At 56.1% G+C, this 60,948-nt stretch overlaps 2 protein-coding genes across 4 annotated transcripts; both read left to right on the top strand.

Moving 5' to 3' along the window:
• Nucleotides 1-314: 314 nt before the first annotated feature.
• SLC6A17 (solute carrier family 6 member 17) lies at nucleotides 315-20,984 on the top strand. Its single transcript, XM_068173516.1, has 12 exons — nucleotides 315-430; nucleotides 7,556-7,952; nucleotides 11,511-11,668; nucleotides 11,906-12,032; nucleotides 12,675-12,856; nucleotides 13,974-14,084; nucleotides 15,082-15,323; nucleotides 15,621-15,813; nucleotides 16,161-16,353; nucleotides 16,543-16,702; nucleotides 17,204-17,366; nucleotides 18,176-20,984. Exons 2-12 carry the CDS (start codon nucleotides 7,667-7,669, stop codon nucleotides 18,542-18,544), a joined length of 2,184 nt encoding a protein of 727 aa, XP_068029617.1. The 5' UTR covers nucleotides 315-430; nucleotides 7,556-7,666; the 3' UTR covers nucleotides 18,545-20,984.
• A 4,551-nt stretch (nucleotides 20,985-25,535) lies between these two features.
• KCNC4 (potassium voltage-gated channel subfamily C member 4) lies at nucleotides 25,536-48,849 on the top strand. 3 transcript variants are annotated; one of them, XM_068172990.1, is made up of 5 exons: nucleotides 25,536-25,852; nucleotides 27,656-28,402; nucleotides 32,748-33,684; nucleotides 35,105-35,290; nucleotides 40,543-40,679. In XM_068172990.1, the coding sequence occupies exons 1-5, from the start codon at nucleotides 25,679-25,681 to the stop codon at nucleotides 40,677-40,679; spliced, it is 2,181 nt and encodes a 726-aa protein (XP_068029091.1). In that variant the 5' UTR covers nucleotides 25,536-25,678. The 3 variants fall into 3 exon arrangements, with proteins under 3 accessions (XP_068029091.1, XP_068029093.1, XP_068029094.1); XM_068172992.1 differs by lacking the exon at nucleotides 40,543-40,679 and adding an exon at nucleotides 47,827-48,849 and having other exon boundaries at nucleotides 25,538-25,852; XM_068172993.1 differs by lacking the exon at nucleotides 25,536-25,852 and adding an exon at nucleotides 26,480-26,773.
• The last annotated feature ends 12,099 nt before the right edge of the window (nucleotides 48,850-60,948 follow it).

The following is a 60,948-nucleotide window of genomic DNA, read 5'->3' as shown; positions in this document are numbered from 1 at the left end:
TATTTATTTATTTATTTATTTTAGATTTGCTAGCCCCTTTCTTTCTTTATTTCCCGGGAGCCGTGCGGAGTTACCTCCCTCCGGCGAAGGCGAGCGGGGCCGGGCGAGCCCAGCGCGCATCCACCGGGCGGCGGCGGGGCGGGGAGGGGGGACCCGGAGCGGAGCCACCGCTACCTCGGAGCTTCACCGCGGAGCCCTTCCTGGCCACTGCTCGCCTTTCCCCGCCACTACTGCTCCCGTTCGCCCGGCTCCCTGCAGCACCGGCAGCCTCGGACCGGCCCCGCCGCCGCCCGGACTCGCCCCCCGCACCGGAGCGGGGGGAACCTGGGTGATTTCTGCCGGGAATTTGCGCCGTTTCCTCCGGGACCTGGCCAGATTCTCCTGGAATCGGGGTGGTTTCATCCTCCCAGGGAGCCGCAGCAGCGCCGAGGTGAGGATGCTCCCCCCATTCCCCGCGCCGGGCTCTCGCTGCCGGGGTGTCCCCACCCCGCCGGTGGCTGCCGGCCCTGGGTGCCCCCTCCCCAGCGGGGTCCTTTTGTGGGGGAAGATGCTCAGGGCCGGGGTGAGGTTAATGGAGGGGACAGCCCTGCCTGGAGGCATCAGGCGTGGCCCTCAGGGTGGTGGCATCCAGGGCTGGGGGGGACATTTAGAGACAGCAGAAGGCTTGAGCCACTCCAGGGTCTGGGGGGTCACCGCCGGGGGTGGCACTGGGTTCCTGCCCGGCTCCTGCTGCAGGGGCACTCATCCCGTTTGAGGATGGGTGGAAATGCAGCCTCCAGGTTGACCTTGACAATAACATTGGGAGAGGAGAAAGCTTTGGGCTGCAATGAATATTTCAGTCCTGGTCCTTGGAGTGGTGGTGGTGGGGGGGGGTTTGCCCCTTCTTTTATTTTTGTGCTGCTCCTTGAGTGTGGATGGTTGGGTTTGAGGTAGAAAATGGGGCTTGGGGTCCTGGTTTTGTGAAATTCCCAGGACTGGGTCTGGAGGGCCCTTGACCCCCTCTGTGCACGCTGGATACACCCAAAGGTGTGTTTTTCAGGCTGGCCTCTTGGCCAGGTCCAAATTTCCATCACTCCAGGAATGTGGGGCTCAAACCAGCTGAGAAATCTGCTCCCAGTTCTTTGTAGAGGACCCAGAAGGTGAAATCCTGCTTCCCGGATCATGCCTTGTGTCTGAAGCACCTGAGGTTTGAATCCATCAGGAGCTGATGTAACTATTTCTGGTCTTGGTAGGAAAAAAACCTGGAGCAGCACGGCAGCTGAGCTATTCTCAGCAGGGTGGAGAGTTCCTTGTGAATATTTCTCCAGAGGTGTCAGGACTAGGTCAAGGAACCTGGCTGGGGGTGTGACTGCTCCAAGGGAAATAAAATGTGGGTCTGAGCTGTCCACTGGGAGGGACTGGAGGTGGCTCTGCTGAAACCAGTAGGAATAAAAAGGTTCAGTTCAAATCTGGAGTGACTCCACTGCTACTTCAGGCTTGCAGAGAGCAGGAATCTGGAGTTATACCAGAGCTGGAGTCATGAGGATCAGATTTACCCCAAATCAGATGCTGACCTGCACATGTGCAGGCGAAATCATTGCAGCCCTGCTTTTACCCCATCCCGGGCTGGGTTTGGGCTTGTTTGTTTACAAACGTAGCAGCAGCTTCATGAATTACAGCAGGGAAAAGCAGCGCTCACGGCGGGGTTTGGATGCTGCCCGTTTGCTGCTTTTCAGGATCAATCTTGGCTGGTTTGGGGCTCATTCAGTAACCTTTAGCTGGAGTGAGTGAATTACAATGGATCACTGAGGTCTAAGTGGAAAACGATCATCTGGTGAATCAAACCGAGCCCTGAAGGGATCATATGATGGTTGCCTTTGCTCTGGTGTCACGTTATTGCAGCTGTGTGTGTTTCCGTGCTACCAAATGAGACATGAAAGGAGCCCTAAGCCCACGAATCCACGGGCTCACACGCTTCGTGACCAACCCGAGCGCCAGGGCTGCTCCTCCGCCCGTGCCCGCCTCGTGGCCCACCGGCAAAACCCTTCCGGAGGTTTCTTGGCACCTGCTGGGGACAAGAGCCGCTGTAACGTCACAGCCGTGTCCCTCTGAGGTGGGACAGGCACCCGGCTGGGCTGGGCACAGCTGCCAGCCCGGGGCGGAGCAGGGGCTGGTGCAGCCCCAGCCCGGCTCTGCTGGAGCGGGATCGGGGTTATTTATAACAGCTGGGCGCTGGAGGAGCCGCTGGGGTGGGTGTAAGACAGAAGCGGGGGCAGCTCTGATTCATCAGCGCTCCTGTGTCACGATGCTAAAGCGGGACGGGGTTTGCACGGGGAGGACGAGGAGCGGCTCCAGCCCCTCCGGGGGAAACGCCGGCTGCGAGCGGCCGAGCTGCCTTCAGCCCCAGCCAGCCTCGCTCCTGGGCTGCTTCTCGCAGGTGTCCCCGGGCTCTGTCACCTTGTCACACTGACCCCATCTGCAGTTTGTGCCTCCCCAGGGGTGGGTGTGAGGAGGGGAGAGCCCTGGTGGCACTGAGTCACCCCGTGGCCTTTCCGCATGGGGTGAGAGCTGGGTGCTAATTAGCAGGGCTCATTTTAACGAGGGCACAATGGGAGCAGCCCTAATGAGCCCAGATGGTAAAACTCTTCCCCTGTGGAGCCAGGGGCCGAGCAGGGAGGAGCAAACCCCAGCATGGAGCAGATTTAAGATGGAGGTGTCCTGGACCAGCCTTGGCTGGTGGAAAAGGAACGTTTGAGTGGTGGAGGCTGTGGGAAGGTCCTCGGAGCAGGGCAGGGGTGGTCAGAGCTGCAAAAACTCTGCTTTGGGCAAAAATCTCTTCTTGGGGCTTTGAAGAGAAGTTTGGATGCTGCTGGGAGGGTCCTGCCCTTGGTTTCCTCAGGCGTGGAAGAGCGGGATGCTTCCCAAAGGACCAGCTCTGCCAGGGCCATCCCCATCCCACCACAGAGGCTCTCCTGACCTCAGGGAGCAGCAGGAAGGGGCCTGGAGCTGGTTCTCTCACGACTTGGGCTCAAAGTGGGATGTGCATCCAGGTCTCCTTCCCTTGGCTCTTGGCTGTGCAGCGCAGAGGGACGACGGGAGGGATCTGTGGTCCTTCCCTCCTCCTCTGCTTCCCGGTGACCTTGGATCTGTCCCTTCTCCGCCCTGTTCCAGTCTCCCCACCTCACCGAGCAGCCTTGCCCTGGGTGCAGTATTTCCCCGGCTCTGTGTGTGTCAGGGAGGATGAGGAGCTGCAAATTGATGCTCAGATCTCCCAGCCCGAAGCTGAGAGTAGATTTCCATCTCCTGAAATCCCTCAGTTCCTCTGTCCCCACTCTCCCTCCTTTCCCTGCTCTGTGACCTTGATGGGGTGAGCTGGACCTTTCCAGGCCTGGTGAGCTTGATGCTTCACCAGGAACATCTCTCCCCTGTCCTTTAGGAGTGGTGGGGGATTTCTGTGGAAGCTGAAGGGGGTGAAATGGTAATGGTGGGGCAGGGAGGGACCAGCATAGAGTCCCCAGGAGGTGAAATGCTAATTTTTAATTCACCCAACCTCATCCTGTGGCTTTTCCTGCCTCAGTTTCTCCTTTCTAGATCCAAATGAGGGATAAATATAGAATTTGAACACAGGAGAGATTCCACTGCGCCCCATCATTTGGACCCAGAGCACGTTTGCTGCCGGTGACTGCTCTCCTTGGGTTCTGCTGTAAATCCCCATCTCCTCCCTGCCTTGCCCTGTCTTCCCAGGCCCAGCTGAAAGCTTTGCTGACACATTTCCAGCCTGCTTATTGCTCCCCAGCTGCCTTCCCAAGAAAGCAAGGATGGGCTCAGACAGGACACGTGGCTAGAAGCCTCCCTCCTCCCCTGCCCCCTTGGTGATGCTGCTGGCAGGGCTGGGCTTGTGGGGGGTCTTCACTCATCCCAAATAGCAGCTTTTCCCCATGGCTGCTTTTGGGATCCATGGGAGCCTCTGAGCAGGGATTGAACCCCCTGGGTGTGACAAGGCAGGAGCTTCTCCATCCCTGCCCTTTCCCTGGTGGGTTAAATCCAGTTTGTCCCATGGCAAACCAGTCCCACGTGCCTCGGATCCTGCAGCGGTGGTTCCCGTGCCAGTCCAAAGGGATGCGGTGCTTGGGGTCACCCTGTGCCACCCGGACAGGAGGACATGGATAGGGACTGTCACTTTGTGCCAGCAGGAGCCCTGGACTCAGCCCAGGGGTCTGGCCTGGGCACAGGGCTCAGGGAATGGTGGCTGCTGTCTGAGGAGTTAAATATGAAGGTTTCACTGGGACCAGGGAAGTGGGAATCCCGTTCAAGGACACACCCAGGGACACAGAGCAGGATGAGGTGAGTTATCCCCAGTGCTTCCCCTTGTAATGCCTGTTCAGAGACACCAGCACTGACCACGGCACAAACTGGTCCTTCCCAGGGTCCTGCTGTGGGAAAAGCCATGTTCCCTCTCCAGCTGGGTGGCACCAGCGCTGGTTTTACCTGGGCAAAGCTGTGGGTGCAAAGGCAGCCCTGGTCTGGCAGCATGAGTGAGGCTCTTGTAAGTCATGGGCTCTGAAAAACCCTAATCTGTCTTCTAAAGAGAGAGAAAAAAATGCACATTTAAGAAAATTAAGGTCATGGGGACTAAGTAAACAAGCTGAATCTCCATCTGTCAGTGACAAGGGTTTTCTATCTCACTCCAGCCCGGAAAGCTCCTGGTTGTCAGCTGATCTGCCTTGTCTTTCTCACAGGGTGGTTGTTATTTTTGGCAGATGATTTTTTGATTAAATTCCATTTTCTACCAAAGGAATGCGCAGAAATACCTTTCTCAGATGGATTTGGACTGTGCTTTTTCATTTGAGGGTACAGACCTTGGGGCTGATGCAAAAGGCTGGGAAATTAAAAGGAAGAGCCCTGCTGACCTCGCTTTCCCTGGCCCGTGTTCCTGTGCTGTGTGGGTTGGTGGCTCCGTGCAGGCTCTGGCTGGGCTCATCTCCCATTCCCAGCAGGGAAGGGGATGATGTAGGCTGGGTGTGCTCATGGAATTGGGAATGATCCTCTCTCCTTCAGGCCTGGATCTCTGCCAGGCAACACCACCATGCCCAGGCCGGGGCTGAGCCATGGGGAGGCAGCAGGAACTCCCCAAAGCAGCCATGGGGACACTGCCAGAGCCATCCCAGGATCAAGATCTGGAACTCTGCTGTGGTTTTCCCCTCTAGTTTAGTTTGGGCAAATCTCCCACCGACAGGGATTCTTGTACTTGCCCTTCTCCTGCCAATGTTTAGAGAACCCATCCCCATGCCATGAAAGCAGCCAAACAGCCCTGCTGATTCCCCAAATCCTTTGGGAATGTTGCTGTCTGGAGTGTCCTCCAAGGCTCCGAGAGCCTCTGGGGCTTTGTAGGTGCTGGAAGGACCCTGCTCCTCCAGGATCTGTGTCCTGGTGCCTCTCAGCTCCTCAGAACACCTCAGGGGGGACCTAAACCGAGGAGGGGAATAGGCTTAGATCCACAGGGATGTTGTGGGGTCTGTGTTGACTCCATGGTGCTGGCCTGGCTCAGCACCACCTGCTCTGGAGCTGGGCACCTCCAAGAGCTTGGGGTGTCCCAGGAAAGCTGTTTGGGTGCCCTCACCATGGGCCACTGTACTCTGGGGGCTTGGCCAGTACATCCTGGATCTTCTTGGCTCCCTCCCTAATCCTAAGAGATACTTTAGAGAATCCTAAGAGATACTTTAGCCCCAAGCCCGAGTCCTCCTGGTGCTCTGGAGGAGCTGCTGAGCAGACAGGGAGCAGCAAACAACCCGTGGGTGATTTAGCCAGGTCTGCACAAATCCACACAGAGCCCGAGCCAACCCTGATGGAAATCCTGCACTTTCCTAGCTGCTGGATGGGGCCCTTGCCGTGCTCTGTGCCCATCCCCGTCCCGGCTGAGGATGCTCCAGCCCCGGGCAGCCACGTGCCGGTAATTGCCACGATTGAGCGGTGAGGGCTGGTGTGAATGAGCCCTCGTTAGGAAATTAAACATCGCTGGCCTAGGCTTGAAAAAATAACTCAAGCGGCTTCTCCGGAGGAGTCGGATCCAGGAAAGATGTGGAGCCGAGATGGTTGCCTGGCAACGGATGCAGCCGACAGTTCAAAATAGATTTTTTTTTTTCCGTATAGGAACAGGGCCTGGCAAAGGGGGAACTTCCGTCAGGGGTGAGGAAACACCAAGGTGAGGGTGGGTGAAGGGGATGTTTCCTGCTCCCGGTGCTTTGCTCCTGGGCTGGGATGGGGATGGACTTTGCTGCCTGGGCTGAACCCACTGCCCTGAAAAGATTGTGGGCTGAGCTGGATCAAAAATGTCCAAAAGGAAAGAAGAGCTGGGAATGGCTCTGGAAAAGCCCCCAGGGTGGGAGGAGGTGGCGCTGCTGCCCAGCTGGGATGGGTTTGAGCACAGCACCTCTGCTCTGCCATGGCCCAGCCACCAGCCCGGTGTCCCCTGGGAGCAGAGATGGGGAGGACAGGAAAGAAGGAAGCACTGCTCTTCAGGAGAGTCACTTTTCCAAGCTGAGGGATTTATTGTGGGAGTTTTGTGGTTTTTTCCCCAGCTGATGTAGCACCATGGTCCAATCTAGGGTGGGAGTTGCCCATCTGACCCCAGTTCTCCCAGTATGGAGAGGAAGGACATGGTGCTTTCCCAGTTTGGGGATCCCCAGCCCAGTGGAGCAGATTTCCACAATGTCCCCAAGATTTTTGAGGCAGGGGAGAAATCTGCAGGGCTGGGCTGGGTTCTGAGTACTTCCTGAGGTGCTTCTGTGCAGGCTCCTTCTGAGCCACGCTGAAGGCTGGAAAGTGAAGGTGCCAGGGCTGATGGCTTTGCCTTGGCTGCTGCTGTTTTTGCAGCTGTTATCTGTTGTAAAGCTGCCTGAGGAGATTTAATGTCAGGCTCCAAGGCTTTTAAGTCACTCCTGATAACTTCCTGGGATGCAGAGATAGCCTGGGCATTTGTCACTGTCCCCTGAGTGCTTCCAAGCTGTCGTAGAGCGAAGCCTGGGCTGTGCTGATGTCAGGAGGGGAAGGAGCAGCACAGGCAGGGCAGAGGCTGGATTTGGTGTCAGGCCTTGTGAGGTTCAGCTGCTGGGCTGGAGGTGTTAGAGGGGAGAAGAGGTGTCACAGCGATGTGACCTGTAATCACCTGCCACTGTCCCCTGGAGCCCAGGGAAATTCCTCTCTCTGGGACACAGGAGGCTCTTCTCCATGAATGAGAGCAGCTGTGGCTGCCCCTGGATCCCTGGAAGTTTCCAAGGCCAGGCTGGACAGGGCTTGGTGCAGCCTGGTCTATGGAAGATGTCCCTGCCCATGGCAGGGGTGGGGTTGGATGAGCTTTAAGGTCCCTTCCCACCCAAACCATCCTGGCACTCCATAATTCCCAACCAGAACGTTGCTCCTGGTCCATCATTCCTGGAGCAGGAGACCCTCCAGGTTCAGATGCAGGTCCCAAGACACGGGGGGATGGACACTCTTCTCTCCTGGTGCTGCCGGTCCCACCAGGTGACCTGGGGATCAGACAAACCCAACTGACCCCAGCTGACCCCTTCCCCACCAGGTCCTGCTGATGAAGAGGAGGTGAGGCCCGAGCTGCAGATCACCCTCTGTGCTGTTCCCTGTGGGACGTTCCTCCTCTTCCCTCACCCCGTCGCGCCAAGGAGCCGTCCTGATGCCGAAGAACAGCAAGGTGACGCAGCGGGAGCACAGCAGCGAGCATGTCACCGAGTCGGTGGCCGACCTGCTGGCCCACCAGGAGCCCGTGGACTACAAACGCAGCGTCCTCAACGTGACGGGGGAGACGTGGGACAAGCAGAAGGAGGGGGATGAGGAGCTGGATGCGGAGAACCGTCCGGCGTGGAACAGCAAGCTGCAGTACATCCTGGCACAGATCGGCTACTCCGTGGGGCTGGGCAACGTCTGGCGCTTCCCCTACCTCTGCCAGAAGAATGGAGGAGGTGAGAGATGGGGCAGGGATGGGATCAGCCCTTGGAGAAGGGGGTGCGACCCAATCCTCCCTTGCTGCCCGTTGGGTGTGGATTCCAGAGAGGACAGGGGTGATTTGGGCTCTAAAATGGGTTATTTGGGCTCTAAAGTGTGTTGTTTGGGCTCTGAAGGGGGAAAGGGCTGCTAGAAGTTGTGCTGAGATGTGGAAATCTCCAGGATGGCTTCTTCCCAAAGACTGTCCACCTGCTTGCTCCAAAGTCACGGTGAATCCCAGGTTGGGAGCCAGGATTTCTGGCTGCTCCCCCTGATTCCTGTTGGGAATATTGCAAGTAATGCCAGCCCCAATATCCCTAGAGCTACAGGCTTCTCTGATCCCTAACCCTAGTGGCAGCTTGGGGCTGTGGTGATGTGCCCAGTGCCATGAATGACCCAGGTTAGCAATGATGTGTACACAGCAATGCTGGTACAGTGCTGTGCTCCCTTTGGCGTGCTTTTTCCAGCCCCAGCACTCTAGAGCTGTGGACTGTGTGGTTCTCTGACCTCTAATCCTAGTGCCTAATGGAAATTAGGGCTAAAAAGGGAAGAGAGAGCCCCTCCATTTCCCTGGGTCCTTGAAGCCACATTTTGTGGTTCCATCCCATTCCCAAATCCTCCTTGCAGCCAGCCCATTCTCTCATCCCACTCCCACTCCATGCCTCCTCCTTGGGCTTCCGAGAGCAGCCCAGAGGGTCAGGTCTTTCCCAGCTGTGCTGAGCCCCACCACCCTTCATGACACTGATGAGAGAGTGGGCTCCTCATCATAAATCCAAACCCAGTCCCTTCCCAGCCACGTTGGAGGGAGCCAGGACAGTGCCCCCGTCCCCTGAGTTCTCCGTGTTCCCACTGTCCCATCCCTTGCCATTGCCCCAGCCCTGCAGCTGCCGAACCTGCAGCGCTCTCAATAATTAAAACATCTCCGGTGTCATCGTCGGGATGAGTCATTCTGACAACCAGACCTGTGCTGTCAGCACTCCCCTCCCGGGGCTGCTCACGCCCCATTCCCTTCCCTCCCTGTCTGGGATGGAGCCAGCTGTGCCTGGCTCCTGCATCCCAGCACCTCCCAGTGCCCTGCTTTGGCTCCAGCTCAGCTCTGGCACGGCACAGCTCTTCATGGTGTGTTTGTCCCAAATTCAGGGCTGGGAGAGGTCAGTACAGCCCTGCTGGCTTCATTACACAGCTGCCCACAGCTGGCCTCTGATTGCCAAGGAGGTTTTCCCCATTAAATGAGATTTAGAACCAGATTTCCCCACTAAATGAGATTTTAAAACCAGATTTAGATCCAGAGATTGGAGAACCAGCATCCTTCTCTACAAGGATTAACCCAGCTGTGCTTCAGTTTCCCCATGCCACAGCAATCCTTAATTAACCATAATTAGTGCAATCAATGGAAAATCCTCAGCTTAGGCTGAGCTCTCTGCTGTCCTGGGTATATGGGGGTCTTTGGCCTCAGCTGAGCAGGTGCTGGGTGACAGGAGGTGCAACCAGTATTCCCAGGCTGGGATTCCTCCTGGAGTATCCCTCAAATCCGGGGCTGAACTTGCCATTGGTGTGTGGGGGGCATTAAAGAAGTGGTTTTGGACACAAGACCAGATGGGATGTGGAATGGGGATGGGAACTGAGGCAGCACAGCCCTGACACTACTGCAGCAGAGGAGATGAGCAATGAGTTTGACCCACCCTGTGCTGGGATCCAGGGACACGGAGCCAGGCAGGGACTGGGACAAGCAGCTGCGTTTAGGAGCTCCTTGCTGTGATAGAACATCTTTCTGCAGCAGGACTTAAAATAAAAGGCTTTACAAGCTGCCCCAACCATTGCCACTATTCCATGGATGGGGAAACTGAGGCACAGAGCTGGGAACTGGCTTGAGCAGCAGATTGCTGGGCTTTGCTGGGTTTTTCTTTTGCCCAAGTGGCATCATCTGCCTGTCCCATGGGGCAGACACTGATTCTCTGCCTTTTCCTCCTGCCATGTCTAACCCTCCTGGCTGGGCTTCCCACCAGGCCGTGAGGCTGCTGCCAGCAGCGGGTGCAGGAGTTTGGGAGGGATGGACAGACCTTTCCTGGGCGCTCTGAGCAGCTCCAGGATGCCATGGCGGCGACTGCTTTCTCTCCTGCTCCCCGAGCAGGTGTCTGCGGGGGAGAACGGCTGCGGGCTGGTAGCAGGATGGGCTGGAGCCAAATTCCCAGGACTCGGAGTGCTGGGAGCCAGCAGGGGCTGGCAGCTCTGCCCTGGTGCTGCACAGGCGTGAGCTGCTGCTCACCTTTCCAGGCATCACAAGAAGAAAATCTCCAGTACTGGACAAATTTGCATCTGAATCTGTCTCATGTCCACCTATCTGCAGGTTGAGATAGCCAGGAGAGTGTTGCAGACATAGGATGCTCGTGGTCCTTCCTGAATTTTCCTGAGCTCCAGCTGTGCTCTCTGCCTCTCCTTTTACCCTCCCAATCACCCTGGGCTGCTGCACCCCAATTTCTCTCCCTACCCCCATTTTTAACACACCATCCCCACCTATGCTGGGGCTGATCTGCTTGCAGAGTCCCTGCTTGGAGCAGCACCCCCTGCCCCAGGTCCTGCCTGGGCCTGGGGAGTGGCGGCTGTCACCAGGATGTCAATCCAGGCAGGAATTTCGGTTGTCTCTGGACTGTCTGCTACTCAGCAGGAGCCAGGCACATTCTCCTGAGCCCATTCCTCAGCTCCTGGCAGGAGCTGGAGCCATTCCTCAGCCGGGCGCTGCAGCGTGAGTCATCGCATCCTTTACGGTCATCGGTTCTGCTTCGGGAGCCGCCGACTCCTCTCCAGCCCCTACAATCACACAGATATTTACCGAGTTTTAATCCAAGTTGTTTCCACTCCTCGGGCTGTGCAGGGTGGCACATGGCATGGTGATGCTCCTGCTGGGAACGTGGGATGTCCAGGGGGATGTGCTGGGACAGGGGGCTTGGCTGTGCCTGAGGGATCAGGATGGCTCAGGAGTGTGGCTGTGTCCCCAGGGATCAGCTTATGGAGGTGGTTCCTGGCACATGGAGATTTGTCTGCAAGGATCCAGGGAGTCCTTGGGGTCTATCCCACACGATTCACAATGGTAGGGAATGTTTCCACACATGTGTTTGCTCCTCTCCACAGCTTCTCCTCTGGCCAAGCTCTGATCTGCATTCCTGGATCACAAAATCATGGAAACGTTTAGCTTGGAAAAGCCCTCTAAGGCCATTGAGTCCAAACATCAACCCAGCACGAGGCCACCACTAGCGCATGTGCCCAGGTGGCACACCCACATGGTTTTTAAACCCTTGCAGGGATGGGGATTCCCCTGCTGCCCTGGACGGCCTGTGCCAGTGCCTGACCATCCTTCCCATGAAGAAATTTGTCCCAATATCCAATCTAAGCCCCCCCTGGTACAGCTTGAGGCTGTTTGCAAATGAACCGATGGACCAGGCAGAGCCTGTCCCAGCTCTGCCCTGCTTCCCATGTCCATCTGTCCTTGGCTGCACTGGAGCAGGGAGATCTAGAATGACTTTTCTCTCCCCTTCCAGGTGCCTACTTGGTCCCTTACCTGGTCCTGCTCATCATCATCGGGCTGCCCCTGTTCTTCCTGGAGCTGGCAGTGGGGCAGCGGATCCGCCGGGGCAGCATCGGCGTCTGGAATTACATCTGTCCCCGCCTGGGAGGCATCGGCTACGCCAGCTGCCTGGTGAGCGCGCCCCGGGGACCCTCCAGCCCCAGCCCGGGGTGTGCGGGGTGAGGCAAACCCCGCGGAGCCCCGTGGGGGAGGTTCGAGAGGTCAAGAGGTGTTTTTGCAGCTCCACCCATGGCTAGAGGGCTGGTATGGGAATGTGCCCACCCCTGATCCCAGCAGTCCTGGAGGTGCCCTGGGGACATTTCACTGCCCTGTGGTTTGATGCCATGTCCTCCTCCTTCCTCTCCCCAGGTCTGTTTTTTTGTTGGTCTCTATTACAACGTCATCATCGGCTGGAGCATCTTTTACTTCTTCAAGTCCTTCCAGTACCCCCTGCCCTGGAGCGAGTGCCCCATCGTGAAGAATGGCTCGGTGGCCGGTGAGGCACGGGAAGCTCGGCTGGGAGGGAGCAGTTCCCAGGGAAGGGGGGCTGTGGGACGCTGTGGGACACATCATCGCCCCCAGCAGGAGGTGGGGTCTCAGGAGGTAGAGGTTCCTCTCTGGCCCAGCTGCCCCGACCATACGGAGAGCTTCCCCTCGGCTTGGATGGGTGTCTCCAGTGCTCTCTCTCCCCACTGATGGGATTTGATGCCAGTTTGGGAATCCAGAGTCCCCACTGATGGGATTTTCAGGCTGCCTCAGCGCTTGAGGCCAGGATCTGACCCAGGACCGTGGAGGGAGGCAGTGAGAGTCATGCAGGGGCTGCTCCACTGCCTGACTGAGACGCAGATGGAGCTAATGGTGTATTATAACATCTGAGCATCAGCTTGGGACTCTCTCACAGGTTTTATAGCAAATGAAAATGTCTCTTCCCGTATTTAACATCTCATTTTCACCTGGCAGTAGTTTTATGTCCTGTCTGTTCTTTTCCCTGCTAGGAATGAGCCCCATTAATTTCTGCCCCTCAGTTTCCAGAGGTGTCTCCCTTCCCTGGCTGGCTCCAGTGGGTCTTTGACATTTGGTCAACCCAGGAGACAGTGGATGACTCTCCCTCTCATGCTCTCCTGCCTCTGTCCTGCAGTTGTGGAGACCGAATGTGAGAGGAGCTCAGCCACCACCTACTTCTGGTACCGGGAGACCCTGGACATCTCCAACTCCATCTCTGAGAGCGGGGGCCTTAACTGGAAGATGACCCTCTGTCTGCTGGTGGCCTGGAGCCTTGTTGGCTTGGCCATGATCAAAGGCATCCAGTCCTCAGGGAAGGTGCGTTTTGGTGGCCACCTGAGCCTGGCTGGGCTCTGTCCTGGAAGCAGGAACCTGCCTGGACACACTGTCCTGCCCTGCTCTGGGGCACCAGAGGAATGCTGTGTCCCCTGGGATGCTCACACCCACTCCACAGCTGGGGTCACCTCTGTAGAGATCCAGAATAAGATCAAAAGAGGGTGTAGGGATGAGGTTTAGTTCAACTGACACGTGCAGCCAGGCCTCAGCCACACCAGCACAGAGAATCCCCCTGAGCTCCAGCACTTCACAGAATCAATTAGGTTGGAAAAGGCCTTTGAGGTCATTAAGTCCAGCCTGGGACCCCACACCACCCTGACAGCCGGAGCATGGCACTGAGTGCCACATCCAGCCTTTTATTAAACACCTCCTGGGATGATGACTCCACCAGCTCCCTGGGCAGCCCCTTCTGATGCCCACTTACTCATTCTGTGACGAAGATCTTCTTCCTAATGTCCAGCCTAAAGCTCCCTTTGTGCAGCTTAAGGCTGTTTCCTCTTGTCTTGTCCTGTGAGCAGAGCCCAACCCCAGCTGGCTGCACCCTCCTGTCAGGGAGCTGTAGAGAATGATGAGGTCACCCCCGAGCCTCCTCTTCTCCAGGCTGAGCTCCCTCAGCCACTCCTCACAGGACTTGTGTTCCAGACCCTTCCCCAGCCTTGCTGCCCTTCTCTGGACACATCCCAGCACCTCAACTTCTTTCCTAAAGTGGGAACCCAGGACTGGACACAGCACTCGAGGTGTGACCTCACCAGTGCTGAGTACAGGGGAAGAATCACTGCCCTGCTCCTGCTGGCCACACCATTCCCGATCCAGGCCAGGAGCCATTGACCTTCTTGGCCACCTGGACACTCTGCTGGCTCATGTCCAGCCTGCTGTCCATCAGTACCCCCAGCTCTCTTTCTGCCTGAGCACTGTCCAGCCACCTGTACCATCCTGCCCCGAGGGGTCCCACAGTTCATCCCTGGGGAGCCAACCCCATCCTGGGGGGGGAAATTCTCCCTTCTCCCCCCTGTGAGCTGTCCATAGGTTGGATGGGAGGGTGGCTGGGCCCAGGGGGGCAGGAATTGAGGCTGTGCTGTGTTCATCCCTCTTGCTGCAGGTGATGTACTTCAGCTCCCTCTTCCCTTACCTGGTGCTCGTTTGCTTCTTGGTGCGGGGGCTGCTGCTGCGTGGGGCAGTGGATGGGATCATGCACATGTTCACACCCAAGGTGAGAGTTCCAAGCCCAGCAGACTCCAAGCAGGTTCCCTTCCTGGCTGGCCATGCCCTGTTTTCCCTTATTCTCTTATTATTCCCCTTATTTTCATCCCCACTCTGAAAGTCAAAGTACCAGCCCCAAACTTGGGGATCCTGATAGATCATCAGGATGTGGAGTGGCTCCCAAAATTCGGGGTGTGGCCAGGACAGCCACGAGCCTTACAAACTCACCATCCTCAGCTACCCAGATGCCAGGGTGGGGGGCACAGAGGTGCCCAAGGGAATATATAAATACAAAGATTTAATGGAGAGACGCTGGCTGGCAGAAAAACCTCTGCTGGTGGTATGCACTTATTAATTTACCAGCTAATTAATTAATTAAGCAGAGATGTAGATGAATCAGCTCAGCCGGAGAGGCTGTTAGAAGACATTAATTATGGTCCCTTGATGAATGATGCTGGGAGGTCTCCAGGCTGCGGCTCTGTCTCCCAGGAGAGGGGCAATGTGGCTGGGGGAGACCAGGAGCTAAAACACCCCCTAGCCAGGATGTTTGATTTCAGTGCTCCAGGTGTTCTGGAAGCAGGAGATGGCCAGGGGAGGATGGAGACCCATCCCTGGGCATGTGGTGGTGCCCTGGGCTGGGGGGGACACGGAGTGGGGAGCTGTACAGAGAGAGATGGAACTCCCAGTTAGGCCTCTGGGGCAGGTGGAGCAGACACAGGCATGGTCAGGTCAAACCTTGTCCTGACCTCTCCAGGCCTCAGTTTCCCCCTCTGCGTCAATGAGGAGCAGGATATGTGAGTGCTGGGTAAAGCCAGACCTGACCATGGCAGATCATGGAATCTTGGAATGGTTTGGATTGGAAGGGGCCTTAGCGATCGTTTCCTGCCACCGCCTCAGCAAAGCAGCCCACAGCTGCTCCAAAACCACCTCAGCCCTTTGAATGTCGCTCTGGGATGGGTCGTGGGGGCACCAGGCCACCTAACTTCTTCTTCTGTCTTCCCTCCAAGCTGGACAAGATGCTGGACCCCCAGGTGTGGCGCGAAGCAGCCACACAGGTTTTCTTCGCCTTGGGCCTGGGTTTTGGGGGGGTCATTGCTTTCTCCAGCTACAACAAGCAGGACAACAACTGCCACTTCGATGCCACCCTTGTCTCCTTCATCAACTTCTTCACGTCTGTGCTGGCCACCCTGGTTGTGTTTGCTGTGCTGGGCTTCAAGGCCAACATCATGAACGAGAAATGTGTGGTGGAGTAAGACTTGCTTTTTCTCTGTTTGGGGTGGGCAGGTCTTTGCTGCTGCCAGTTGTGGTGGGTCTGGAGGCAGGAAAGTGCTCTGGAGCTGGATGATCCTGGGGTTTGGTGGACCCAAGTTCCTGATGGTCAGGACCTGGATTTCCAGGGATGTACCAGTGTAGCTGAGGGAGTTGAGCATTCAGCTCCTCCAACCTAAAACCCAGCCCCAAGACGGGCTCTTAATCTGCAACTTGGGTGTGAATCCAATGTGTCTCAGGTGCCCTGCATCCCCTGAGAGGTTCTGCTCTCCCTTAGGAACGCTGAGAAGATCTTGGGCTACCTGAACACCAATGTGCTGAGCCATGACCTCATCCCACCCCACGTGAACTTCTCCCACCTCACTGCAAAGGACTACAACGAGATGTACAGGGTGATCATGACGGTGAAGGAGGGGCACTTCAAAGAGCTGGGCCTGGATGCCTGCCTGTTGGAGGATGAACTCAACAAGGTACCTGGTGGCGCTCCTGGTAGGACCAGCAGGTCACCTGCCCCACTGCCTCTCCCTGTGTCAATCCTGGGCACATGGATGTGGAAAAATAACTTTTAGAGACCCTCCAGGGATGGAGAATCCAAGTCCCTGTGGTTTTACCCAACACAGAGGGGTCCCTCAGGGGTGGGAGAAGCTCTGTCCAGTACAGGTCGAGCAGGGTCATCACCAGCTCATCTCCAGTACCAGACTGGGATTTTCTTTCCTTGAAGAGGGTTTGGTGAGGGAGACCTGAGACATCAGGGTCTCGAAGTCTGTGTCCCTGACAAGTTTCTTCTCATCTTTTTGTCCTCTCCCCACCTCAACAGTCGGTGCAAGGGACTGGCCTGGCCTTCATTGCCTTCACAGAAGCCATGACCCACTTCCCAGCCTCGCCCTTCTGGTCCGTCATGTTCTTCTTGATGCTGATCAACCTGGGCTTGGGGAGCATGATCGGGACCATGTCAGGCATCACCACGCCCATCATCGACACCTTCAAGGTGCGGAAGGAAGTGTTCACAGGTGAGGTCTCTTCTCCTGCAACCTCCTTGGGAAGTGGTGGGAGGTCCCCATTGCCTTGAGGAGTCACTCCTGAAGAGTGTGGACATGGTGGGAGGTGAACTGGGCGATGCCCATGCAGGGAATGGACCTTCTGGAGGTCTTGGTGTCCCTCAGGAGGCTCTGCTGACCAGGCCCATTTGCTCCCCACAGTCGGTTGCTGCATCTTCGCCTTCGTAGTGGGGCTGATCTTTGTGCAGCGTTCTGGAAACTACTTTGTCACCATGTTTGATGATTACTCAGCCACGCTGCCACTCACCGTTGTGGTCATCCTGGAGAACATCGCTGTGGCCTGGATTTATGGCACCAAGAAGTAAGGAATTTCTACAGCAAAAGGAATAACTGTGGTGTAACTCCTGACTAAAAACCCTCCTTCCACCTCTTTTCCATATGGCTTTTTCTCCAGGAGCAAATGCTCCAAGGGCAGTTATAGAGGCAGGAATTAGGTTCACTTTGATCCTCCTGCTGTGCCCTGGTGTAATGCAGCCCCTTCTCGTGGGTATCTCCTGCTGGTTGTGATGCTCTGTTACTTGTGATGACCCTTTTTTCTGAGGTTTCCAGGTCCTTCTGGAAGGGGAGGCTGTTCCCCACAGTGCTCCTTGTTCAGAAGTTGTCCAGAGCAAAGGCAGCTCTGGATAACACTCAGATGGTCTTGTCCTGAGGAGTTTTCCACAAGTTCTTCAGGCTTGAGGGATGCTGAGATGGTCAGCTGGGTTCTTCTTAAGGCTCTCCCTTGAGCATCAACGAGGCTTCTGGGAGGTTGTTTCTCGCTCAGAGGTGGGGAATGTCACATTTCCATGTCTTTCCTCGGCAGGTTCATGCAGGAGCTGACGGAAATGCTGGGTTTCCGGCCCTACCAGTTCTACTACTATGCCTGGAAGTACGTGTCTCCCATCTGCATGGCCGTGCTCATGACCGCCAGCATCATCCAGCTGGGAGTCAGCCCCCCGGGATACAGCGCATGGATCAGAGAGGAGGTGAACAAGGCTCCCTCCCCTTCCCCACCCATGCCCCAGCACAGCAGGGGCAGCTCAGAGCTGCAGACCACTCTGTTCATCCCAGCTCTGCTCATTCCTCCGTCCTCTCCTGCTGGGTGATATTCCTGCCCTGCTCATCCCCTGGGAGCAGTTTGTTCACTCTGCCCAGATATCTCCAGCCAGCTCTGCCCGTGGGCTGAAGTTTGGGTTGATATTGGTTGGCTCCCACAGCTCCAAGCTGTGCCCAGCATCCTGTGTGAGGATCCTTTCCCTCGACCTGAGCTCACCTTTATGTGGTGCCCCTGGGTCTGGCGGGAGGCAGCAGGAGCTGTCTGGTGTTTCGGAGATGTTGTACCTGGTGGGCATCACCGCTGCAGCAGGCCCAAGACATTGTAAATGCAGGTGAACCCGGTGGGAAGAAATGCTGGTGTCTGACTCCAGCTCAGAAGCTGAATGGTTTCTTTATTATAACTATGCTATAATACATTATTACACTATTTAAAGGAGATACTAAAACTACAAACCTACTTGTTCTAACTACCATATCTAACTCCTCACAACTCGTGACCCTCTCTGAGAGTGCAGCCACAGGTGGGTTGGATTGCCCATCAGGCTCAAACAATCCTCACCAGAATCCAACCAGGCCATCACCCCAGGTAAACAATTCTCCAAACACATTCCACATGGGAAAAACAAGGAGCAGAAATAGAAATTGTTTTCTCTTTCTTCTCTATGTGCTCCTTTATGAAAAATCCTGAGAGAGAGAAATGTGCTTGCCACACTGAGACATTAATATCTGTCTCTTCCAGGCTGCCGAAAAGTTCCTGTTCTACCCGACCTGGGCCATGGCGATCCTCATCTCCCTGATCATCCTGGCATCCCTCCCTCTGCCTCTTGTCTTCATCCTCCGGCAGTTCCACCTGGTGTCGGATGGCTCCAACACCCTCTCTGTCACCTACAAGAAGGGTCGGATGATGAAGGACATCTCCAACTTGGAAGACAACGACGAGACCCGCTTCATCCTGAGCAAAGTGCCCAGCGAGACCCCATCCCCCATGCCCACGCACCGCTCCTACCTGGGCCCCGGGAGCAACTCCCCCATGGAAATGAGCAGTGCTCCCAACGGACGATATGGGAGTGGGTACCTCCTGGCCAGCACCCCCGAGTCTGAACTGTGATGGTTGCCTGCCAACCACCCCCACCGGGAGAGGAGGGCACTGGGGAGTGGATCCTGGCTGTCCAGGCAACAGGAAAATTAATTACTAAGGGTGAAGAAGAATTAATTACTAAGATGAAGAAGAAACCCCTCTTAAAATTATAAGCAAAGCAGCCATTTCTAAGATGACATCGGGAAGAAGGGATTGCAGGAGGGGCAGGACTCCTCTGACAACCCTCGGTGGAAAGGCAGGACCCCTGGACTCACCTCCGGGGAAGGGAAAAGGAGTAAGGGACGCTGCAATACCTTTCCAAGAGTTGTTCTCATGCAGCTCAAATCTGAAGCAAAGAATCTCTCTTTTCTAAGCAGCTGATGGTTGGAACAAGGACCTGGCAGCAGGTGGGAAGCCAATCATACTTCCTCCTGTCACCCAGCGCTCTTCCCTCCCCGTCTGTTGTCCTTTAGCCGGGAGGAGTCATGGCCTTATTCCAACGAGCACAATTAGTCATCGATGTTCATAGCACAAAAAGGTGCTGTTGTTGTCACCATCGTTGTTGTTGTTGTATCTCCTGTAGGGTTTTATAGCTGTGGACACACCCAAATAAGCCCCCAAATTCTGACCAGGGTTGGCAGGGAGCAGCACGGGGCCAGCTGTGATGTTGGGGTGTGTGAGACAGGGCATGGTGCATCCCTGGAATCTTTGTTGCCACCAGCACAGGGAAGGTGGCTGGGAATTCTTTGGAGGCACGGAGATGTCACAGCCACGGGATGGAGTAGCTGGGATGCTCCATGGGTTGGTGGTGGTGGTGCTGAGTGGCAGGAGGACCCCTGAAGTGGCCGTGGTTTGCGTGTGTGAGCCTGTGTGGGGTCTGGATGGGGTTGGTGTGATGGGGGTCAGGAGTGCTCTCCTGGAATTACTCCTGATGTGGGGGATGCTCTGCCGAACCAAAATCCCTGGCGTGGTGATCATCTCCTCTCGCTCCTCTCTTTAGATGTCCCAGAGGGACAAGCAGAGGAGCTGTGGGACATCCAGTCCTACCACACTCCTGGTTTAGCTCTCAGGAAAACACCCCCTGACTTCCCTCCCTTGCCCCCTGCCGAGGTGAGCTGGGCAGTGGCTCTCTCTGGATGTGCCTCCTCATTTCTCCTCGTGTTCCCTCCGAGCCAGGGGTTTGGCATTGCCTCCTGTCACACCCCACAGGAGCTCACCAGCCTTTGGATGGGGGTGACCAGCTCTTGGGGACCACAGGCATTTGAGGGGCAGCAGCTCCTGGGAGCCCTTGCCAGATGCCAGGTCCCAAGTAGCTCTTGATCCAGGCTGGGGAGCCCTTGTGAGAGTCCAGGGGCCTCTATCATGCCCATCCATGTTTTTGGGGGATCTGACTGATGTGACCTTATGTTGTTTCTCCCCAGGCTGTTTGGAAAGGGTGGGATCTCCTAGCTCTGAGTCTCTCCTGCTGGGACTGAGGGTCATTTCCCTGAATCCTACCTGTAACCAAGCACTTCTGCCAAGGCTGTCAGGATAACCTGGCATCATCCCCTTTTTCCTTGGGGATGTGGAAGCAGCACACTCCCCTCTGTTGCCTCCAAAGGCTGGGGGAGTGCCTCACCCTGGGTCCTGCTGGGCTTAGGTTGTGCATGAAGATCTTTCAGGCCTCTCCGAAGGCCACATTTGTGGGTGCTGGTTCATGGGCTCTTTTCTCCTCTGCTTTCGTGTCAATTGCTTTTCTTTCACCTTGGTCCTCCTTTTGGCTGGAGGTGAAGGCAGGAAGCAGCTGGTCCATTCACCACACCCCTGACTTTCAGCAGCCCTGGGGCCAGCAGGTTCCCACAGTGACATCTCTTGTGGGTGTGATCCTTTATTCACAGTCCTCTCCACGGACTTGGCTGGTGACCTGGAGACTCTTCCTGGACAATTAGCTCAAGCCCTTTGTTAAACTGTTTTTCTGGGGGGAAGATGGAGGAGTGGAACGAACCAAAGCAGCTCAGTGATGGTTCCAAGATCTGTGAGTCAAGACCAGCCACACTCCTCCATAAGTTCCCCCTTCCTCATCCCCTCCCATGTCTTTCTCCTTCCTCTGCCCAGGCAAGAGGGACTCAGAAATGTCCCCATGCCATCATCTCTGGAAGGGAGAAGCCCAAATCCGGTGGCATTTCCCCATCACTAGGCAACATGTTCCCTCCCATTTCTTATGGGGTCTATCCTCACCTGACCAGCAGAACAGAGGATGAGTCAAATCCTTGCCCAGCATCACCTCCGAGCCTGGGGGCCGGATTCCCACCATAGCTCCCATGGAGTTAATGGAGCAGGACACCTCCCATAGCCAAAACGCTCAGCCCCACGTGCTCCCAAGGCATGATGCTCCTTGAACCCTGGGGGGAAGGATCCGGCCCTCCCTCTCTCCCACCCCTGTTCCCAAACCAGCCAGGGAGGAGCTCGCTTTCCTCTCTTCTTGCAGCATCAGTAAGAGGCAAAGTCAATAAGAAGGTAACAAAGAAGCTATTATATATATATATATAAAATATATACAGAGAGAGGAGATGGAATAATAACCTAGAGATTCTCTATTTCTATTGTATATTTATTCTGTAAATGTCACTGTAAATGCTGTTAAATGACAAATCGTATTCCAAAGTGGCCCACGACCTATTTTCATTCCCAGTGCTGTACAGATCAATTCTCATTCTATAGCAGGGCATATTTTTACCTTTTTATTTCTTGTGTGTGGCGGGTGCACGTCCCCTTCTCCCCCCAGCCCCAGGGTGTCCAGCTGCCCTGGGGGTCCAGCAGAGAGGAGGAGGAAGAGGGACGACACCTTTACTTTTATCTGTGGAAATACTTGTGTTTTGTCGTGGCATTTGCTCGGTGTTAGACACGGGGTTTGGGGGGGAGTGTGTGTGTGTTAGGTTTTAGGAGATCCGTGTTGTCGCCGTGGGAGCGTGCGCGTGTTCGTCCGTAGATGCCGTGCGTGGGGTGTGCGCGTGTCCGTGTGCGTGGGTGGCTTTAGGATTCACTTCTGGCTGTACTTGCTCACTTTCGGAGCCTGTGTGGGGGTTTCTCCCGCTCGCCGGGGCAGGTTCTCCCTCCACACACCTTCTCGGGGTCCCAGGCTGTGGATCGGGCCGGCCCCCAGTGGTTTTTAGCCCTAGAAATCACTTCTTTTCCTCTTTTTCTGCACAGAGGCACAGGGAATAGCTGCTAGTTGTGAGCACAGGCACTTTTCAGTTTTCCTTCAGGCAGTGGGACAAAGAGGGGGGAACCGCTGCCGATATCCCTGTCCCCCCACATCAGCTCCTTGGTGGGTTCCCAGCCCAGGTCCTGCTGCTCAGAGCAGTGTGGTGTCCCTGGCTGAGGGATGAGGAGGTGCTGGGTAGGTCAGGAGGGGTCCAAACCCTGTTCCCTCTCTGGGGGGAGGGTGTTCAGTGGGTCTGGAGAGGGCACAAAGGAGGTTGCTGGAGGGGCACTCCCTGTGGGGCTGGAGTTGGGATGCTCTCTTCCCCAGCACCTGCCTCTGCTGCAGGGACCTTGACCCCGGTGCAAGGCAGAGGGCATGGCTGGAGTTGGGTCCCCAGGGTGTCCCATGGCTCCTTCCCCTCAGTCCCTCCAAAACAGCCCCTTCCTCACCTCTCAGCTCCTGCCCAGACCCTGACAGGTCACATTCAGCCCCAGCACCTCCCAGAAGCAGCTCCCACTGCCTTCTAATGGCCCCCACCCTTCCCGAGCGTGGGTCTCGCTGGCAGGAGCGGGGCCGGGTGGCCTTGGTGGCCGGGAGGGACATGGCACAGCCACGGGAACACGCAGGATGCGGCTGCTTCCCCTGGGACAAGCACAACACTGGCGAAACCCTCCTGTACAGGTAAAGCACAGACCTCGTAGTGGCGCGTCCCGTGGCCCCTCGTAGCCGCAGTAGTTCCCACGTGTGCCGGGCAGGGCCGGGCTGCGCCGCCCGGGCTCCTCGGCCACCGAGAGAAACCCTGTAAGAGCTGTATCGGAGTCTGATTAAAAGTCTCTTCTTACCAAATCTCTCCTCACCGAGTCTCTTCTGTGCCTCTGTTTCCTTTCTTGGGTGGGCTTTGGGGTCTCTCGGAGGTTTAGGGTGGCAGAGACATAAAGCAAAGGGCTCATGGGTGTCTAGGTCTGTCCTTCCCTGTCTGTCCTTCTATTGTCCTTTTGTCCTTCTCCCCTCATCCCTTCCTCCAGCCAGCATCAACCCCTGCAAGGGCCTTGCTCAGAGCCAGCTGTCTGTGGGTGCTTCAGGAGCGTTCTTTGGGAGGTTCTTTTCCTCCTGGGCCAGTTTGACCAGTGCACCTTGGCTTTCCAGGGCACAGGGACTGGTACGCTGCAGCATCTGCTCCTCTGCACAACGCCCTGCTGACAGTGCTGGTGGCTTATCCTGAGCGCTGGGAGTCTGGAGAAGGACCTGGGCTTTCCAGCAATCCCAGATTACTTCAGCTGCTGGGAATTAGCCGAGGTTAGCTGGGGAGCGGAGCTGCCTCTTCCCTTCCCTCCCATCTCTGGCGGCTTGTTTGGCTTCTCCAGGGCTGCTTCAGGGAGCACGAGGAAGGAGGAGGGAAGAGATCAGAAGAGAGGGATCCAGAGGAGACCCCCAGCTTGGGGATGGCATGGGGACACTGCCACGGCCATGAGCTGAACCTGTCCCCACGCAGGGGCAGCTGTGGGGAAACAGGGAGGGTCTTTGGGCACCATCTGGAGATGTTGTTGCAGCACTGACAGAACCAGAGAACACAGCCTCAAGCTGCATCAAAGGAAATACAGGTTGGATATTAGGAAAAAGTTTTTCACGGAAAGAGTGATGAAGTTCTGGAATGGCCACCCGGGGAAGTGGTGGAGTCACCACCCCTGGGTGTTTAACAAAGCCTGGATGTGGCACTGGGTGCCAGGGTTTAGTTGAGGTGTTGGGGATGGGTTGGACTCGATGATCTTGGAGGTCTCTTCCAACCCAGTGATTCTGTGAATTCTGAGAATTCTGTGAATTCTGTGACTGGAGCAAGTGTCTGACATGGCTGGAGGAGCAGCACTGCCCAGGGAGGGGACAGGAGGTGGCACAGGGTTATCCATGTCCCAGAGGACATCCAGGACCCAGCTGCCCCAGGAGTGATGATGACCAGGACACGTGGGACAGCTCTGCCCCCAGCACAGCCCAGTTCTTGGGGGAGCAGGGCTGGAGATCCCAGCTCAGGGCAATGCCAAGATGGGACACGTGTGGTGTCACTGCTGTGCTGAACCAGCTGAACTCAGCCCAGCCTGTGCTCCCAGGGGCTGAGAAGAGAGGGTCTGCAGGGGCCAGAAAATCCCAGTGCCACGGGCTTCCTCAAAACAGGTGAGAAAAACAAGCTGGAAAGGGCAATTCTGGCCCTTGGGGGCTGGAAAAATGACGCAGAAATGGGCCCAAATGTGGAATTTTAAGCCAAATACATTCTATTTTTAAAACCCCATAAATATTGAACTTCCTGTGACAGTGAGGGAGAGAGGTTTCAGAGCCTGCAGGATGTTGCTATTGGATGTGGGGGTGGATTTTGGGTGTCCCATCTCAAAACCACTCTGGACCAGGCTCCGGGCACGAGGTGGGCTCGGACACGAGGTGGAGCTGCTACAGCAGCATCTGCTGTGATTCCCTGAGCACCTCGGGAAGGAAAAGGACGTCCCGATGCTTACAAACAGGGAAACCGAGGCACAGCCCCACCGCAGGAACCGCTCTCGCTCATTCCAAAGCCAGACAATCCCCACTGCTGTCCCCACTCCAGCCTAGCCCCCTCCCGTTCCCAAGCTGCTTTTATGGAGCGAAATTGCGTCAGCGATGCCGAGGATGGAGCCAGATTCTCCGGGGCCCGTGGTTTCCCTGCCGGGGCTCCAGCCGGTGCGCAGGACACAAGGTGGCACTGTGTGACAGAGCACGGGACACACCGCCCCGCGGCAGCTCGGGGAGCGTTCCCCACCCGGGAGTCAGGGGACGGGCGAGCTCCCCTCCCAGGCTGAGCTCGCGGAGGGATGGGGCTGCAAACTCTGTCAGTGTAACCTGCGCTGCTAAAATGAGGAGCTGTAGCTGAAAAATTCACCTGGCAGAGGCAGAGAGCAGAGACAGAGCTTGTCCATGGCTTGTGACAGCTTTTTGGGAAGACCCGGCCCCAGCAGAGAGTCTAGAAAGGTTTCTTGGGGATCACACCCTGGGCAGGGGAGTGCCGTGGGTGCCACCACACACACATCAGAGATGAATCTGTCCCACCAAAACCCCGAGGGCAGAGACCCTGTTTGGAGCATCCAGGGGATCCTGAGGACAACATATCTTTCATTAACAAAGATTCTGGCCTGGAAGGACCTGGAGAGGTTGGTTTGGCTATTTCTAAACCAAAACAGGATTGTCTCTCCCTAAACTGCTGCCGTCCACCCTCCTCCTCTGTCCTTCCATGGACAGAGACCTTGAGGGGTCCCAGCGTGCTCCCAGCCTCCCTGTGGGGCCACTCAGCCCCCTGAGCATCCTGTGCTCTGTCGTGCTGCTCTCTCCCCACCTCTGGGGATGTGCCTGATGTGTTGGACCTTGGGCCAGGCTCAGGGTGCTGTGCTGGGTCAGGGGGAGAGGCCAAAGGTGGGGGTGACCCAGAGACCCCTTACCATGTCCTCAGGACCTACCCAAGGCTTTCCAGGTTAGAGCTGATCCTCCTTGAGATCTTCCAGGTCCTGCTCTTCATTCCATCCTTTGGATGTTATCTGAGATGCCTTGAGCCTTGCAGGACATCCCTGCAGAAGTGACTCCTTGCTCCAAAAAGGCCATTATTTATCCAGCTCTTTCCATTTTCTCTCCTTTTCTCTCCCTATTTTCTTTTTTTTTTTTTTTTTTTTTTTTCTTTTTTTTTTTTTCCCCCATGGACATTAAAAATCAGAAGGCATATTTAGAGAGCAGACAGCTTTGGGCGGGTGTTGCTGGCTAAAAGATCTCTTCCTTCCCCAGAAACAACTCATTTGTCTGCTTGGCCACCTCCTCCCACCCCGGGAACGGCCGCGCTTGGGTGCACGAAGCTCTTCCTGGCGGGATGAAAGTCGGCAGATAAAATATTAGCATCAGGTCGCAGCATTCCTCCCTCCTGGCCAAACTGGCATTACGACGATGAGGAGCTGAGCTGCGATGCCTGGCCGGTGATGCAAGGTTCGATTTTTCCAGCACGGTTTTCCCTCGGGCTCCAGGCTCTCCTGCGGGTGCAGCTCAGGGTGGTTTGGGTGTGGAGCTACGGCAGCCTCCACCCGCTCAGGATCCGGCCCTGGAAGCTGTGGAGTTGCAGTCACAGCTGGAGCTTTCTTGGGGCTTTCTTGGTGGTAAGATTCGAGCGTGGCTCTCGTGCCTCGTGGGTATTTTAGGGTGGAGCATTTTCCCCAGCCACCCCCCATGCCCCCCGGATTTTGGGGGCACATCACAGAGGGGCCAAACCTGGGCAGGGGTGAGGAGGGTCCCTGGCCGGGTGGCAATGCACCACACAGCCCAGGGAGGTGCAGAGAGGGGTGCTGAGCCAGCATCCCCCACTCCACGTCCCCTCGCCTTGCACCAAGAGCTCCCTTATCCAAGTGCTGCCCCTCCTGGACGAGCCCCCCACCCCAATAACAGGCCTGGGCTGGGCTTGGATCCCTTCTATGTCCCCAAAGCATCCCGCAGCCCCTCAGTGCAGCAGCACCAGCAGTTCCAGCGCAGAAGTAAACAGCGCTGGCAGGATGAGTGCCTCAGGTCTTCACCTGGGTGGCAGCCTCGGCCCTGGGGCACCACAGCTCTTCACCCCCTCCCCAGCCCCGGGAGCTGGGGCTCAGCAGCACCAGCGTCCCGGGGGGTCGGAGCCCCCCAGGGAGGGGGGTTTAGGGGAAGGACCCCGGGGGCTGGGGTGGTTGGTACCCAGAGCCCCGGCAGCCGCTGCGGAAAGGGGCATCTCACACGCAGGAGCAGAAACAGGGCGGAGAGATGCTCGGGGAGGGCGGTGGGAGGGAAGGGGGGTCAGGTCTGAGTGCAGCCTCCCAGCTCCCCACCGGCCCCGAGGTCGGTCTCTCCTGACCTCTCGGTGAGCGAGGGATTGCGAGCCAGGGAGGGATGGGATCTGCGGGAGCCTCTGCCAAGAGCTGGCTCCAGATCCGCAGGCAGCTCTGGGCTGCATTTCCCCTCCGGCGCGAAGAGGAGCTGGGGTGTCCGGGGTTCACTCCTCGCTGACACCGACCCCCCGAGACCCTCACCGGCACGTCGGGCCCCGCGGGGAGGTGAGCCGGTGCCGGGGGGTGCGGGGGAGCCGGGGGTAGGCGGAGGGTTGGGCTGGGGGTGGAGGGGATGAAGGGATGGATGGAGGGATGGGAGGATGGAGGGGAGGGATGGATGTGGGGATGAGAGGGAGGGCAGCGGCGGGGGGGCACCGGGCGGGCTGCGGGGCTGGGCGCTGGGGCGGGGGGTCCCCGGCCCCCCGGCGGGGCGGCGCCGGTTCCCGTAACCCCACCGCTCGCTCCCAGCCCTATAAAAGCCCCGCCGAGCCCCGCAGCCGCTCCCGCCGCCTCCCTCGCGCTGAGCCCCGCGGGGAGGCACCGCCGGGGCGCAACAGGCCCCCCCGGCCCGGCCACGCGTGAACGGGGCCCCCCGGGGAGGGAGAGCGCGAGGGGAGGCGGAGAGGGCACATCCATCCCCCCTTCTCTCCGCCGGCAACCGGGGAAGAGCCCCCCGGCCGCCGCCTCCTCCCCGAGCCCGGCCCGGGGGGGGCGGAGGGAGCGCAGAGCCGCCGGAGCGGGAGGGGCGGGCGGTGGGGCCCCCCCGCGCCTGGCGCTGCAGGTACCGGGAGGGGGGGCACACCGCCCGGCCGGGCTCAGCATCCCCCCATCCCTTCCCCAGCATCCTCCCGGCCGGGCCCGCATCCCCCGCGGCTGCCGCACCCCCCCGCCCGCTGCTGGCCCCCTCCATCCCGCACTTGTTGCTGCCCGGCAGGGCTGGGCTGGCTCCCGGTTTAGGGCGGTTTTATTTGGGGGGGGTGGCTTTGGAGGGGGTGGAGGTTGCAGCCTCCCCTGCTGTCCCCCAGCTGCCAGCGGTGTCCGGCGCGGCTCCAGTTTCTCCCCCCGAGGCCAGAGCCAAGCCTGAGCCCCCACTTTTCCCCTCCCCAGTCCCATCTCTGTCTTCCTCTCCCGCCTTCGCTGAGCCCCAGCTCCTCGCCCGGAGGAAGGGTGCACGTTGTGGGCATCTCCCATCCACCGAAATCTATGATCAGCTCAGTGTGTGTCTCCTCCTACCGTGGACGCAAGTCTGGGAACAAACCACCCTCCAAAACATGCCTGAAGGAAGAGATGGGCAAAGGGGAAGAGTCGGACAAGATCACCATCAATGTAGGTGGCACCCGGCATGAGACCTACAAAAGCACCCTACGGACATTGCCGGGCACCCGCCTGGCCTGGCTGGCCGACCCCGATGCCCAGAGCAACTTTGACTTTGATGGTAAAAGCAATGAGTTCTTCTTCGATCGTCACCCCGGGATCTTCTCCTACGTGCTCAACTACTACCGCACCGGGAAGCTGCACTGCCCCGCGGACATCTGCGGGCCGCTCTTCGAGGAGGAGCTGACCTACTGGGGCATCGACGAGACCGACGTGGAGCCCTGCTGCTGGATGACCTACCGCCAGCACCGCGACGCCGAAGAGGCCCTGGACATCTTTGAGAGTCCCGAGCCTGGTGGAGGGGCTGGTGGAGAGGAACCTGAAGAGGAAGGGGGTAGGGAGATGGCCCTTCAGCGCCTGGGCATGGATGACAGGCCCCCAGGGGCGGCAGGGGCTGCTGGAGGGGGTGGCTGCTGCCGGAACTGGCAGCCCAAGATGTGGGCGCTCTTTGAGGATCCCTACTCGTCCAAGGCCGCAAGGGTAAGCTCCTGAAATGCACCGGTGGGGAGGCGGGATGGGACCGTGCTGGGGTTGCGTCTTCACCTCCCCATCCCCGAGGGCAAGGCCGACTTTCCTGGTGGGTTACTTGAGGCCCTCCCATAACTGTCCCCCTCCTGCTGTGGGGCACGTGAGCCATGCCCCATCCCACATGACACCTCTTCCTCTGTCTCCCAATCACCTCCCAGTGCATCACATCTGGGACAGCTGGGCTGAAACTGGGGGCAAGCACAATCCCTGCATCCCCTCTGCACCCTCGAGTGCTCCCTGGGCACCTCCTGGGTACATGGAGATGAGGGATTGTCCTTGGCAGGGCTGACCTGGCAGAGTTTCAGGATGCTCTAGGATAGGATGTTTGGGTTCCTCTTGCTGGGCTGCACGATGCCAAAACCCACATTTAACAGCCCAGGCGTGGAGTGGAGGTCAGGGCTGGGGGTCACGTCCTGCACTGAACAGGATCCTCATGGTTGTCCCTGAGCAGCTCATGCTCCTCACGTGCAGGACACACACCCCCGGGGGACACCCCGTGCTCCTGCACCCCCTGCCCGCTGTCCCCACCGGGGCCGCCCCCGCGGCACACGGAGCCCATCAGGCACCGCTGACACCCCGCACACCCCAGCACGGTCCCACAGCCCCCTCACCACACGTGGCCCCGGCACCGTGTGTGTGCACACGTGAGCTCGTCCATGTACCAGAGACCCCCCACCCTCCCTGGGCACGCAGGCTGTCCCGCCCCACGGGCACCGACGTGCCCGGGATGTGTCCCCCAAAGCCAGGCGCGTCTGCAGGCTCCCAGCCTGGCGCTCGGGCGCTGCTCTGCGCATGTGTCTCCTCTCCCAGCTCCTCGTAGATCATCCCCAAAGCGCTGCCCCGACCCCCCGATACCCACCCGTGCCCACCCAGCCCCTGGCACGCCCAGCTTATAAATCTGCCACACACATCCAGGCAGGCAGTTGGGATGGAGATGAATCCTGGATGCACTTAGAGGTGTAAAAAAACCCCATCAATGGTAAGAAATTCTGCAGGCATTTCACACCCACGAGCAGCACGCGGGGCAGGGGTCAGTTTGGCAAGGAGTTGTTTTTGCAGCAAATGTTAGAGCAGCACATACATGCAGAGAATGCTTGGGCAGCAAGAGCTGAACCCATTTTAAAAGGGTACCCCCTCCTCTGCCCATCCCTGAGGGCTCTTCACCTTGGAGAGATGCTCTGAGTGGTGTAAAGCTCCAAATAAAAAACTAAACAAAATTAAAAAAAAACCCAAGCACAATAATTCAACTCATTTTTTTCCCCCTGGTGTCATTTGGTTCTGCTTTTCCTGTGCACTGAGCTGATCCTGGAAAGGTTTTAGCAGGAATGTATTGGAGGGGGCAGAGATGGTGGTGATTGAGGCCCAGCTGAGGCTGGAGTGGGACCAGTTTGTACTGGGATCTCCCTGCTTCCTTCTCAGTGCTCTGGATAAATGTTCAGCTCAGCAGTGCCATGGGAACGATCAACTTCCAGAGGCAACAGGAAAAAATACTGGTATAGTTTTGCCGTAGCTTAGAACTGCTCTGGCAAGAGGGGAAACCGAGGCACAGAGCAATGCAAGCAGCCCAAGTTCCTGAGTGCACCCAGTTCCTGGCTGGAGTCACCATCCAGCACCAGGGTGCTGCAGGATTCGTGTGGGCACAACATTCCTGGTGCTGCCCTGGCTTTTGTGGTGGGTGAGGTTTGCAGTGGCTGGGATTTCTTTGATACCCCATTTTGGGGTCTCCCCCTTTCTTGCCAGAGCCACAGGGGTGCTGCTGGCTGCAGGGAATGTGCTGGAGCAGCTGAACAGCATGCTGCCAAACCTTGGGAAGCAGCAGCCCCAGGCTGTCCATGCACTCTCTCCCTCTCTGTGTGGCAGCCGTGACTAAGAGTCTCAAGAGCTGAATTTCTCCGGTCCGTCGTCGCTCCTCCTCTCCATGAAGCAGCCCCTCGGGCCCTGACTCAGTTGGCTCCTCGTTATTTCCATCTTTCCCTCCCTGCAGGACTTCTCCTGAGCTGGCAGCTGTGTGAGCACGTGGTTAGAAATCTCTCCCATGTTTTGGCCTCTTCTCCATGCACCATCGATGGCCACGGGGTCCCTGGCTCCTCACTCTAGTCCACTCAGGGAATGTTTGCTCCCTGGTGCAACTGCTGTCCCAGCTGGAGCTTTACACTTCTCCTCCCCATGGGAAACTGCCCTGGCTGTGATTTTACCTCTACATCCAAATTCTCCTTACGTGCAGCTCCTCATTATTTTTTCCCTTTGCAGCCCAACTTGGGGAGTCCTGACCACACTTTCATGGGGACTTTCAGGCTAGTGATGCTCTGTAGGGTCGTGGATTTTTTGGTAATACCTATGTCAAGCTCTTGAGTGCAGGTCAATATTATGTAGAACATCAGCAGGTTCTGGAGGACTTGTTTGGCAGGAGTTCTGGTGTGCATTGGTAGTACTGGGTTTATACATAGAGTTTATTTTATTTTAAAGACAGTTTTGGAAAAGAAGTTGAGTTTGGAGCAGAGACTGAAGCTGAGGTGAGACATCTAGGGTCAGACACAGAACTGGAGCAGCACTCTGGGGGGGACACGGTGGTTGGCACTGGCTGTGAACCCAACTTCTATTTTTAAAGTCTGATTTTGCTCCCTGGGCTAAATCAGGTCTCACCTCACACCCAGCAGCAGGGCTGCTTCATTACTGAAGAGTTTGCATGGTCTCACTCCCTTCCTGGGTGATTTTTTATTTCTATTTTGCTTTAAGTCTAAATTTTTACTCTTCAGGTTTTCCCAAGATTCCCCATAAAGGGATGCTCAGGAACGTGACTCAGCCCTCAGCTGAATAGTGGATTATTTTGGCTGTGCCACCATTGTGTAGAAACACTTGTCTGGTTAAGCTGGCCTTGCTTTAAGATCCCAATTTTGTTGGATTTATTTCCCAAATTGCACACGACTGGTCAGCCTTCAGAGCCGAATCCCTATGCACAGTCCAAAGGGGTCTGACTGAGGGGTGAGGAGCGTCTCACTCCATCCTCAAGCAGGTGTCTGGGGTAGGAGAATCATCTTCCAGAGGTTTCTCCACCTTTTAATGCCTGATTTTAACTTCACACCAGACTCCTGCAGGGTTGGTAGCGGACCCACGCAGGTCTGACCTTGGGGACAGCCCTCAGGGATGCTCCCGGCAGGCTCGGGGCCGCCGGCAGGGCACCGCTGGTGTCGGGGGTCGGGTGTTCCTCCAGCGTGACTCAGGCTGTCTCTGCTGCTGATTCACTCCAGCCGAGGATCCGGGCTGTCGCCTGGAGCAGGCTCGGTGCGGCTCCGCCAGGCGCAGCCGCTTGGGTGGGTTTGACAGCAAAAGGTCACACCCTGCTTGGTGCAGGTGCAGCAAAGGGGCTGCAGCAGGACCTGCTCCCGGGAAGCTGAAACCACCGTGCTTTTGTGCTGGAGGGAGGTAGAACAAGAGTTTTTCTGCTCTGAAGCTTTTTTTTTTTTTTGGTGAGGGGTGGTGGCTTTTGGGAACAGATGCTCCAGGTAATGGGCTCACCATGAGGGAGGGAGGGAGCTGAGCAGGATTGAAGGGAGCACGAGGTGGAACTTTGTGACACAGCCTGTGACCTCCAGTGCGTGCTGCTGGCCCCTCCTCGTTCACATCCGAGGCGAGAAGGGAGGAGGAGCAGGTGACACGGAGGGGACAACGGTCTCCCTGCTTGGGCAGAGCAGAGAAATGGGAACATCTGGGTGTCACCAGGTCCAGGCATCAGCAGGAGGCTGAGCTCTGCCTGCTCCTCTCCTCATCCTGCCCTCGCAGTCCTGGACCTTCTGTGGGCACATCACCCACCACTGACCCTCAGGGAGGGGGTGAAAGGATGTCTCTGACACATCCAGACCCCAAAGCTCATGGCTGTGAGCAATGTGACCCTGGCATCTGGAGGGGTTTGTGATGAATGTGGGGGAAAGCTCTTTGAATTTTTCCTGTCAAAATTCCCTTTTCATGTCTGTTCCCATTGGAAGATTGCTCCAGTCCCAGACTGTCCCAGCTCCCCCTCATCCCCACCACTGCCATTCCTGGCACACCTCCAGGCACAGCTGGAGCCCTGCACACCTTCTCCTGTACAGATCATGGCACTTGGAGACAGGCCCTGGACTGATGGCCCCAGGCACTGAGGTTTGCTGTCAACTCATGGGAGAGGTCCAGGGATCCCTCCTCATTCTCCACCCTTGGTCTCGGGGCAGTGGGTGGCAGCACCTGGAGTGTTTTGACCTCCTCCAAGCAGAAGAGGTTGCCCCACATCAGCTCACGGCCCGTGTAACTTTGACTTTCACAGGTGGTTGCTTTCGCCTCACTTTTCTTCATCCTGGTCTCCATCACAACCTTCTGCCTGGAGACACACGAGGCCTTCAATATCGACGTCAACGTGACGGAGACCCTGGTGGTTGGCAACACCACGACGGTGCTGCTGACCCACAAAGTGGAGACGGAGCCCATCCTCACCTACATCGAAGGGGTCTGCGTGCTGTGGTTTACCCTCGAGTTCCTGGTTCGCATCATTTGCTGCCCAGATAAGCTTCTCTTCATTAAAAACCTGCTTAACATCATTGACTTCGTGGCCATCTTGCCCTTCTACCTGGAGGTGGGTCTCAGTGGCCTGTCCTCCAAAGCTGCCCGGGACGTGCTGGGCTTCCTACGGGTGGTGCGCTTCGTCCGCATCCTCCGGATCTTCAAGCTGACACGGCACTTTGTGGGTCTCCGGGTGCTGGGCCACACGCTCCGGGCCAGCACCAATGAATTCCTGCTCCTCATCATCTTCCTCGCCTTGGGGGTCTTGATTTTCGCCACCATGATCTACTATGCCGAGCGGATCGGAGCCAAGACGTCCGACCCCACCGGGAGTGACCACACTCACTTTAAGAACATCCCCATTGGCTTCTGGTGGGCCGTGGTCACGATGACGACCCTGGGCTATGGTGACATGTACCCCAAGACCTGGTCGGGGATGGTGGTGGGGGCCCTGTGCGCCCTGGCCGGGGTGCTGACCATCGCCATGCCCGTGCCCGTCATCGTCAATAACTTTGGGATGTACTATTCATTGGCCATGGCCAAGCAGAAGCTGCCAAAGAAGAAGAAAAAGCATATACCCCGTCCGGCCCCGCTGGACTCCCCCACCTACGGCAAATCCGAGGAAAACTCGCCCCGGAACAGCACCCACAGCGACACTTGCCCACTGGCAGTAGAGGAGGGGGCGACTGAGCGGAAACGGTCAGGTGAGACCCCAAAGGTGGGGCCGAGGGAGGGGGAGACCTCCGGGAGCCCTCAGGGCAATTTTTTTGGTCCCTGTGTCCCCGAGTCACCGGGGATGGTGCAGGATGTGGCCCCCAGCTCTGGGTGGGTGCAGAAAGGGCTGGGCCCCTCGGGTGTGAGGGTGTTGGGGGCCATGCTGGTGGAGCAGGGCACTGCAGGTCAAATCCCCCATCCAGGCAGGGGAAAGAGGCCACCTGCTTTCCCAAAAGCCATATCCTTCCCTCCTAATGGCACAGATCAAGTCACCATGGTGGCTTTCAAGGTGTCCCTGCCTAACCCACCCTCTCCCTCACAGTGACAGAGGTAAGGCCACTCGGCCTGCTCTCATGTGAGCCTGGTCACGCCCTTGGCACAGATTTTTCCTTTGCTTCCTCCCACCATAAATCAGGGTAACCTTCACCGAAATGGATAAATCCATGGACTTTCCCTGGGGCTTGACCCCACCTCCTCATTCATCTGCTGGTAGACAGAATCCCTGCACTGCTGCTCCAAACCCTGAACAAAACCAGTCCCTGGACATTTCTCTTGTTCTGGTCTCATGCTGAGCTGAAGTTTGGGGGTTGGCCAGTCTTTCCTTAGGATCAGCAGAAGGCACAACCCCAGCCGTGGGCAGCTATGGGGACCATCCCTTGGGCTAACTCTGGGGGTCTGTGCGAGCCCTGCCCGCTCTCAGTGCTGGCCATGGTGGCTGCTTTGCCCCTTTTGTCTTGGTTTGCTGCCAGTGGCACCTCTGGGGTGTCTGGAACAGGAGGCACCATGGTGGGGTTGTGTCCTGCACCAACACTGAGGTGTGTAACAGTGATGGGGCTCTCCTTACCAGAGAAACACAGTGCTTCAGGTGCCCCAAACAGCTCTTTCCCTTTATAAATCTCCTTTTTCACATGCCTGCGAATCCCATCTGCCCCAGGAGCCCTGGCAGCAGGGAGCAGTTAGAGCCAGGAGCTCAGGCCAGGCCCTCACGTGGCAGAGCATCCTCTCAGCCAACGAACCAGGGAGCCAGGGGACATAAATTAGCACTTCCCACTACCCCGAGCAGCCCGTTCCTCAGCAGTGTGAATTTTGGAGAGCTAATTCCCTCCAATTAGGTGGGTGGATCTCAAAAACCTGGGGTGTTTCATCCCCAGCTTTGGCTTCATGCAGGTTTTATAACCCTCAGCAAGACTAGAGCTGCTTGGAATTATATCTTTGTCCTGCTCCCCTGGCTACTCTAAATGAGCGTGTTCAGGCAGGGATCAGCCCCTGAATTGGTGGGTGTTGCTCTGGGCCACCTGCAACCTTCTCTTCTGCTTCCTTGCACGGTCTGACCTGCTCCTCCTGGCCACCCTGAGCACTTTCTCCTGCGGGTTCGTCAGCTGCTGATGGGTCTCTGCCACCTCCTTGCAGACTCCAAGCAGAATGGTGAGGCCAACGTGGTGCTGTCGGATGAGGAGCAGCCGCTGTCGCCGATGGACGAGGAGAAGAGGCCAATGCGGCGTTCCAGCACCCGGGACAAGAACAAGAAATCCTCCACGTGCTTCTTGCTGGCCACGGGGGACTTCTCCTGTGCAGCAGATGGAGGCATCCAGAAAGGTAGGGCTGGAGGTGTGAGCAGGACCTGGCTGGGGAGGGAGAGGTGGAGGCTGAGTGCAGGTTTGTTGGGCTGATCCAAGACTGGCTCATCTCCATCCACCTGCCTGGCTGTCCTGTGCTCCCCAAATCCACGTCTTCCTGCCTCTCCATCTGCTTCACCTCCATACAACACACCTGTCTGTGCTGGCTCCACATTTTGTTTTCTCCTCCCCAGTCACCCCCATTTGGGGTCTGTGACCCCGTGCTGGCTGCACTGCCCTCCCTGGGGGCAGAGTGCTCCAACCTCTGCCCCTCCAGCTCTTCTCCCTGGGTTTCAACCACTCATCTCTGGATGGTGTGAGTGGGACATGTCTCCTGGGGACATGGTGAGGTTGTGACTGAAGGTGACCAAAGGTTTTTGTAGGGCAAAAAAAAACCCCAGAGGCTTTCCCCCTCCTCTCCCCTCCAGTGGCTTTCAGTGGGTTAGAGCGTGGGGAGCTGCGATGTGTCAAGTGCTGCCTTGCCAGCAGCTCCGGGCTGCCAGAAAGGCTCCTCTGGGTTTGGAACAGGAGCTGTGCTAAGTGTTGAGGTTTTCCATGGGAAACTGAGGGGGAGATGAGTCAGGAAAACACAAAACTCTTCTTCCCATGACAAAACAAAATCTTCTTCAACCTGATCCCAGACTTCTCTGCTCCTTTGCCCATCTCTCAGCACTCCAGCTCCAGAGAGGGTAAATCCAGTGCCCCAAAATCCAGCTGCACCCTCGATTGCTGGGATAACTCTTAGGGCACAGCTCAGTTTCCCAGTTGTGCAGTGTTTTGTGTGTCCAGGGTGGCGTGGGATGCTGTAGCTGCAGAGCTGACCTACTTCTACCTCCCCGGTACCAAGTGCTGCCCGTTGCTCACAGGGAGCTGGGACCAGGCAGGAGCAGGGATGATGTGCTGCATCTCTGAGCCCCTCCCCAGGTCCTGTTGGTGCTTTGGAGAGCCTCAAGGGTTTGTTATTTCTGGAACTGCTTGGGATGGCACAGACTGCATGGGACGCAGGGAGGTGTTTGGGTGCAATCACATTTATCAGTAGTAGAAGCAAGTTGGTTGTTTCCTCCTGGGAAATCAAGGATTCCCTTTGGCATTGTTGCTCAACCTCAGAAAGAGGACAAAGAGGAAAAGCTTTGCTCATCCTTGGGGTACCATCAAACATCTGCTTGAAATGCCTGATGGTTTTTTTTTTCCCTGGAAGTGCCTTTTCCTGTGAAGTTGGTCTCTTTCCTTAATGCCTGTTAATGTGGAGAGGGGACAGAGGTTTAGTCCCACTCCAGACTGGGAGGGGGAATGCTGAACTGGAGGGATGGAGGAGACAGATGAAAGCCAGAGCTGATTTTCCTCCTCAGAAAATGCTGAAGCCAGGCTTCAGCTGAAGCATTTGAATCTGGTCCCACTGAAGCCAGGAGAAGTGGAGCAGCTCTAAGAGTTGAGGATCCAGAGCTGCTTTCACTCATTCCCAAATCCCATCACTGGATCGCAGGAGACTGGGAGATTTCTGTCCTGGTGTCTTCCCTGAAAATTTCAGACTGCCTTTTACACTTTAAAATAGAAGGTGTGCACGGGTCACTCATCCCCGTGTTGCTGGAATGATGTCGCACCTGGAGAAAGCTGGATCTCCTGTCCAGAGGGGCTCCAGTGATGCTTGAGACCTTTTGGGAAGGGGGAACCTCTGTACCTGTGTTCTGCTTGGGCTGTGGGACAGGCAGGTGGGAGGCTGTCCTGGGAGGCCAGGGCTGGCCTAGTGAAATCCTCCAGTATGGTCAGGGGTGACAAGAGATGACCAGAGATGACCAGAGGTGACCGGGGGCGAAGCAGCCTCCAGCTAAAATCCGCTGGGAGCCACAGAGGCGCCTCTCCCCTTGGTCTTGATTTATCTCCTGCTGAGGCTGTTTGTTCTGGTACTGGGATGTTGGCAGCTCTGCAAATTGAGATGAGCTTGGTTCTGAGCCCGATTCTGTGATGGCCATCTGTCAGATGCTGGGACAGGTACTGGTGTCTGTACAAGCTGTGGAAATCAGGAGAGGGAGCTGGTTTGGGAATAAGCTGCAGATCTCGGCATCCATCGTGGTTTGACCCCGACTCCAGGCTGGTCTTGTTGGGGCAGCTCAGAGAGAAGAGCTGCTCTGCCCTTGGACCTGAGCCTGGAGCAGATTGAGCTGGATTGCTGTGGATTCCTATGTGGAAAGTGTTTCTTGTTCCTGTGCCTGCCTCCAGTGGTATTGCTCTGCTCCCTGGCTGCCAGGGATGGCTTAAGACTCTTTATGTCCCCTCAGCATGGGGTCCTGCTCAGCAGTTCCCAAAAATGTGTCCTGCTGGGTGCAGACACCTTGCCATGGGGCTGAAATGCCTGATGGTTTTTTCCCTGGAAGTGCATTTTCCTGTGAAGTTGGTCTCTTTCCTTAATGCCTGTTAATGTGGAGAGGGGAGAGAGGTTTAGTCCCACTCCAGACTGGGACGGGGAGACACCTTGCCATGGGGCTGCCTTGGCACAAAAGCCCTGTCTGTGCTTGGATGGAGGGATATGGAGGCAGAGGGAGTCCAGCCAGTGAGATTGGTTAGGGTGGAACCATGGAATCACTTGGGTTGGAAAAGAGCTCTACGAGTCCAACCTTCCCTCAGCACCTGGCCACTAACCCATGTCCCCAAGTGCCACATCTGTGTGTCTCTTAAAAAACTCCTCCTCCTTTATCAGCATATTAACACGGCACAGCAGCAATTTTTGGCTCTGTAGAGCATCGTGCAGCTGATTTTCACTCTTGGTGTCAGTGCAGGGCCATGACTTCCACATGGCCTGAGCATGTGGGATGGGATCAAGCTGGGAACGCTCATGGGAGCATCTCCTGGAGCTGCCTGGCTGGGGGGGGCCAAGGACCAGCCCACATTTGCATGGGGACACGATGAGCTGCGTGCCAGGCCTCTGTCACCAACAGCAGCACGCTCCTGGGCTTTGCTGCCTCCCTGCTTTACCCCATCCCCTCTGCCACCAGCTCCCAGCCTGAGCCTGTGCGAGCACTCAGAGCCTGCAGGGAGCAGGCAGTGCCACGGCCTGGGAGGAGCCCCCGGGGGTCGCCCAGTGCTCTTTTATTGGCTGCAAGCCCTCCTAAAGCAATCCCAGTGACTCTGGGTAGCCCCAGGGCGAGTTACTGGGACAACAGCTCTGTTTATCAGCTGTGGCAGTTAGCAGAGCACAACATCCCTGTCCAGTTGTGGCTTCACTCTGTGGTGGCATCTGGCCCTGGGTGAGGTGGGAAACCACAACAGCCTTGAGGGACTGAGTCTTGAGCTCCTTCCCAGGTGCTCCTGCAAGTGTGGCTTGGGATAAATTGATGGAGAGAATGAAGTGCTGGGCTTGGGGCAGGTTTGCCCTGGGGTTGCATTGCAGAGGGTCCCTGGGGAAATCAAACACCTTTATGAAGTGTCCTGAAACATGATGGTTGAGACTTAATCAGAGTGAGCAGTGGGATTTTGACCCCCTTGCTATGCCTGTTTGCACCCTTTTCTATCCAGGGTTCGGAGCCAGAGGCAAAGCCCATCAGCAGGGCCCTGCCTCGCTGGCAGCAAACCCTGACCCCATAACACTTCCTGCCACGCTGGTGCTGTTTGGGTGCTGGGGGCTGCCCCAAGCTTTCAGGGATCTCAGCACGGCTGCTTCCCACGCGTGGCTCAGGGCAGCAGGGAAACGCGTGAGCTCTTCCAAGAGCCTCGGCACACCCGGGAAAAGAGCAAGGGGAAGGAAGGATGAGTTTTTCGGGAGTGTTGTGGGGAGCAGGGTGGTCTTTGCATCAGCTGCTGTGGGTGGGAAACTCCTGGCTCCCCCCCAGCTCAGGGCTGTGCTCACTTCCCTCCTCGCTCGCTGTGTGGATCCGTGCCAAGAAGTAAATAAGGAAATTGCTCTTCTCCCCAGGCCTGCTTCTGTTCCCGCTTCCACTGCAGGGAGGGGAAAGCTTTGCTGGAGTCAGCAACAGGTTTAGGCAGGTCCCTCTGTCCCCTGGACCTGCCTCTGCTTCACAGCTGGAGGAGCTGTGTCTCCTTGAGCGGCTGAGGGCTGGGGAGGGGTTGAAGAATCCCTGCTGGCTGCTGAGCTGGGAAAAAACACAAAAAGGGGACAAGCCCCATATTTGCAGAGGTAGTGCTCTGGAGCCTTTTCCAGGTGTAGTTCCTGTCTCAGCACCCCCCTGGGTGTGTGTGAGGGTGATGCTGTGAGTTTTGATCCCTGATCCAAGCCCAAACCACCAGCAGCAAAGCAGAACCCAGAGATGTGCCACGAACTCCTGGGGCGGGACACAGGGAGGGATTCCAAGCCTGGCACTGCCGGAGGAGCCATCCATCACCTTGTTTTTCTGCTGTCAGGAGCTGCCTCCCTCTGCTCCCCCCACACAAACGCTGCTTCCCTGGTCTTTGCTTTCCCTGGAACTCACTGGTGCCTTGGGAAGGCTCAGGCTTGGCTGGGTTTGCCCACCCGGGTGCTCTCAGGGAAGATCCAGGCGCAGGGACATCGGGCTCATCACAGCTGGGAGCATCATTAATTTTTCCATGTTTTGGCAGCAGATCCAGGGAACAGACTCATCCTTAGCAGTGGTGCTTTGTGGACCTAAAAATCCAATTTTCTGTGCAAAGACTTTGTGTCTTTCCAGCAAGGAAAATGGCTTTTGACCTGTGAGAACATTTCCTCTGGCTGTTGCTTTTTCAATAAAAGCTGGAGAAATTCCTGGCTCTTTGGGGGAGTGTGAAGGGTCCCTATGCTTCAAGAAATAGCAACATTTGCTCTTGAATGCAATTTTTTATGGAAAATAATGAGCCTGTCTACCTGCTCCTTTCCACACAGAAAGGTGTCAGCAGCAGCCTGCTGCTACAGGGGTGTAAAAACCAGAGCTGGGGGAACCACTCCTTCCAAATCCCATGTTTGTTTGAGTTCTGCTGCTTTTCCCCGTCTGCTTCAGCCCACAAAATCCCCAGCCTCATTCCTCATTCAGAGAAATTTGGGAAACAAAACCCAACACCCTCCAAGAGCAACTTGGTCTCCTCATTGATGACTCTGAGTCCTGGATTTGGCCGGCGCTGCTCGATGAAGGGAGTGGGAAGCTGTGGAGGAGCCTGGCTGTCCCCAAAAAGCCCCTCCAGAATTTTTTAGGGGGTTCCTCGGGGTGTGGGGCTCAGCCTGGTGCTGCCAGCCTCCCAAGCCTTGGGCAGGAGGCTGCTGGGCTCTAACCTGTCTGTTTTCTTCCCGAGGCTGTGGAAAATCACGGAGCCTGAGCAGCATAGATGGAGTGGCAGGATCCGCGGTGGGCCCGGCTCCGCTGGCGTCCCGCTGCAGCTCCCCCTGCTCCCTGCAGCGCCCCTGCTCCCCCGTCTCCTCCATCCTCTAAAAGACCTCGGTGTGCCCTGTGTGTCCCTCGGGTCCCCACCACGCCGCGTCTCCGGTGCCCCGAGCAGCCCGAGCTGGGACATCTCCATCCCCCAGGAGCTGGTTCTGACCCTCTCCAGCTCCCCCTGCCCCTGTAACGTCTCCACTGACCTTGTCTCGTGTCCATGTGTATGGACAGTCCCTGGAGGAGGTGTTGGGGTACTTTTCCCCTCCTTGAAACGTTATTCATCCTAAATAAACCCTGCAATTTCCTCTGGTGTCGAGCCCTCCCTCCTGTGGGCCGTTTGTGTTGGGTTAAAGGGTGGTGGAAACACGAGGAGGACAAGTTGACTCATAAAATTATATCCCATTGTGCTGGAAATGGCCAAATTCATATATTTTTAGGTTTTATTTTGTTTGGTTTTTTTTTTAAACCAGCCTCAAGTTTCTGGAGGCAACAGATTAATAAACCTCTATTCCCTGCCCAGCAGTGGTTCCCCTCTTGTTTTGTGCCTTTTTCTGCTTAAATCCTACTCGTTCTTTCCCAGATTGTGTCTACTTCTCTTTCCAACCTCAGGATGGGCCTGAGGGCCTTGGAAACCAGCCTTGAGATCCCGTGGAGGCTGGAGGGCCCTGGGGTCCCCAGGGAGCTGGGATGATAGGTATGGACACTCCCATGAAGAGCTGGGAAGTGGTGGCAGGAGGAATAAAGGTCCCTGGCAAAGCTGCTGCTTGTGTTGAATAGTGGGGCAGAGAGAGATATGAGGCAAATTGATAGATGGCTGATGAATCCTTGTTTGGGATGGGTATGAGGTGGTAATTCCAGAACATTCCCATGGGGATGGGAGCTGGTTTGAGCCAGGCTCTCCCTATCCCTGGGAGGATGAGGCTGGAGAGTCAAACTCCCTGTGGTACTGCTGGTTTTTGCTCACCTGTATCGGTGTTTGGGATGATTTTGGATGATCTCAGGTATCTTCCTGAACTAGAACAAGCCCTTCAGTCCCTGACCTCTGGCTCATTTCAGTTCTGTCCAGCTCAGCCTCCGTGGAGGTGCTTGGACCTTGGGTGTCTGCAAGAGGCTGGTATGGGGTGTCCAGCCCTGCTCCTGAGTCCCCGTCAGTGCTCTCTTGGTCTCTTTCCTCACTCTGAGCAAGTCAGGGCTGGAGTCCGGGGACTTTTCTGGGGAGGAGAGCTTAGATTTGGATGTGTTTGAAAAACAAAGAGCTCCAAGAGCTTATCTGGGGTCAGACCCTTCCCCTCCATCATGGCCAAACTGGATCTGGTGCTCAGGGAATGGTGAGGTTGGACTTGATGATCTCAGAGCTCTCCTGCTCCACGCCAGGTTTTCCATGCCTCAGTGTCCCTTGGTGTGGAGAAGGAGTTGCCAGGAGGAGCAGCCAGCACATATCCAAACCAGGCCCGCCCTTCCTTCCCTTCCTTCCCTTCCTTCCCTTCCTTCCCTTCCTTCCCTTCCTTCCCTTCCTTCCCTTCCTTCCCTTCCTTCCCTTCCTTCCCTTCCTTCCCTCCCTCCCTCCCTCCCTCTGCTGTCCCAGCCATGCAAGAGCCAAAGGGAAGCAGAAAAGGTGAAAAAACTTGGTGCCTGGGGATGGATGACAGGAGCTGGTGCTGGCACCAGAACTTTTGTGGATTTGGGGAGGAATTGGGATGAGCTGCATCCATCCTCTGCTCAGGATGTGCCATACTGGGCCGTGGTGCTGCTCCATCCCTCACCAGCAGCACTTGGGTTTGTGTGTTGGGTGCCGCCGTATTCCTTGGATTTCTGCAGTTGTGTGTTCCCACAGCAGATGGAGGGGTCACAGGGCAGGTTCATGAATCACCCAAAACTCCACGAACTGGGCAAAGGGGTGGGAACAGCAGCACCATACAGGTGCTTCTCTGGCTCATCATTCCCTCTGGAAGCAGGAGGAGCTGGAATATCCCCAGCCCCTGCCAGAGGGAATGTCACCCTCCATGACTTCAGTGGTCTTTGGATCATAAATGATTTATCCAAGGTCATGAGCTGACTTTGGGGATGAGCCAGGTATGAAACCCTGTCTCTTGCAGAAGAATCAGATCAAGACCTCAGACTTTGGGGTTTGAGTCTCTTGGAGGTAGAGGATTAAACCCAGAGCAGCCACAGATCCCAGCAGATCCATCCTTGCCTTCGCCCCCTCAGCTCCCAGAGCAGCTCATCCCAAGCAGCCAGAGCGGTTGCTTGGTGTGGAAAACCTTTGGTGGACCCCCCAAAATCTCATCCCCACCAGAGCAAGGAGGGTTGGCATGAGCTGCCATGGAGCCGGCAGGATGCAATTTTTAGCTGGGGCGTTATGCAACCCCGGAGAAGGGATGACTAATGTGCAAAAAGCTCCTCTAAAACAGCCCAGCCCCGAAAGGGAGATGGAGGGATTTCAGTGGGAGGCACCAAACTGCTGAAAAACCCATCGCATCTTCTCCCTCTTCCTCCTCGCCTTCTTCTGAACAGGATTTGGGGGATGCAGGAGGCAGAAAACAGCTTGTTGTTATTTTTAGGTGGGGTCTGGGTTGGTTTTGGGGGCGAGTTAGCACGGGTTAATCCCTAGGTAAGATTAGAAGAGGAGCTGTAGTGGATCAGAGCAGACCTCTAAATATCTCTGGAGCCCAGGTTTTTATCTCAAACAGTGGCCAAAATTGGCTGCCTGGAGAATAGGATAAGAATAGAGCAGGAATATACGATACTTCCCCTGAATATCCTTGGAGGACTTATCTCTGTTTAGGGATCTGGTAGGAGCTCACGTTCCAGCCCAGGCAAAAGGCACCGAGAGAAAGCCAAGTTGTTGGATTTATTCCCAAGAGACAGCAAAAATCCACAGGGGTCCAACTGCCCCTGCCCAAGCCCTAAAATGGCTTTAAAAAAATAACATCAAGGGGTGTGCGGTGACTGTTGGGGCATGGCAGCATGGAAAGGAGACGATGGGATGGGTGTGCTGGGTCTCATTCCTGGCAGGCTGATGGGATTGAGCAGGAATCCAGGGATGAGCATTGGGTGTGTTACAGGAACGTGTCCCTCCCCTGTGGAGCAGGGAATGTGTCCTGGTGGCTGTGAAAAAGTAATCACAGAGTCAGGGAATTGTTTGGGTAGGAAGGGACCTTAAATTCCATCCCATTCCAGCTCCTGCCATGGGCAGGGATGTCTTCCACCATCCCAGGGTATTCCAAGCCCTGTCCAACCTGGCCCTGGACACTTCCAGGGATGGGGCAGCCACAGCTGCTCTGGGCACCCTGTGCCAGGGCCTGCCCACCCTCACAGGGACAGTGGGATGCTCGGCAGGGTGGGACTCCACAGAGCTGTAGTGCCCCGTGTCCCTCTCCCCACCCTGGATGCAGACACGTGGTGCTCGGCAGTGGGAATGGGACCAGAGATCATGGAGCTATGGAAAGGTTTGGGTTGGAAGGGCCCTGGGCAGGGACAGCTTCTGCTGGACCAGGCTGATCCAAGCTCTGTCCAGCCTGGCCTGGAACACTCCAGAGGTGCTGGGTGACACTGGGCTGCCCTGGTGGAGTCCTCGCATTCCTCTGCCCACTTTGGGACATGGATCAGCATTTTGGGACAAGGATCGAGCCCCTGTGACCACCCACCCCAAACCACAGCAGCCTTTGGATCAGGGGGATTTGGGAGCAGTTTCCTGCTCCAGCCTCAGCTCCTTCCTCCTCTTTTCCTCCTGGAAGACTCGCAGTCCAGCACTGCGTGGAGGCTGCACCATGATCCCGGGTTGCTTGCAAAGTATTAATTTTTATTGTTGTAACAACTGCTCTGTTTCTCAGGAGATGCCTGAGAGAGCTGAGGAAATAGAAAGGCCTGTCAGGCAGCTGGGCAGGAGGTGAAGATGTCAAGAGAGTAATTGCTCTACCCAGAAGGAGCCTGTTCCTGGCTTCCCCCAGCACTGCCAGGAAAAATCCTCACTGCTTATTTGATGACAATAAAGAAAAACAGAAAATAAATAGCAGCCCCATGGCTTGCCCGTGCTGACGAGGAACAGGGAGAGCAGAGGCAGATGCAAAATAGGATGCAGTTGAGCTTATAAATAGGAGCCTCCCAGCTCCCAGTCTGTTACTTCCTTACCTCCGCCCGGGCAGCCGAGCCGTACGTTTTACCCATGGAAAAGGTAAATGGGGGCTCAGAAAGGATTCTGTGAACTCCTGGGAAGGGGGTCACACTTCCTCCTGTGTGGGACAGGCAGGGGCAGGGAATGTGTCCTGGTGGCTGTGAAAAAGTAATCACAGAGGCAGGGTAGGAAGGGATCTTAAATCTTGGTAGGAAGGGATCTTAAATTCCATCCCATTCCAGCTCCTGCCATGGGCAGGGACATCTTCCACCATCCCAGGTTGCTCCAAGCCCCATCCAGCCTGGCCTTGGACAATTCCAGGGATCCAGGGGCAGCCACAGCTTCTCTGGGCACTCTGTGCCAGGGCCTCAGCACTGCCACAGGGAAGAATTCCTTCCCAATATCCCATCTAACCCTGTCCTCTGGCAGTGGAAAGCCATTCCCCCTTCTCCAAAGTGCCTCTCCAGCTCTCTTGGAGCCCCTTTAGGCACTGGAAGGGACTCTAGGATCTCCCAGAGCCTTCTCCTCTCCAGGAGAACATCCCCAGCTCTCCCAGCCTGGCTCCAGAGCAGAGGAGCTCCACATCCTCCTGGCGCTGGAGCCCAGGGCTGGGGCAGCTCTGCAGGTGGGGTCTCACCTGAGCAGGCAGAATCCCCCCCTGCCCTGCTGCCGGCTGGGGGATCAGCTGGGGGGTTCTGGGTCCAGCACGTGTGCCTGGGGAATGTTGAGCTGCTCACCCTCCAACACCCCCAAATCCTCCTCCTCAGGGCTGCTGTGCCAGAGCAGAGCAGAGTCAGCGTGGGACCTACCCAAACATTGTGCTGGCACAGCTGGGAGCTGGCAGCCCCCACAGCAGCACTTCAGGCTGTTTGAGGAGATGCTCAAAGCGGGAGGGCAGGGCTGGGTGAACTCCCCATGAGGGGAAATTTGGGGGTGACGGCTGTGGCAGCAGCGCAGCAAACGTTGGGGTATTTGGAGCGAGTTGTGCCAGGCTGTGCCAAGCCTCCTGCCTTGCTCAGGGCAGCACTCTATGGAGGTTGGTGGCAGATCTGCACCCAAAAATAGGCTTGAGGAAAGGGTTGCACATCACTGAGGGGCCATGAGGGTGAGAGTGGAACAGAGCTGGTACCCATAAGCCAAGACAGGACGGATGTTTTCTCATGGTGCCTTTGTCTGGGGGACAAAAAAATAAAAATCTGGGCTGTTGTTATTTATTTTTAGTCATGTTAATTTTTTTCCTAGGCTGGGAAGCTGCTTTCCAAGGCAGGTCCCTGGAGGCTGTGGGCAGCAGGTCTCGAGCTAACACACAAAATGGCTTTGAACGGGGAGGAGGAGATGGGAGTTAAAAGCCAAGTCGTGCCCTGGTAAATCAATCGACCTGACGGGGAATGTTTCTAGCAGGACACAAGCCCTGCCAAGAGTGCTTGCAGGAGTGACTGAACCAAGAGCTGGGATGTTTTTCAACAGATGCTGCATGCATGGGCACTGCTAGTCCCCAAATTGCTGCAGGGGGATGTTGTTGGGTCCCCAAACTATTTTGTCTTTGGAGGTGGGGAGCTGTCCTGCCAGCTCAGGCAGGAGAGCTCCTTTAATCCCTGGGGGTTTTATGGGATGTGAGGTTTGAAAAGCCTCCATGCCTGTCCATTGCTCACCCAGGCTGTGCAGTGATGCTCGATGGAGAGTGAGACCTTTCTTTTGTGGGAAAGGAGGAGTTTTTGGAGCTGTGTTGGGTCTGCAGGGGAGGCAGCTGGGTCAAACTCATGAGCAGGAGCTGGGGGTGAGGTTTAAAGCAAAATTCCCTGGCTTATCAGATAGATCAGGCACTGTCTCCCTGCCTGACAGCCCCTTGCCTGGAAACTGGGCCCTGGCACATGGGGAGAGGCGGTGGGGTGACTCAGAGCTCCAATCAATGATAATTAATTCAATGATAACAAATGAGAGGGAGAGAGGGAGAAGAAAAAACACAGAGATTAATGCACCAGGCTTGGCTTCGGGACATCTGTTTTGGGGTTGTCTTGGGAAGTTTTGGGCAAGAGCAGCTTTCTGGGAGGAGAGAGTTGAGAGGGATGTGGTGAGGGTGATGTTTTTCCCCCTCCTTTTCATTTATACCCTCAGAATCACCCTGATTCCATGCATGGTTTCTCATGGAGAATCATTTCCCAAGTCTCCATCTCTGCCACCATTCGGAGGCTTTTTAAAACCATTTTCCCTGACTTACAGATACAACAGCAGCATTTTATCCCTCTGAAAAAGGCCACTTTGTGGTTACTCTGTTTTCTGCATCCTACTAAGTCAGGTTCCCCTGGAAGCTCAGTGTCCCTCTCCCTCTCCTATTTCTCCCCAACACAGCTCATGGAAGCAAATGATTTGATAAAGAAATATGGATATTGATCTAGTACCAATATCCAGCTGTGATGGACAAAACCTCTCTAAGAGTTTGAAGTTAGAAAGTGTATGTTTATTGCGACGCCGGGCAGCGTGCGGGATAGCTCCCAAACACACACTGCACCTTCCAGGTGATTACAGAGTCCTTTTATCCCTACAAGCATTGAACACCCAAAATACAAATGCATATCCATCATTTTGGTACATCCCATCCTCGCTGCGTATGCTAATCATTTCAAAGCTATTAAGCATGCGTAGTTTGTTCCTTGAAATGGGTCGGTGGTCCCTTTCATGGGGAGGGGTCCCAAAATGAGGAAGTAAATGAAGTCTTCCTCATTCTGCCCTTTCTACCTTTTCAATGCAAATATGACAAATGAACTTTGGTAGAGCTCCCATTCCCTGTCTTCAATTGGTTTCAGAACAGAGGAGGCCCACAACTGTCTTATGTTCCTAAAAGCCATTTGTCAGTTTCTATATTCTTCATCACAAACCCAGCTAACTAAACATTGTGCTGACAAGCAATCAGTTATTAGTTAACTACTAACTCTTAACTTCATCAAGGCCTACTCATTTGTTTTAATTAACTCTAGTAAGGCTTATCTCTAACTAAAATCTTAGCTCCTCTAAAATCTCTAAACTCCTAAAGTTTATGTTTCACAAATATCTAATGCTGTGTTTAATGTTTATGTCTTTAACTTGCAGATTCCTGCCAGGACACCCTCGCTTCCAGTTACCCCCAGGGTGAGGTGGTCACCTTCTCCTGAGCCCCAGCTGGATGCAGACAGAGCCCTGGCAAGGGATGCCTTCCCCAGGGGAAGGATGTGTATTCCGAGGGATGCCTTCCCCAAGGTGGAAGGAGGCTCTCCCTGGGGCCAAGGGATGCTCTTCCTAAGGCTAAAGAATGCATTCCGCCAGGGATGCTCTCCCCAAAGCCCAGGGATGCTTTCCCTCAGGCTGGGACATGCATTCCTCCAGAGATGCTCTCCCTGGGGCCAAGGGAGATGCTCTCCCCAAGGCTGAGGGATGTCCTGCCCAAAGCCCAGGGATGCTCTCCCCAAGGCTGGCACACGCATTCCTCCAGGGATGCTTCCCCACAAGGCCAAGGGGTGCTCTTCCCAAGGAGCTGTCTTTCCCCAAAGCTCCAGCTCCATCCCTGGGGGGGTTGGCAGCTGGGTCCCCCTAAGAGGTGCCACAGAGCAGCAGGGCCGGGAGGGAGGCTGGGGACAGCCCCATTCCCCTTCCTGGTGCCAGCCCTGCCATGGCCACACTGCCCCTGCACCCCCTGGGCTGCCCCCTCTCCTTGCCCACGCTTCTGGCTGCACCTCACCCTCCACCTCTGGAGATCCAGCTGCTCACCAGGACATCTCTGCCCGCGGCTGTGCCCGTGCTCTGACCCCTCCATCGTCACACGGCCACTGGGAACCCTCCCACAGGGTGCCAAAGGCTCCACTCCGGGTGCCACCATCGCCCCCTCCTATGGGTGCTGATCCCAGGGGCACGGGGGGCCCAGTGGGGTGGTTGGGGTGCAGGGATGGGGATGGGAAGCAATAGGAGACCGAGGTGTGGGGATCCCGGCTGGCCTGGAGGGGTCAGGGTCCTTCCAATGCTGTTCCATATCTCTGTGACCAAGGCAATACTACTCCTGTCTCCGTCTGTCCTGTTCGCATGCCTGTCCCACGTATCGAGTTCCAATAAAGTCATCCATGAGCTGAGTCAGCTCCCGTACCCCTCCTGCCTCCCTGCCTCCTTGCCTCCGGCTCTCCATGGAGAACGAGACCTTTCTTTTGTGTTTTGGAGCTGTGTTGGGTCTGTAGGGGAAGCAGCTGGGTCAAACTCATGAGCAGGAGCTGGGGGTGAGGTTTAAAGCAAAATTCCATGGCCCTCTGCGTGCCTACTGAGTCCTGTCCCAGCCCCGGGTGTCCCTGGTGGTAGGAATGGGGATTTTGGCCATGGCATTGCCTGGATGTTGCCTGGATCACCTTGAGGGAGGTGATTCTTCTTCCCTACTCTGCTCTCATGAGATCCCATCTGGAATGCTGCATCCAGCCCTGGTGCCCCCATCATTAAAAGGACATGGAACTGTTGGAGAGGGTCCAGGAGAGGCCATGAAGTTGATAAAGGAACTGGAGCACCTCCCTTACGGAGACAGGATGGGATTGTTGGGGCGGTTCAGCCTGGAGAAGAGAAGGTTGTGTGGAGACCTCAGATCCCCTTCCAAGACCTGAAGGGTCTACACGGAAGATAGAGGAGGACTGTTCATCAGGAACTGGAGTGAGAGGACAAGGGGGAATGACTTAAAGCTAAAAATGGGAAATTTAGGTTTGATTTTGGGGAGGAATTGTTCCCTGTGAGGGTGGGCAGGCCCTGGCACAGGGTGCCCAGAGCAGCTGTGGCTGCCCCTGGATCCCTGGAATTGTCCAAGGCCAGGCTGGATGGGGCTGGGAGGAAGCCAAGAGTGGAAGGTGTCCCTGCCATGGCAGGGCTGGGACTGGATGAGCTTTAAGGTCTCTTCCCACCCAAACCAGTCTGGGATTCTGGGATTCCATTGTTTCCTCCTTGTTTTCTCACACAGCTTGGAGCGGAACCCACACTGGAAAGCCCAGGGCAGAATCCTCCCCGTGACATCCCTGTGATATCCCCGTGACATTCCCGTGACATCCCTGTGACATCCCTGTGACATTCCCATGACATTCCTGTGACATCCCTGTGACATTCCCGTGGGGGGATGTCCATGTGACATCCCTGGTGAGGGAAGGGCCCCGCAGAGCTGCCCCTGGCGGTTCCTGTGTCCCCCCTTTTGGGCTGTTCCCTCCCAGGCCTCTGGAGATCTGGCACCACCCTGGCACCACCCTGGGTGCTCCAACCACCGCTGCCATGAGCTGAGGGGCTGCAGCTGCCACCTTCTCTGGACATCTTGGGGCTCCACCTTGGACAACATGAGGTCTCTTATTTGGGAGTGGTGGTGTGGGAAGAAGCTGGGATGGGCAAAACCAGCGAGGGAACTGGAAAGCAGCCCCGAGACTGGAAAGAAAACATTCCCAAATGTGAGCGATTGGTGGCGGGGGGCCAAAGAGCAATTACAGAGAGAAGAGAGAGCCTTTCTCCAAGAGGCTTCGCTGCCTGCTGCGGCTGCAGAGTCCTCAGGAGAGCCCCGTGGTGCTGCCAGATGTGCCAGGCCCTGCTCCGGCATGGCCGTGGGCATGGATCGATCACGGGGTCCATGCTGGGTGCCAGGGTTGGCTGCTAGGGGGTGTTGGTCATGGTGACATGCCCTGCATCCCTCAGGGTCCAGTCAGGGACCGGGAACGCTTGGTACATCTCAGCAGAGCTCAGCACCTGCCCGGGGTGCCCCCAGGTGACCTCGAGGGGACAGGAATGGCCCAGCCCTTTGGGAGGGGGTGTGGGTGGTCATGCTGTGGGTGGCTGGGACAGAAGTGGCTGGAGATGATCCCCAGCAGCAGGGTGAGGTCCCTGCTCCAGCCTGGACACAGCCTCTTCCTGTCACCATTCCGATTGCCACCTGCTCCTCTCTGATCCCTGGGCAAAAAGTTAGGCAGGAGGAACAAACGGGTGACTCAGGGCTGGAATGTGTGTGCATGGATCCCCACGGGCCCCTTTCCTTCCTCCTTCTGCTTTGGGAGAGAGCAAAATCCCTCCACGCCAGACCCTGGGGCTGCAGCGTGGGAATTGTGGCCCCAGCCTAAATCTGGGGGCAGCGGATGATGAATGGCCAAACCTCTCTGAAGCTGCACAAAGGTGACGTGATCCATGAGCCAAGTAAGGTCCTTCAGCCCAGGAGCCTGTGCGGGTGTGGGAATGCAGGAGGGGATGAAGCCCATCCCAGCCTCCAAAGGGTGCAGGGCTTGCCGAGCTCCGTGGGCTGGGCCGGGGCTGCTGGGCGAGGCCGGGGGCAACCCGACCTCCCAACAGACCACGGAGACACGGGAATGTCGCGGCAGGTGGGAGAATGGAGCTGGGGGAGGCTGAACCTCAGCTGGGCCAAAACCCTCTTGGGGGAGCACCAGGATCAGGTGTGGAAGAGCAACAGTTCCTGGAGGGAGCAGAAATCCCAAAGGGGAGCAGAAAGGTCGGTTTATCAGAGGATTCCAAGCCTTTTCTGGACCCAGGCATCCGCCCCCTCACTGGGCAGTGGGATGCTCCTGGCACTGCCACATCCCCGCGGGGCAGATGATCCTCACCGGTGGGAGGTCCCAGGCACGCCGGGCTCCGGCAGCCCCAGCCCGGGGCTGGCAGGGATTTTGTCACTGCCGCCGCTTGTTTGGAGCCGCAAGACTTGGATTCCAGTGCTTTTGGCACGACTCTGTTCCTGGCCCGTGTTCCTTGGCTCTCCATCCCTCTAGGTGTAAATCCAGCCAAGTGGGAGAAGGGAGACAAGGGATGAGGACAGAGCCTGGCACGGCCTGACACCAGTCCCTTTCTCTTCCCCGATAAAAATCACCATTTTCCCCATCGTCCCAGAGCATTTTTGTTTCCTTTGCTTTGTTTTTCAAGCCAAGGAGACACATGGAGCAGCCGGGGACACACAGCTGGGAGGGAGCAGGGCAGAAAGGCCCGATGGGGGGGACAGTGACAGCATCTCTGGCTCGGGCGTGGGATTAGCCATCAGGTGCACTTAAAGGAATTTTAATCAACAAAAGATGGGGCTGTCAGAAAAAACAAGTGCGAGGCTCTGGGGCACCAGGCCAAGGGATGAGAGCAGGGTTTTTAATCTAGGAAAGTACCTGCTGGGAGGGAACGGCCTGGATGTGGCTGGGGAAGGAGCTGCATCCAGCCAGGGAAAACCTGAGCTGTGAGAGGCTTTCCCCCGGAGCCAGGCCACCCTGTGGGTGCTGTTGCAGCAGGAGGTGGTGGGGAAAGGGATGGGTGCTTTGTGTGGAGTTGTTGGGATTCTCCACAGCTGGTTTGTGCCTCGGTTTCCCCAATCCTAAGTGGAGATGTTTGATCACCCCTTTCAGATGGGGAGATTTGGTGGGGGAGATAAAGAGGGGCTGTTTTCCCTCTTATGGGATGTGGGGTAAGCCTGGAGCAAAGCCTGGGAGAAGGGCAGCAGGAGCTGCCCTATTTTAGCTGATTCATGGGATTTCTACTCTGGCAGCACCCTGAGCATCCAGCTGTGAGCAGGAAGGGCCAGCTCTGGGCAAGGATGGGTTTCCAGAGCATCAGGAAGGGCCAGATCACGGGGAGCACCCTATATCCCCATCAGGGGCAGGTGAATCCCTGTATCCTCCTCTCAAACTGCATTCCACGCAGTGTCGGGCTGCCTTGGCCTCACACCACGCTCACCTCTGGGACGTTGCCGGGGGATTTTGGAAGGGGGAGATTCCCTGGAGCCAGGTGTGACTCCTCCTTCCCACTGCATACCTGTGAAAGAGGAGGAGGTTGATTCCCTGCTCTAATCCCAGCTCTTAGTTGAGGATACAGCCTGGGGAGCCAGGGGGCTGCAGGGGGTGGAACTGGGAGCACTGGAAGGGTTCTGAAGCCACCCCAGAACAGCTCCCAAGCCCACCCAAGTCTCTGGTGCAGTTGATGTCACTGGCCACGGCCTTGGAGCGAGGACGGTGAAGGTAAGGGATGGGATTCAAGGGGCTGTCCTGTTCAGTTTGGGGTCAGTGGGATCCCGTTTCCCCTGCAGAGCCCCAGCCTCATGTGCTGGATGTATCTTGGCATCAGGTGGAGCCCCCTCCCCCAGCTCAGGGTGATCAGTGATCCCTGAGTCCAGCCTCAGTCCAGCTTCCTGGAACCTTTATTCATGGAACAGAATTATGGAATTGTTTGTGTTGGAAGAGACCTTAAAGCTCATCCAGTCCCAGCCCTGCCATGGCTGGGACACCTCCCACTGTCCCAGGTTGCTCCAAGCCCTGTCCAACCTAGCCTTGGACACTTCCAGGGATCCAGGGGCAGCCACAGCTGCTCTGGGCACCCTGTGCCAGGGCCTCAGCACCCTCACAGAGAGAATTCCTTTCCAATATCCCATCCATCCTTGCCCTCTGGCAGTGGGAAGCCATTCCCTGTGTCCTGTCCTTCCAGGCCCTTGTCCAAAGTTGATCTCCAGTTTCCCTGGAGCCCCTTTAGGCTCTGGAAGTGGCTCTGAGCTCTCTCTGGGGACTTTCCAGGCCAAGCACCCCCAGCTCTCCCAGCCTGGCTCCAGAGCAGAGGGTTCAGAACATCTCTGTGGCCTTCCCTGGACTCATCCAGCAGCTCCAGCATCTCATCCCACACTATTCCCACCATCCCTATTTCCACCAGAGCATCACCACACTTTAACCCACTGGAACCAGTTTGGACCAGGGCTTCTCCCCAGTGGTGCTCCCGTGCCCAGTGAGCTCCGGGGCTCTGTCCCAGCACGGCTCTGCCTGGCAAACATTGCTCCCTGCACAGGTGCTGAGCCAACTGTGGGGCTGGGGGCATGAATCCCCTGATCCCAGCCTGATCCCATGGAGATCTACAGCTGCTGAACTCAGCAGTGTTCCCTGACTGCAACATCCCTGCACGTCCCCCTCCCCAGGGATGCTCCAGGCTCCCAGTTTTAGTGCTGGGGCAGAGGATTTCAGGGTGGAGGGGAAGGGCTGGAGGTGTTCAATGTGCCCAGTTCCCACTCTTCTAATGAGATGCAGTCTAATAAATAACTCAAGCCCCAAACAGAGTTTCTTTATCATCAAGGAATGAAGAAGCCTTGCAGCCTGGTTTTGGCCAGGCCATGCCTGCCTTGCACAGATTTATTTTACTGCTCTGGCTACTCAGAGCCAATGGCCTTAATCCCATCCCTGCTGGAGGGAGATCTTAGAGCCCACAAAAACTGACCTAAGATGTTCTTTTTTTCCTCATCCCTGCTTTGCAGTATTGTAAGATGTGCTGAAAAGCCAGATAAGCCGAGGAGAGGCTTAGGAGGGGTGCCTGGGGTTCTGGGAACGGCTGAGCCCTGGAATGGTTTCTACTGGGAACCAGGCTCTTCCCACACTGAGCAGGGCAGGGGGGAATTTTCCACTGCAAAACCCCATATATCACCCACCCTAAATCGTCTGACTGTGAGCTGGGGATGGCATTTTTCCTGCTTCTCTAGATCCTGCTAGAAAGGAAGGTTTAAAGCAGCATCCTGGGAATGCCGCCTGTTTTCCCCACAGCTGGAAGAAAAACAAATGTATAAATGCAGAGTTTCCCTAGAAAAATCAATCCCAACTCTGCAGCCAGCTGCTGGAGCCACCACAAAGCCATTTGGATGTGGTTTCATGCCCTTGCCATGGGCTTTTGAGAGCCTTTTAATTAGGAGGCAGCACTAATCAAGGTAGGAGAGTTTCCTTGATGGGGTGTTGCAGGGCAATGCCTGATCCCAGCTCCTGGCACAGCTGGGAAACCTGGATTCACTCCCAGCTTGCAGCGAGCTCTTGAGCAAGCAGGTTTGTGCCTCAGTTTCCCCATCTGGGTGTTCTCTCCCAGGGAATGCTGAGCTGCTGGGAGAATGTCTTTAAAAAAAATAAATTAAGGAGGTGTTTGTGTATTCTGCAAAAAGCAGCTCTGGGAGTCAGCTGAGGACAGTCTCAGCTAATCGGGAAGGGAGAGTTGGGTTTCATTTGCCTGTTAGAGCCTCGGGAAGGGAGAGTTGGTTTTCATTTGCCTGTTAGAGCCTCGGGAAGGCTGGGCTGGCCAAGGGCTGCAGGCACTGTGAGGGGCTGGCAATGCCCACAGCCCCAGCACCCCTTTTGCTGCACCTCAATGTCTTTTTCTTGGAGAGATGACAGGAGGGAGAAAGAAAAACACGGTGCCAGTGTGGCAGCAAGGTTACCCCTCCCTCAGCTGTCCCCAACCCCCTTGGTGGGGACAGTTGGCTCCTTCCCAGCCCATGTCAGTGCCACGTGCTGAGCTTGGCATGGCAGAGAGCATAGTGCTCCTCCCAGCCAGCTGGGGACCAGGGAGAACCTTGTTTTCCTGCTTTTACACTGGGAAAAGGGCATCTTGGAAAGGTGCAACAAAGCCCCAAGGACCCGTCTGCTGCCTTTAGTGGCTCCTTCTCCATCCCTGGAGTGGGGATTTGCTCTTCCCCACCAAGCTGGTGCTCCTCGAGGGCTGAGAGCCCACCGTTACCTCCCCCATCCCTTTTATTTTAGCTGATTCATGGGATTTCTGCTCTGGCAGCACCGTGTTGCTTTAAGCTGTTTACTCGAGTTCAGGAGGCGACAGCTCACAGGGTATTTTTAGCTCTCCGGGTAGCGGAGCGGGATTAAAATGCAGTCAGTGTTACAGACGCTGGGGCTGAATCAGTATTCCTGCACAAGCGTCTCCGTGCCAGCGTTTTCCATTGAGTGTCTGAAAAGCCCAAGTTTCCATGGAGACCCAGCTCCAGGGCAACCCGTTTTCCTTGCAAAAATAATGATAATTAGAAAAAAAAAAAAGGCAGCAGGTAGAGAGCGGGTGCAGGGGCTGGCCATGGGATGGCTCCAGGAGGAGGGTGGTGGCTGTAAATCCCAATCCCTTCCTGCTGGGATGCTGGGGCAGAAGCAGAGGCGTGGGCGTGGGTGGGAAATGCTGGTAAAGGTGGTTGGGTGTGGGCTGTGCTGCTCGATCCACCCCATGCCCCTTTGGTGGGTTTTGGGGGCTGGGTGTGCTTCCTGGGCGGTTTTGCTGTGGAGGAAAGGGACATTTTGATGCCAAGGTTGGGTTTGGAATGGTTGAAACAAGACTTGTCACCCCATCTCCAGGAACTTAATGAGCTGAATCAGAGGATTCTCTTACCCATGTTGGATCTGTGTCGTCTTCTTGCCTTGAGGCATCTCTGAAAGGGCTTTCCTGGGGCAGGCTTGTCTGCAGTCCCATGTGCAGGAGCAGAAATGCCCTCAGAGGACAAGAGGATGAAGGTGGTGGCCCAGGATCACACCACAGGGCTGTCTTGGTTTGCTTGTTGGCCAACGTAGAGACATCAACCACAAGACTCTCCCATGGAGAAGAGACCAAAATGTTGGGTTCTCTGTTATTTTCTAGCTTGGCACATTTCCCCCTTCATCCCTGCTTCCTGCTGAATCTTCCTTGGTAATTTGGAGGGAAAAAAGAGAAAATTCTTCATTCTTGCAGGAATTTTCTCTAACTTCTCCAGTCTGTGCCCAGCCCTGTGGTCAGGACTCACCCCAGCTGATGCAGTGACAGTGTTGGGTGGCAAAGTGGGAGAAAACCCAGTGCTCCCAGTGTGGCACTGGAGAAGATTCAGCAAGAGGGATCCGGCCATGAGATGACTGTCTGGTTTTCCCAACAACCACAGCATGACTGGCCTGGGGACTTATCCAGTGGCACTCTTGGAGGCCCTCCTTGCTGGGGATGTGGGCATGTGTGAGATGCTGAACCCAGGAGCTGATCTCTGCTCATGTGGCTCAGCACTGGGGTCGTGCCTGGGGATGATTCCCAAATGAGCCATACCCTTGAGCCTGCTGAGATCCAGTCTGGAGCCACAGCATTTCCTGACAGTTGTTTTCCCCCTGCTGTGGTGGGATTTTTCCATGTGGTGATCCAGCATGTGGAAACCTTGAAAACCTGACCTGGAGCCACTTGTAGCTGCCCCAAAGGAGGCTGAAAAGCACGATGAGATCGAGGACAAAGCAGAGGCCAGCTCCTGTTCAGCCCCAGCACTGCCTCCCTGCACAGGAACGCTGCATCGGCAGGGACAGTCCATGGGTGACACGGAAATGGCGCAGCTGCTGGGCAGGGATGGACCAGGGATGGATGATCTCTGGGGGATGAGCTGCTCCTGGGAGCAGAAGGCTCCCCAGACCCAGACGTCCTGGTGAGATCTCTAAGAGCTGTGTGTGAGGACAGGTGGGATCCAAGGAGAGGCAGAAGGCTGCAGACAGACACGAGCCACCAAAGCTCTGGTGCAATCAGGCACTTCAAGGCCACGTTGTCCACAGCACAGTTCATTATGCTGATTTTCCAAACCAGTCATGAGCAGCCGCGGTTGAACAGATTGCTCCATTTTCAAAGCAGAGTTTGTGCTTTGCCATCCATTACCTGGGGAAAAATCCTGAAATCCCATCTGTGGAGAAGCCACCTCACTTTCTCAGAGGTGTTTTCATTAGAAGAGCAATGGGTGTTTAACATCCTGTGTCCTCCAAGCCAAATCCAACTCACAAACTTGTACCAAACCAAATGATTTTTGCCGCAGCTCCTCTCAGCCTGATTGATTAACATTTCTGCCCAAGCAAAGAGAACATCCTGTGGAAAGGCTTCTTTTGATCTAAAAACTGTTGTCATCGGCTTTTTTTAATTGAGAACCACTTCCACTGGCACTAATAGCTGCTCCCCCAGTCCTGCCCTGAGCTCAGCATGCCTGAAACTGTTCCTTTCCAACGGATTCTTTTCCAGGATTGGAAACAGCTGACACTATGGGATTTCATCTCCATTCACAGAGAATTTAGGCAGACTTATTCCTATTCAGGCCGTGCTCAGAAAATGGGATGTTTTCCTTGTTCTCGGTAATAAAAGAGGAAAAAAGTAATTTTTGTGTCCAACTCCTAGCTTTTTGTAGTCTTGGAAATTGTGTCGTTCCCCATGGAGTCAAAGGGGTGCTACCAGAGGCACTTTGGTGCTGGAGGGTTGTGGTTCAGCTCTTGGATCATGGATTTGGCCAAGGTTTGGCACAGGTCAGGAAAGGGCCAGCCCTCTCTGTGCTGCTGGGGTGGACATTCCTCTGGGATGCAAGGTGTGATCCGATCCTCTGGGAACGCTGTCACCACAGCAGGAGTGTCCCAGGGAGTTCCCTTCTCCCTGGGTCAGGGACCACGTGCCAAGAGCATTCTCTAAATACTGCCAGAAGCTCTGTGGTAACCAGGGGCTCATTTCATGTGTGTCTGAGGCTGCATGAAACACATGCAAATGAATTCCCTCTTTTCCCTGCCTGGGCTGCTCCATTGTCAGCCTTTGTTTTTTTTTTTTTTTTTTTTTTTCCCAGCGTGAGCAAGTCCCTGGCTTTGCTTCCTGCTCCCAGAAAATGGTATTTGTGGAACAGCCTGCAAGGAAAACAACCAATCAACCAACCAACCCCCCAAACCAAACTGTGGCACTCCAGATATCCACTGACTTTATTTCAGTAACCTGGATGAATTCTCCATGGGAGTCTGTGGCCCTTCCTGGTGAAAGGAAGGTTTTTGTAGCTTCACTCAAAGGCTGCACTCAATGTTCTTAGAGGCGTTTTCCAACCTCAATGATTCTGTGATTCCCAGCAGTAATGGGAAGCAGGGATGGCCAGACAGGGCTGGGCAGAGGTAAATGATAAACTCGATGTATTTAAGTCCTGGTGAGAAGCATTCTGCAGTACAGCACAGAGTCCCCCCTTGAGCATGGAGGATGCAGGAGATGTGGCCAAGGGCAGAGTGGAGAAGTCCATGGAGCAGCTTTCTATGGATCATGGAACACTTCGGGTTGGAGGGGACCTTAAATCCCATCCCATTCCACCTCCTGCCATGGGCAGGGACACCTTCCACTAGCCCAGGTTGCTCCAAGCCCAGTCCAACCTGGCCTTGGACACTTCCAGGGATGGATGGCTGCTTCCAGCTGGAAGAGATACCATCTCCTCCCAAACTGGCAGCAAAGGGAAGGTCAACAGTGCCCAAGCAGTTCTGCCAGGCTGCAGCAGCTCCTTGCAACATCAGCCCAGCACTGTCCCCTTTGGATGTGTTTCCACTTTCCCTGCAACCCACCCCGGCCCCTCTCCAGGGGACCCCAACCCCCTCCAGCCCCTGCTTTGCATTTATAGCTGCCACTTGCAGCTCTTTTGTTGTTTTCTGCTGTTCATTTTAAAAAAGGCAGCTGACACCATCTCACTGCTCATGGAAGGGAACTATTTAGGGACACAACCAGTGGGTTTTGGAAAACTTACCATAACGGGAGAGCTGCGGTTCCTCCCAGGCGTGCACCCTCCCTGCTCCCTGCCAGCCAGCTCTGCTCAACAGGACACTTTTAATGGGATGTTAACAACTCCAAAAAATACCACAGAGCAGTTTCGGAGCAGAATAATTGGGAGTCAGCTGCAGCTGGGGGCTCTTCGTGCTTCCCGAGTGTTGTCCCTCTCCGAGAAGGACATCACATTCCTGTCACTGGTTTAAGTGTCCTTGGAGCCAGTCGGGTATGTTGAGAGCCAGGGTGAGCTGAGGAGCTTGGCAGGGCTGGGATTTGTGGGGAGAAATGGCTTTTTAAGAGGCTGGGGCTATTAAACAACTAATCTGGGGCAGCACTTCGGAAGAGATGAAGGAGGAGAAGGGAAGGGGCAAGTTCTCCTCTCTGGTCTTGGCTGTGGCCATGATGGAGGGGTTGTGTTGTGTCTGTGCAGCAGAATGAGAGCTCCTGTGTTGCAGAAAATGATGGGGATACATTTGGGATAGATTGTGAGGAACCCCCCCTTGATGTCTCCCATCCTCTGCTAAAACCCCTCAGGAGACACTGTGGATTAAAACTTCATTTTTGTGGGGCTGCTGCTCTGATCTCGGGCAGCCCCTCCTGCCCCTTGCTTGGAATTCTTAGGCTTTTGCTTCTAAATTTAGCCCTTTTGGGGCAGGATGGGTATGGAGGAGAGTAGATGATAGATAAGGAGGAGGAGAAGCACTTCTTTCTCCCTGGGTCCTTGTCTAATCAAAGGGAGCCCGACTTTAAAGGCTCCTTGTTCAGCCGACAGGGAGCATCCATCATTAAAAATGTTCAAGGGCTTTTGTTCCTCAGTACCTCTTTGAAATTGCTGGCAATGACCAGGCTTGGAGCAACCTGGTCTAGTGGAAAGTGCCCTTGCCCATGGCAGGGGGTTGGAACAAGATGGGCTTTAGGTGCCTTCCTCCAAAACCATTCCAGGATTCCATGATTCTAAACAGAGCCTTGGCCATGCTGCTCCTTCCCCTCCTCATCAGCCCCCAGGCAACACAACGGGGACCCAGCTCCTAGGAAAAGGAATTTAAATGCAGGAGCTCCTTGGGCTGGAATCTCCCCACCCCAAAATGCAGCATGCAGTAGGAATTATTTTTATGTTCAGCCCCTCTCCCCATTTCCCTCTGAAACTGTATAGATGTTACTGGAGCCAGAGAGGCATCTGGGGATAAACCAGTGATGTTTTCCTCTCTCTCGTGTGTAAGAAAGCAGCTGCTGGTGGGTATGGCCGTTGTGCTAAAACAAACGTCAAGCCAGCGGGAGGGAGGTGATGCACGGGGGTGGGGGGTTCAGCTCTCAAATCTGCACCGCCTGTTTGGGCCATGGTTTATTTGGGTCAGGACCCGCTTTTGTCCCCTCCGATGGACAGCTCTGGGGGCGGAATGGGGCCAAGCCACTCTGCAGAGGACTCTGCTGCCGGCTGCGGGGGAGAGATGTGGGCAGGGAGGGGCGGTGGGCGCTCCCGGCCGCGGGCAGCGTGCGCAGCCCGTGCCCAGGATGCTGCTCGCGGCAGATCGATGCTAATCCCGTTGTCTGTGCTGCAGAGCCGGAACCGCCCCGAGGGCGACGGGCAGGAGCGAGGGGTAAATCGGGATGGCTCCCGAGGCGCTCGAGTCCCTCGTTGCTGCCAGCTGATCCTTAAAGAGGTGCAACGAGGGATCCTCAACTTCCACAGTGGGCATGGAGCTGCTGTTGAGGGAAGGGCTCCTGTCTCTGGTGGTCACGGTTTGTGCCCGTCCTCAAAACCTCACTGGAGGGAGGAAAAAAGTGAATTTTCTTAGTGAGTTCCCTCCTTTGTGAGCTCCATCCTTTGTAAGCCCCAACCTTTACTCCTGTCTCCTCTCCCCACATTTCATTGCTGCTTTTTCCCTCCACGTTTTCAGCCTGCAGGATAAAATCATCTCCGGGGCT

Source organism: Anomalospiza imberbis, chromosome 26 (genome assembly GCF_031753505.1).
Source record: "Anomalospiza imberbis isolate Cuckoo-Finch-1a 21T00152 chromosome 26, ASM3175350v1, whole genome shotgun sequence".
Classification (NCBI taxonomy): domain Eukaryota; kingdom Metazoa; phylum Chordata; class Aves; order Passeriformes; family Viduidae; genus Anomalospiza; species Anomalospiza imberbis.
This window is presented reverse-complemented; position numbering and strand designations above follow the sequence as displayed.

Coding starts and splice junctions, on each gene's coding strand:
- KCNC4 (XM_068172990.1), top strand. CDS start 25,679: ATGCAAGGTTCGATTTTTCCAGCACGGTTTTCCCTCGGGCTCCAGGCT. Junction 33,685..35,104: donor GACTGAGCGGAAACGGTCAG/GTGAGACCCCAA, acceptor ACCTCCTTGCAG/ACTCCAAGCAGAATGGTGAG. Junction 35,291..40,542: donor AGATGGAGGCATCCAGAAAG/GTAGGGCTGGAG, acceptor TTTCTTCCCGAG/GCTGTGGAAAATCACGGAGC.
- SLC6A17 (XM_068173516.1), top strand. CDS start 7,667: ATGCCGAAGAACAGCAAGGTGACGCAGCGGGAGCACAGCAGCGAGCAT. Junction 12,857..13,973: donor GCATCCAGTCCTCAGGGAAG/GTGCGTTTTGGT, acceptor CTCTTGCTGCAG/GTGATGTACTTCAGCTCCCT. Junction 14,085..15,081: donor TGCACATGTTCACACCCAAG/GTGAGAGTTCCA, acceptor CTTCCCTCCAAG/CTGGACAAGATGCTGGACCC.